The 64,173-nt window shown below is 44.0% G+C and overlaps 14 protein-coding genes and 1 long non-coding RNA gene across 21 annotated transcripts; 7 read left to right on the top strand and 8 right to left on the bottom strand.

The window, feature by feature from the left end:
• Positions 1-20,048: 20,048 nt before the first annotated feature.
• Positions 20,049-20,822, bottom strand: LOC9663523. Its single transcript, XM_024667299.1, has 3 exons — positions 20,799-20,822; positions 20,416-20,520; positions 20,049-20,300 (listed from the first exon to the last, which is right to left on the bottom strand). Exons 1-3 carry the CDS (start codon positions 20,820-20,822, stop codon positions 20,055-20,057), a joined length of 375 nt encoding a protein of 124 aa, XP_024523067.1. The 3' UTR covers positions 20,049-20,054.
• On the top strand, positions 20,760-23,576 carry LOC9663507 (phosphoglucomutase, cytoplasmic 2). 2 transcript variants are annotated; one of them, XM_024667294.1, is made up of 17 exons: positions 20,760-20,901; positions 20,987-21,068; positions 21,127-21,182; positions 21,242-21,355; positions 21,415-21,477; positions 21,525-21,644; positions 21,702-21,802; positions 21,856-22,015; positions 22,064-22,221; positions 22,288-22,383; positions 22,435-22,498; positions 22,556-22,637; positions 22,705-22,880; positions 22,945-23,021; positions 23,078-23,210; positions 23,271-23,387; positions 23,442-23,576. In XM_024667294.1, the coding sequence occupies exons 1-17, from the start codon at positions 20,821-20,823 to the stop codon at positions 23,511-23,513; spliced, it is 1,752 nt and encodes a 583-aa protein (XP_024523062.1). In that variant the 5' UTR covers positions 20,760-20,820; the 3' UTR covers positions 23,514-23,576. The 2 variants fall into 2 exon arrangements, with proteins under 2 accessions (XP_024523062.1, XP_024523061.1); XM_024667293.1 differs by having other exon boundaries at positions 22,435-22,637.
• A 142-nt stretch (positions 23,577-23,718) lies between these two features.
• On the bottom strand, positions 23,719-24,908 carry LOC9663506 (protein TIFY 4A). Its single transcript, XM_024667295.1, has 6 exons — positions 24,661-24,908; positions 24,446-24,599; positions 24,242-24,344; positions 24,097-24,190; positions 23,984-24,041; positions 23,719-23,933 (listed from the first exon to the last, which is right to left on the bottom strand). The coding sequence occupies exons 1-6, from the start codon at positions 24,806-24,808 to the stop codon at positions 23,804-23,806; spliced, it is 687 nt and encodes a 228-aa protein (XP_024523063.1). The 5' UTR covers positions 24,809-24,908; the 3' UTR covers positions 23,719-23,803.
• Positions 24,909-31,746: 6,838 nt separating this feature from the next.
• On the bottom strand, positions 31,747-33,072 carry LOC9663522 (tubulin polyglutamylase TTLL7). The gene is made up of 4 exons (XM_024667298.1): positions 32,659-33,072; positions 32,139-32,323; positions 31,839-32,076; positions 31,747-31,794 (listed from the first exon to the last, which is right to left on the bottom strand). Exons 1-4 carry the CDS (start codon positions 33,070-33,072, stop codon positions 31,747-31,749), a joined length of 885 nt encoding a protein of 294 aa, XP_024523066.1.
• A 343-nt stretch (positions 33,073-33,415) lies between these two features.
• On the top strand, positions 33,416-35,538 carry LOC9663521 (RNA polymerase II-associated protein 3). 2 transcript variants are annotated; one of them, XR_002991326.1, is made up of 9 exons: positions 33,416-33,539; positions 33,606-33,699; positions 34,012-34,062; positions 34,127-34,300; positions 34,353-34,526; positions 34,581-34,700; positions 34,760-34,893; positions 34,949-35,128; positions 35,181-35,538. XR_002991326.1 is itself a non-coding variant. In XM_002993634.2 (8 exons), exons 1-8 carry the CDS (start codon positions 33,418-33,420, stop codon positions 35,004-35,006), a joined length of 927 nt encoding a protein of 308 aa, XP_002993680.2. In that variant the 5' UTR covers positions 33,416-33,417; the 3' UTR covers positions 35,007-35,538. The 2 variants fall into 2 exon arrangements, 1 of the variants encoding a protein (XP_002993680.2); XM_002993634.2 differs by having other exon boundaries at positions 34,949-35,538.
• Positions 35,539-35,681: 143 nt separating this feature from the next.
• Positions 35,682-38,412, top strand: LOC9663520 (protein IQ-DOMAIN 1). Of its 3 annotated transcripts, XM_024667303.1 has the most exons (7): positions 35,682-35,796; positions 36,189-36,691; positions 36,771-36,867; positions 36,997-37,161; positions 37,211-37,417; positions 37,475-37,588; positions 37,635-38,412. In XM_024667303.1, the coding sequence occupies exons 3-7, from the start codon at positions 36,799-36,801 to the stop codon at positions 38,205-38,207; spliced, it is 1,128 nt and encodes a 375-aa protein (XP_024523071.1). In that variant the 5' UTR covers positions 35,682-35,796; positions 36,189-36,691; positions 36,771-36,798; the 3' UTR covers positions 38,208-38,412. The 3 variants fall into 3 exon arrangements, with proteins under 3 accessions (XP_024523071.1, XP_024523072.1, XP_002993679.1); XM_024667304.1 differs by having other exon boundaries at positions 35,685-36,691; positions 37,000-37,161; XM_002993633.2 differs by having other exon boundaries at positions 35,685-36,691.
• Positions 38,413-38,612: 200 nt separating this feature from the next.
• Positions 38,613-40,282, top strand: LOC9663519 (tubulin alpha chain). The gene is made up of 4 exons (XM_002993632.2): positions 38,613-38,789; positions 38,870-39,104; positions 39,159-39,529; positions 39,597-40,282. Exons 1-4 carry the CDS (start codon positions 38,697-38,699, stop codon positions 40,251-40,253), a joined length of 1,356 nt encoding a protein of 451 aa, XP_002993678.1. The 5' UTR covers positions 38,613-38,696; the 3' UTR covers positions 40,254-40,282.
• On the bottom strand, positions 40,263-41,477 carry LOC112343584. The gene is made up of 3 exons (XM_024667305.1): positions 41,405-41,477; positions 41,299-41,345; positions 40,263-41,243 (listed from the first exon to the last, which is right to left on the bottom strand). The coding sequence occupies exons 1-3, from the start codon at positions 41,461-41,463 to the stop codon at positions 40,282-40,284; spliced, it is 1,068 nt and encodes a 355-aa protein (XP_024523073.1). The 5' UTR covers positions 41,464-41,477; the 3' UTR covers positions 40,263-40,281.
• Positions 41,478-41,585: 108 nt separating this feature from the next.
• LOC9663504 (chlorophyll a-b binding protein 8, chloroplastic) lies at positions 41,586-42,838 on the top strand. The gene is made up of 3 exons (XM_002993631.2): positions 41,586-41,881; positions 41,974-42,032; positions 42,088-42,838. The coding sequence occupies exons 1-3, from the start codon at positions 41,717-41,719 to the stop codon at positions 42,707-42,709; spliced, it is 846 nt and encodes a 281-aa protein (XP_002993677.1). The 5' UTR covers positions 41,586-41,716; the 3' UTR covers positions 42,710-42,838.
• Positions 42,763-45,928, bottom strand: LOC9663518 (probable acyl-activating enzyme 18, peroxisomal). Of its 2 annotated transcripts, XM_002993616.2 has the most exons (14): positions 45,645-45,928; positions 45,450-45,582; positions 45,128-45,387; positions 44,843-45,047; positions 44,753-44,793; positions 44,570-44,698; positions 44,439-44,515; positions 44,143-44,363; positions 44,000-44,094; positions 43,725-43,941; positions 43,542-43,667; positions 43,384-43,482; positions 43,089-43,307; positions 42,763-43,003 (listed from the first exon to the last, which is right to left on the bottom strand). In XM_002993616.2, the coding sequence occupies exons 1-14, from the start codon at positions 45,920-45,922 to the stop codon at positions 42,905-42,907; spliced, it is 2,199 nt and encodes a 732-aa protein (XP_002993662.1). In that variant the 5' UTR covers positions 45,923-45,928; the 3' UTR covers positions 42,763-42,904. The 2 variants fall into 2 exon arrangements, with proteins under 2 accessions (XP_002993662.1, XP_024523070.1); XM_024667302.1 differs by having other exon boundaries at positions 44,439-44,698.
• Positions 45,929-46,061: 133 nt separating this feature from the next.
• Positions 46,062-48,026, top strand: LOC9663517 (protochlorophyllide-dependent translocon component 52, chloroplastic). Its single transcript, XM_024667301.1, has 7 exons — positions 46,062-46,576; positions 46,694-46,866; positions 46,918-46,984; positions 47,029-47,175; positions 47,235-47,420; positions 47,490-47,659; positions 47,710-48,026. Exons 1-7 carry the CDS (start codon positions 46,076-46,078, stop codon positions 47,939-47,941), a joined length of 1,476 nt encoding a protein of 491 aa, XP_024523069.1. The 5' UTR covers positions 46,062-46,075; the 3' UTR covers positions 47,942-48,026.
• Positions 48,026-49,702, top strand: LOC9663503 (pentatricopeptide repeat-containing protein At4g02750). The gene has a single exon (XM_024667297.1). It carries the CDS (start codon positions 48,026-48,028, stop codon positions 49,700-49,702), a length of 1,677 nt encoding a protein of 558 aa, XP_024523065.1.
• A 1,560-nt stretch (positions 49,703-51,262) lies between these two features.
• On the bottom strand, positions 51,263-52,879 carry LOC9663502 (hydroxycinnamoyltransferase 2). The gene is made up of 3 exons (XM_002993615.2): positions 52,784-52,879; positions 52,253-52,720; positions 51,263-52,194 (listed from the first exon to the last, which is right to left on the bottom strand). The coding sequence occupies exons 1-3, from the start codon at positions 52,877-52,879 to the stop codon at positions 51,334-51,336; spliced, it is 1,425 nt and encodes a 474-aa protein (XP_002993661.2). The 3' UTR covers positions 51,263-51,333.
• A 382-nt stretch (positions 52,880-53,261) lies between these two features.
• Positions 53,262-54,185, bottom strand: LOC9663501 (ribonuclease P protein subunit drpp30). The gene is made up of 3 exons (XM_024667296.1): positions 53,784-54,185; positions 53,623-53,673; positions 53,262-53,420 (listed from the first exon to the last, which is right to left on the bottom strand). Exons 1-3 carry the CDS (start codon positions 54,183-54,185, stop codon positions 53,262-53,264), a joined length of 612 nt encoding a protein of 203 aa, XP_024523064.1.
• An 8,969-nt stretch (positions 54,186-63,154) lies between these two features.
• On the bottom strand, positions 63,155-64,146 carry LOC9663529. 2 transcript variants are annotated; one of them, XR_002991324.1, is made up of 4 exons: positions 64,136-64,146; positions 63,864-64,049; positions 63,318-63,792; positions 63,155-63,257 (listed from the first exon to the last, which is right to left on the bottom strand). It is a non-coding gene; the product is annotated as an uncharacterized LOC9663529 (long non-coding RNA). The 2 variants fall into 2 exon arrangements; XR_002991323.1 differs by having other exon boundaries at positions 63,230-63,792.
• Between the last annotated feature and the right edge of the window lie 27 nt (positions 64,147-64,173).

Below are 64,173 nucleotides of genomic sequence, written 5' to 3'. Positions count from 1 at the left end.
TCTTGCCTATAAAATTGATCAACAAAAAAACTATATTTCATATTTTTTTGTGATCAACCACTTTAAAAAAATCAATTTAGCAGATGAGAATAATCTATATATTATTACAATTGCTTAAGGATTGCAAAATGAATATCACAATTAAAACATAAAGTTACTAAAAGATTACAAAGACATTTTTGCCTAGTTCTACATAGATTTAAAAGGTATCCCATAAGAACTCTGTATATATTGCATTAAGATACTCTTGGGAAATATGCCTAAAAGGCAAATGCCCTATAGGATGAATCCTAATTACTATAGTAAAGTTAAAGAGGAAATCGATAAACTCCTTCAGGCAAGATTCATCTATCCTATCTAAAATGCTCAATGGCTTTCACCATTTGTAATTGTATATAGGAAAATAGTAAATTACGATTTTGTGTGAATTACAAAAAGTTATATCATACAACAAAAAGGGATATGTTCCTTATTCCTTTCACAGATGAAATTCTAAATTCAGTAGCAAGCCATAAGATATATTTATTTTTAGATGGATTTTCTAGTTATAACTAAGTGGAAGTAATATCTAAAAATAAATACAAAATGGCTATATAAGTTTATAAAGACCTTACACATATTACAAAATGCTTTTTGACCTATGTAATGCTCTTTTTACATTTCAAAGAGTTGTTATAAACATTTTCAAAGAATATTTAACTACTTTTATAAGAATTTTTATGAATAATTTTAGTGTCTTCAACTCCAAAATAGAACATTTAGTTTTTTTACAAAAATATTTTCAAAAATGCAAAAACTATAGCATTTCTTTTAATCTAGAGAAGTATAATTTCTTTGTAAATTCTAGCATACTTCTAGGTTATATTATATGTAAGGAATGTATCCTTGTAAACAAAGATAAAACTCAAGTGATTTAAATAATATCTTCACCATATAACTTAAAAAGTCTTTATTACTTTTTAGGGAAAGTTAGTTATAATAAGTGATTTATAAAAACTCATGCTGTGAGTGCATGGAATATGGAAAGGGAATACAGAAATGTGCATATCAATTAACCCAAAAACCCTAGCTTATATACAGGAGCGAGTGGTCCGGATTGAAACCAATCCGACGGCTACCAAAATCCACTACGCTAATATTAGTATACGGCATCATAGCCGTACACTTGGCCCTCACATCATCCCCTCCTCTCGGAATAATGGAAGGCCGTCAGGGTTCTCTTGTAGATGGGCCGGGATCTGGAGGAACGTCAGGAGGAGGCATCGGTGGATCTGTAGACGGTATTAACTGCTCCTGATCCCTCTGTATGAAGCGTTTTAACCGCTGCACATGCACAATCTCCGGAGGATCAGCCTGCTGAACGTCATGCCGAACCTCATAAACTTGTGGTCCAACTTGCCGCATACCCGATACGGTCCTTTCCACTGCGCAAGGAGCCCCTTAGATAAACCACGCACCGTAAGATGGGGAAAACGGACTAACACCAAATCATCCACTTTGTACTCCGCTGGTGGACGATGATGGGAATTGTAGCGCCGTTGTTGTCCCACTTGTACGCGGCCTAAGTGTTCAGCAGACTCTGCTCGGACAAGTGGAAGAATGCTTGTCAAATATTGATCCCATGACCTAGCATCAGGAGCTCGTGGCAATCGCGAAGGTAAACCTAGCTCTGTTGGTAATATTGGATCATGACCATATAGAAGTTTATATGGTGAAGCACCAACAGAACTCTGCACCCCTGTGACATAAGCATACCGAAGAGACGGTAAATAACCATCCCAATCCGAATGTTGAAAGTTCACATACTTCGCAATCATCCCTTTGAATGTCCGAACGAGCCGTTCCACCAGACCGTCTGATTGTGGATGATAAGCACTCGTAAAAGTGTGGCGTATCCCCAACCGAGATGTCAAAACATGAAATACCTCAGCCATAAATGCAGGACCATTATCCGAAAGAATCCGTTCTGGACAAGAATGCTGGAACACCACTCGATTGAGGAGGAAGTATCCAACAGCAGTTGCAGAGGCACTAGCAAGAGCACCAACTTCCACCCAACGAGTCAAGTAGTCAGAAGCAATAATAACATACTCATTGCCAGCAGTCGATCGCGGAAAAGGTCCCATAAGATCAAACGCCACCAACTCAAACGGACGAGAAACTGCAATTGACTCCAATCGTCCTTCCGCAGCACAAGGGGGAGTATTACGAGCTTGGCACCAAACGCAGCTACGCACATACCGGATAATATCACGTCGCATCTCTGGCCAATAGAAAGATCTGCGCAACTTCTCGGTGACACGACGGTGTCCCATATGCCCACCTAGAATAGGAGAATCATGGTAGGCATGGAGAAACCGCGGAATAAACACCGAAGGCACCACCAGCCGTAAATGAGCATCAGGATCCGTCCCCACAAAATAAAGAAGGCCATCTTCAAGGCGATATTGAGAATGTAAATGCCGAAAAGGCAAGTCATCAGCAAGTGATGCAGGATTCTCAAACCCATCTCGAAGCCTTCGAATCCATGGCTCAATCTTTTGAGCCTCGCGAACCTCATTTAGAGAAGGTAGATCTTGCTCTACGCCCTGTGGACACTGAACGTCAAGGACAGCAACCGCCGACGGCACAGAATCCTCATCTAGAAAATCCACAGATGCTGGAACAACAGGTTCATCATAAACATGAGAAGTGAGTGGAGAAGGAAGAGGAGCTCGAGAAAGGGCATCAGCATCAGCCATAGAACTCCCTGGGCGATGAACAACATCGAAATCATATATCTGAAGCTTCAAAGCCCATCGAGCCGTACGACCAACCAGGTTCTTCCGCTTCAATAATGAAGTAACAGCAGCATGGTCACCTTCTTCAAGTAACGTCCGAGAACCATGTAGATAGGCATGAAGTTTCTCGAAACCCCAGACTGCTGCTAAACACTCCTTCTCCGTCGTGGAGTAGTTCATCTCCGCTGGTTGTAATGTACGGCTTATGTATGCAATGGGATGGCGCTGACCAGGCACACTCGAGCTCTCTTGCATCAACACACCTCCAAGACCAATATCAGAAGCATCCACGCGCAAAATAAAAGGTCGAGTGTAGTCAGGATATGCCAAAACCGGAGGAGTCGTCAATAGCTCTTTGAGATTCACGAACGCCCACTCACAATCGGGAGACCAGATGAAAGATGACGTTGATGACTTCAACAACGCTCGCAATGGTAAAGTGCGATCGGAAAGATGATCCACAAAACGACCGAGATACTGCACCTTACCCAAAAAGCGCTGCACATCATTCACACACTTCGGAGTAGGGAACTTTAGAACAGCCACAAGTTTGTCAGGATCAACTTGCAAACCCTCACGAGAAATACGGTACCCAAGATAAGTTGTGTCCTTGGACCCAAACACGCACTTCGACCGCTTCAGCTTTAAACCAACGTCCCGTAGCCGATCCAACACTTTACAAACATCACGAACATGCTCCTCCCACATCCCCTCCGAGTGGATCAAGACATCATCAATGAAGTCAGCTGTCACCTCTGGCATATCGCAAAGAACCTCGTCCATCATTCGCTGAAAAGTTGCTGGAGCATTGTTCAAACCAAACGGCATCACCAAAAACTCGTACAAACCAAATGGTGTACGAAAAGCAGTCTTAGGAATATCGTCTTCAGCCATCGGTACTTGCCAATACCCAGAAGCAAGATCTAGCTTGGTGAACCAACGACTTCGCCCCAGACGATCCAAGAGATCAGCAGTGTGAGGAAGAGGGTACACGTCCGGGATCGTCACTTCATTTAACGGACGATAGTCGATGCAGAAACGAATACTCCCATCAGGCTTCGTCACAAGATGAGGTTCACATGCCCAAGGACTCCGCGACTTCCGAATAACACCCTTCTCCAACATCTCCTTGACGTTTGCACGTAAAATCTTGATCTCCTTGGGTGACCGACGACGAACAGGAACCTTGATTGGACAAGCATCCCCGGTTGGAATGGGATGACGTGTGGCAATCTTGGCCCCAGACGATAGGTCAAATTCAAAGAGATCAGAATACTCCTTCATGAGCTGATCAACAGCTACAACACAAAGATCATCGGAGGGATCGGAAAAGGGAAGAGCAGAACAAGATGGAAACACAAGAGGAAATAATGGGGGAACAAAAGTAATGGAAGCAGAGGTAGAAGTAGAGGGACGAAGAGGTACAGAAGTGAGAGGAATGGATGAAACATAAGGAAGTATGAGACAAGGGGGAAAAGCCTCAAAGTCACACTTGGCATGATTGTGCTGCAACCAATCCATACCAAGAATGAGGTCAAAAGCTTAACTCGGCACCACCCGCAACGACTGCAACTCAAGCTCGAGATCGTCCACACGCACAACCAGGTCCGCCTCATCTCGTGCACATGCATGTGTACGGCCATTGCCATAAAGAATGAAAACTGGATCCGCCGCACGACGCAAGTGTAGACGACAACGTGTGGCAACAGGTCGAGCAATAGAAGATAAACTCGAACCTGTATCAACCAACACGGAGAGAAGAATAGGAGACCTCTTGTTATAAAAACGAGCTTGGAAAGTAAACACTGGATGAACCGGTGCCGAGTGAACCCCTTGATGATACTCCCGAAAGAAAGATGGAGGGGTCACTAACTTATTCGCGCAAGGTCCCTCCATTACTCGCGTGACTCCTCGTTTCCCGAATGCACCTCGGTATCCAAACCTTCCACCGCAGCAGCACCAACGGGACGTTGCTGACGCCAAGGTCTCCACCCAGGAAATGGAGGTCGCCAATCCAGAAAGCGCCGACAACGCCGATAAGTATGACCAACTTCATCACACGCCCAGCAACGAATGTCACGGCCACGACCACGTCCTCGCCCTTGTCCTTGGACTCGAGTAGCAGCAGCATCAACCTCCATGGGAACAGGACCATCACTCATAGGAAGTGGAGCTGAAGGACGTGTAGCAAGAAGTGGAAGAGGCGACGTCTCATAACGTTGTGCCAAGCGAAGAGCATCGTCAAGAGTGGCAGGAGCAAGTGCATGCACAAGTCCGACAAGATCTTGACGAAGTGCTGGCCACAGCATTCCTAGCTTGATCCGCTCCGACATATTTGGCTCCGCACGAAGCAAAAGACTTCGGAAACGAACGCCAAATTGCATCACCGACTCAGATGGCCCTTGGCGAAGACGATGCAATTGTTGGAAGGCATCATCACAATCGTCGGCGTGTCCGAAGGCGCGTTTGAAGACGTCCGGAAGAACACTCCAATCGCCACGAGTAGCTGCGCTCAATCCATTATACCACTGCAATGCCGTCCCTTGAAGACATGTGGGGAACTCACGCAAACGCCGAGCATCATCCCAAGAATGATATGTGGCAATCACCGTGAAGTGATCGAACCAATGGTACACATCATCCCCAGGATTCCCACGAAAGAACTCCGGCCGAACGCGAGGATTGGCACCAAAAGCAGGAGGAGTTGTACCATGTGCCGTGAACGCCGCCATCAACTGAGTTTGGTTGTTCAATTGCAGGCGCATAGCATCAAGCAATTGAACCAACTGCTGCTCTAGAGTCAAAGGAGGAGATTGCGGATCGGCCATGAAAATGAATGAGAAAGAAAGAGCAAAAGAAGAGAAATGACAAAAAGCTAGAAAGAAATGGTAGATCTAGACAATGCAAAAAGCTAGATCTAAACCAAAATCCTGAAAGGAAAGAACAAAAGAAAGGAAATGGAAAAAGCTAGATCTAGACAATGCAAAAGCTAGATCTAAACCGAAATCCCAAATCCAAGCACTCCCCAGGGACAATCAAAGGTGCCCCTCACCTCCACCAATGTGAGTGCATGGAATATGGAAAGGGAATACAGAAATGTGCATATCAATTAACCCAAAAACCCTAGCTTATATACAGGAGCGAGTGGTCCGGATTGAAACCAATCCGACGGCTACCAAAATCCACTACGCTAATATTAGTATACGGCATCGTAGCCGTACACTTGGCCCTCACAATGCAAAGATTGTTAAGCCATTTACTGATCTTTTAAAGAAAGATACTCCATTTATAAGGAATAAAAATTTTAAAGAAGCATGTTTAAAGTTTAAAAAATGCCTCAAAAAGACACTTATAAACATTAAGCTAGATTGGACAAAAGAGTTTCACCTAAAAATAGGTATTTTTTATATTGCCATAGGTCCAATATTGTCTAAGATATAAGATGATCAAAAAGATCATCTTATCTATTATGACAGTAAACACTTAAATCTTGCTGAGCATAACTACACAATGACTAAAAAAGAGGCTTTAGGCATAGTTTATGCTTTACAAAAATTTAGGCATTATCTTTTGGCAACAAAAGTAATTATCTTTCCTAACCATAAAGCTCTTTTATATGTTATTAATAAGCCATAGATATCTGCTTAACTAACTAGATGGTTTTTACTATTACAAAAATATAATCTTGAAATAGTACATAGATTTGGAAAATTCTAAGAATAGATTGATTGTCTGAGCCACATCATTACAAAAGAGCCACCTAATATTAAGGTAGACAAACTCTTAGATACTCACTTATATGCAATCTTTATGTCTACCACTTGGTTGGAAGATATATAAATTCTATATACACCATTCCACTTTACTATAATTTGTCAAAGAAAAACAAGTTGTGTGTTTGAGAACACAACCTTATTTTGTTGTGGGGGAGTACCTATATAAATTAGCCATTGATGGAATACTAAGAAGATGTATTAATAGGTAAGAAGAAAAAAATGAAATCCCAAGGGAAGCTCACTTAGACATATCAAGAGGCCATTTTACAAATAAAATAACTGCTAGAAAATTCTTATAAGTAGGGTTATTGTGGCTTATGCTTTGGATAAATACAACAATTTTCTACAAAAATTGTTATATTTGCGAAAGGTATAAACTACTGTCTAAAAAGCAAATCCATGAACTAAATCCTATCTATCCATATGAAGCATTTCATAAATGGGGATTGGATTTTGTGGGACCTATAGTAACAAGTAGTAAGAGGAACAAATATATTTTAATTGTCATTAATTATGTGACTAAATAAGTAAAAGCTATACCTATAAAGCAGGCCTCAACTATTAACACTGCCAAATTCCTTTATAAAAATATCATTGTAAAATTTAGTTTATGAAGAAGATCGTTATAGATAGAGGCACTCATTTAATCAATGAAACAATAAAAATTCTTATATAAGAATTTATCCTTAAGTATAAAAAATTCATGCCATATTATCCATAAGGGAATGGGTAAATTGAATCTACTAAGAAAATGCTTAAACATTTCTTGAAAAAAATTGTAATGGACAATTAAAAAGACTAGAATAAGAAAATTTTAAATGTTTTGTGAGCTTATAGAACTGTATATAAAATATTCACAAGCATAACACCATTTAATCTTACTTATGGCCATGAAGTTATAATGCCTATGGAATTTATAATTCCCTTTTTATGTATTACAATTAAAAATAGCTTAGACAAAAAAGAAGCTCTTCAACAAAGACTTGCCAAAATAGAAAACTTAAACGAGCTTAAGCTTGGAGCAATCTAGACCCTGCATACAATTCAAAAAGCTAAATAAGTTAAGCATGACAGACAATTGAAAATCTCTTGCGAGCTTAAACCAAAAGATAAGGTTCTTTGGTTAGGGCAAACTAGATGCTCTTAGAAATAAATTCAAGAGAAAATAGAATAATCTATTCTTTTTGTCTAAAATATCAACCTCAGGAACGACTAAAGTGCACATTTAAACAGGGACAATAGTACAATAGTAAATTTAAATTGTTTAAAAAAGTACCATGAAGATATAAGCATAAATATTATCTATATCTTAAGGTACAAAACTATGGATAAGCTCGTGGATGAAGCCCTTGCAAGGATTTATTGTAATAAGCTACCTAAGTGCACAAATGCCAATTGAATGAAGGATAAAGATCTAGAAAAATTTTACAAAGCTACATCAAACTTTATAGGACCACAGGAAGCTAGACTAGTTCTTAAATTATAAGATCCTATAAAATTGACTTTCAAAATAGATGAATGGGATATTAAAATCACTTAGAATCTTATTTCCAAGCTTTTTTATCTCCCTATAGAGATATATCAATGGAATTAGATAGCAAGAGTAGTCTTTTTTGATAAGATCAGACAAGAATTTATTCACCTAGAACAAAGGGAAAATACATGTTCATTGGGAAAATTCATTTTTATACTAGACAGACACTCATATATTTGAGTGTTTTTTTTTATGGGGAAGTTCCAAGAAAAGAAATCAAGGGATACATTAGACAAATATTTCTTTTTCTGGAGTAGGCCTTCCCTCAAAATCTTGATGGTATGGCCTCTCTAATCAATGCAAGACTTAGAGGTAAAAAAAGAAGGGGTGGATACTCTAAGAGCAATATTTACATTTTTCTTTCCCCATTCAATAATCTTTGCTAGCAAACCACAAAGATTAATGAGCAAAGATTACTAGGCCAATAAAGGAAAAAAAAATTCCACAATATATTTGCCTACAAAAGCAAACAAAGGCAAAAAGATTTGAAGCTTAGAGCTAACATATTAAAGCAAGACGACCTAAGTAAATTAAAGGTAACTAAGGAGCTCCTTTTTCTCTCTCGCTCTTTCCCTCTCACTCACTCTATACTTACGCCTACACCTCCATCAAGATGTGCCAACACTCCAAGCATAGCTCTAAAGCTTTGTATGGCAGCTCAAATGCCACCTAGAGCTGTGCAAGAGCAAACACCATCACTGTAGCTTACTAAATCAAACACACCCTCAATTGGGTAAAGTGATTTTGTCCCCATGCCATTGCCACAAACTGTCAACTCCACTCTTGAAGTGCCATTAACACAAGATCTCACTTAGGCACCTCTATCGACACCGCACTATATCTCCCAGTCACCTAACAGTAAGTGTTTTGCCTATAAATCTTCATAGATAGCATAAATGCCTAAGAAAAATGAGCATGTGGAGGAAATCTAGTCCAGCGACAAAGAGCTTGACTATAGCCAAGTGAAGCTGTCTAAGGAGCTTGTGCTTTCTCTCTGTGACAAATCTTGGCTTAATACTTTTGGGTTACTCACTTATGCAAAGTTGCTTAAAGGAGAAATATCAATCAAGCAAAGGATTAAGCTCATATAAAAGTGTACCCAATGGAGTATACATTTATCTTTTGCAAGCAAGTCCATCCCTTTAGACTCACCTAGTTTGCTCAGATTTTTCACTTAGACAACAAGGGTGAAATAATCATGATGAGCAAGAAGGATCATATGCTCGATCAATATGTCCTTTCTAACTACACATCTGAATATGCAATTGGAGTAATAAGCAATCGAGGCAGCCCTTTCGTCAAGCAAAGGCAAAGCATCAACCTCATTGATCAACACGATTTTGGTAGCTAAGGAACTTTACAAATAGTAACAGCAAACCACAACCACTCGAGCCCAAGAGAAAAAGAAGGTGGCTGCTCAGCCTGTTTGTGGATCCCTTGGCATTGGTTGAGAGTGAATCTTTATCCAGTGACACAAAAGTTGGTTTGAAAGCTCCCCTTCAAGTTGCTACTCTCCTCTCCTCCTAGGATCTCACCAACAATTATTCATGTTTTGGAACTAGTTCTTCAACAACTAGTTGACACTACTATCACCTTTTCACTCCAAGAAATGTTGTGTCTTGTCCCTAGATTCGGCTAGCATTTGGAGGAGTTTTCATGATTAGGAACACCACAGAGCACCCTCATTAGGACTCCTCAAGAGGTGCACATTGTCGACATGACAAGATATAGTGGAGATCTTGGTCCATTCTTTGTCTCGGTGCAGATTTGTACTTCCTCTTGTAAGATGGATGCTTTGGTTGACTTTGGTTCTAGGAGCAACATTATCTTGCTTGAAACTGCCCTTTTAGCACAATTGTAGATCACTAAAAGCTCTTCCATCGTGCTCAAGACCTTTACCAATCACATTGTTCCTCTAGCGGGCATTTGCTATGGTGTCAAGGTCTCGATGTAGGGTGTTATTTCTGTAATAGATTTCCTCGTGGTTGACTACTAGCATCTTGGAAAGTCCTCTTTAAAGGACTCTATCATCCTCGGCCACTCATGGCAAGTCTATTGCACTATCGACAGTGCAAAAGGCAAGATGGAAATTAATGATGGAATTCATAGTACCAACTTTCTCAACACCTATGGTAGAGCTATTTTTCAGCTCGCCTAGAAGGCTCAAGTTAAGACGGTCTCCACAGCATACTTTCCTCCTTAGCTTACAGAGATTTTCCCTTAGTTGGTAGTGGGGTCGACCATTTATGCGATGGACGCTTTCTCATGCAATGTGATCAACATTGTTGGAGGTGAGTCAGACAGCTCTAGACATCTCTCAACCTTACTCTCTTTATTTGAGAGTAAGGCCAAGCCTCTAGCCACACCCTCTTTATTTGATGGCAAGGCTTACATTGTGTCGATTTCCACATCTAGCTTTTTGGAGTGTTTCCTGATTGAGGATGGACTTCTATGCAGCCGAATTTAGTTTTCTTCAACAACTATCTAAAGTGTCACACAGCTAGCATCTTCCCACAAAAATTGCTTTACCTAACGACTCTGGGCATATTTTGCCATGCCGTTTTTTGGAGACAAAAGGTAACATTCAGGCAAACAGCTGGCAGCAAAAATCAAGCCAATCAGACGTGTTGCATGTGAGTTATAGTTCTTTAAATTCAGAGTTTTCTACTGTGGAGCCCCCAATATAGACCCAAATGTATTACATTGAAGATTTAGCCCCAAACTTAGACTTGACTTCAGTGGAGGATCTTCCTTCATTAGCAGAATACTTGGCTTCAGTCCTTACATTGGAAATCACACACTCAGAGCATCAGAAGTAGAGAGAGCAAGGGATGAAGGCCCCAAGTTTGATAACAACATTCTCTCCTTTGCCAGCTTTGAAGTTATCTCCTTGTTGGACTGGCTTTACTATGTTTAATGACACATTAGAGGTGGAGCATATGTGCTAGTAGATGCTAATGGACATAAGCTCCCACATGCTCACAACCACTCTTATTTCAAATGTTTCATTTGGTGAGGCATTCCTTTTCTCTTCTTTTTCATGTACTTATTTTCTTTCACTTTACTTTCATAGTTTCTTTTCTTATTTTCAGAAGGTGTTTCTTCATTGGACCATGGCTCTTGCCTTGGATTTCATGCTCAGGCTGCATTGCCATTGTTATGGAGGTTCCTCACTTGGCTTAGGCTATATTCTAGGTTCTTTGGCCCTTCCCTTACCATTACTCTATTCCATACATTTTATATCATCTACACTCACAGATCCATCACTAATCACTCACAGTAGCATTGCGCATATTTATTTTTAGATGCCTATCTTGCATCTTTCATTCTTTCACCATCATCCACATCTCTGTTTGAAGTCATATTTACACCATACTATGGACATACATACACACACCAATAGCAAAAGACATCACCTCATTTGGACATGTTGTTTTTGAGATATGATTACAACCATTTGCCAACGACATACTAACTTTCTTAGAGCGACTTTCTTCCAACCAGGTGAACCTATTCACTCAAGGCACTTAGGTGGGTCCTTAGGGGAGGCTATAGAAGCCAAAGGCATCTTCTCTTGCTCCAACACTTAATGGACACATGCAACTTTCTTTACCAATGAGCTAGTGACTATGCCATCCATTTTAGCTATGGTTTTCCTCAATCTGACATATCAGACTATAGGCCTGACATTTTTAAAAATGGCCACCTTCTTAGAGTGCCACCACCATCTCGGCATTCCACCATATCACTCCATCTTTCATCATTTCTACACTTACCTCCCTTAGGCAATGCATGCCCTTTTCTACCTCTCTTTCTTTCTTGATTTTGGCCAATCCTTAAAGCATACTTAAAGTTATTATGAGGTTACATTTGCATATTACACTTTAAATCCAAGTATGAATTAAATTTTTTGGGTACTCACTTTTTTTCCTTCTATTTTTCTTTTCTTTTCACACTTTTCTTCATTTTTTCTTTTACATCAAGGTCTAGTTTGACTACAAGGTTTCCCATTAGGTTTTATCTTTGTCTTCAAACTTCACACCTACCCTTTTTCTTTTTTTTTCCAATTTATTTTCTAGAGTTTTACTATTTCACTTAGTTACTAGCACTTAGCACTAGCAATAGAGGTACACTCTACACTCTTTGAAGGGTTTTCATGTGTTTGGAGTCAATATGATCTACCATAGTTGCATGTTAGAATATAGCTATAGAGTTATATCTAAGCTTAGGCATCTAAAGAAGAAAGATCAAATCTAGGCAATGTTCATCATAAATAAGCGAGAATCAATTAAGAATGGTTATAAAATCATATAGTATATAAATAGCATTTAAATATACTAGAAAAAACCCCCACTCATTGTTATATGCATTTGTATTGAATTCCTACTTATGATTATTTGTGCAAAGTAAAGTTAAGAGAGTCACATATATTTATCCTTACTCACGCCTTTAGGGTTTAAGGTTAAGTTTTCTTCTATTCTCTTTTCATTCTTTTTATCTTCTTCTCTTCTCTATGTTTTGGTCTTTATTTGTTTATCATTATTTTGAAGGTAGGGGCAAAAATGTGAGTATAGGCAAAAAAAACCTTACTTAAATTAAAGTTACCAACACTAAAATCCATAGATATTTATATACATTTCTCTATTTTCAAATGAGAGTGCAAGTGAAGATTTATAAATTCTAGACACCATGCTATAACAAACTCCTTAAGAATGTATTCTGGAGGATGACCAAGTCCTTATTTTATATGTAACAAGCTTACATCAATAATTGTTTTTTTTTTCCTTTCAAATGGTTACATAGCCTTATATAGAATCTTATTTTAAATTTTAATTTTTTTTTTATTCTAAAAAACCTCATTGGCTATGTTGAAAGTAAGACAAAAAACAAGTTTGTATGGTTTTCTTATATTGGCATATCAATTCTACTTTATTGATATTATTTTATTGCATTTAATTTGTGGTGTTAGATTGCATTGAGTCTTGGATATGGTGATTCACTTTTTTATATAATTTATTATGATATTAATATGTTTTGAATTGTAGTTTGGGATTGAAATGAAATAAGATGTTTCTTCATAGGTATGGGTATATTAAAAAAAGTTAAATTTTCCATATATAATGATTCAAATGGTTGGTGATTAGTTATATCTTATTAGATATTGATAAAGATGGTGTTAATAATTAAATTATGTGTTTTGTGTTACATTCAAAGATTTGCTAGTTAACAATTATATTAACATTCAAACTAGCTAAAGTTGGGTGGACAAGCATGAAACACACAAAGTCACCACAAATGTTTAGTCTTGGGACTTATAAAAAGAGCCAAATAAACTGCCAAATCTTGTATGTTGTGCTTGCCAGGTACTAAAGAGCACTGCTCCCACATGCTCTATTCTGCTCTTCACTCACTATGTGTCAAAATTAGCTCTCGGCTCAACAAAAGTCACTTAACACAAGGAGATGACCAAGATGAGAGACAATCAAACACATTTAACAAGCTTTAAGACAAACCATAAATAATGGCAATGTGAAGCTCAAAAGAGCTCAAACTTGTGGAATATTGGACGAAAATACATCTACTTCATTGAAAAGAAAAATGCAAAATCTTTGCAAAAACTCTCAAAAAAATACCACTGAACTGACAAGCACGTATCCGGATATAAGAATGTGGATATCTTGCAGCTCTCAGCGCCTAAAATCATGAATCTTGGCTCGAATCCAAGCTCTCCACCTCCTACACAACTCCATATTGCCCAGATTCCGGAGGATAGTACTGATAGTGTAGTTCACTGACATCGTCACTGTCACTGGAGATTTTGGGGACAAATGTGATAAACTGGAAGCAAACAAGCTCAGATCATAAAAAACAAAAGAAACAAGCTTGCCGCTCGCAACTCCTCCGCTGACTCCACGCGTGGTAGATCGCTCGTACGTGCCATAAGCGTTAAGTAGACCTAGAGCCAACGAGAGTTCCTTTCGTTCTTCCACCTTCGCTATCAACGGAAAAGAGCGACGGGCCCTGGATCAAATGACAAGATGTGAGAAGAAAACTCAGAAGATAACGAAAAGAAAACAGCACATACCCAGCAATCATGGTTCCCATTGACAGACCCGCATGGAAGCACTGGCAAACGAAATGCCCCTCTTGTTCGCAAGCACGTGAAGTCGGCACTGTGATTCAAACCAACAAATTGTCAGGATCGTGGAGGAAGAAAGGGAAGTACAGACTTACCCGATTTTTCTTCACCAGCTGGGATGCTGCGCGAAACCATTCGAACACTTACAGATACACCGCCACATGCTATCTCGAGTGTCGGCAGCTTTCTGGAATCCATCCAGCTGCGCATGCAAAAATCCCCAGACCATCACAAGAAATACTCGAGGAGCGAGCGACCTTCGGTAGAGGAAAGCAAGCACGCGTAGTCACGAGAAAAATGACAATTCATTCATTATCATGAACATGAATAAGATCACAAAGCAGCTGGTGGATTTTCGACCCGAGATTGTCTTGCTCGCGAGATCCCAGTTTGGAACACCTTTGCCTCTACTGGGCGATGGTTTTTTCGCAAGAGATAGACGACCGAGGTGTAGTGGAGGCGGATGCCATGATCCAGGATCATCCACGAGAAGAGAAGATGGCCATTGGGAAAGTTCGATCCTACCATGAGCGTCACGAACGTGGCAAAGCACATTCCTCCACTTGTCCTTCCGGAAGAGAATCGCGAAGATCACGAGAACGCAGTGAGCTTTCTCTTCTAGCCGTGATCCACAGCATCTACGGCGACCACGCATGGCATCGGAAATCCCAGCGCGCTGCTTGGAACTTCTTCACGTGGCGGTAGCATCGATCAGAGCATTCCATTCCTCCATAGACAGGCATTTTGTTAGGGTTCTTGAATGGCGATCTCAGCGGCTTCGCTGCGCCAGCACTCATGCGTGTGTGTTGCTTTGGTCCCTGGTGATGGAAGGGATTTTTGCTTAGGTTCACCTTCACAAGATGAGCGAGTACGCGTTGACGGTACTTCACCAGCACATGTGGCACATTTTTATTGGTTAATAAAATTATGAAAATATATTTGTTGAAATGACATTTTTGCTAATGAATTAGCACAAGATTTTGTGCACCCCCACGATTTGAGTTGGAAATCAGGTCGTCTCTATTTACAATTGATCTTCTTCACCTCATCCTTCCACACCAACATCATTTACTCCCTCACTACTGCAGTTTCTTGCTCTATTTCCTCCTTCAATTCCAAAGCAAAGTCACATTCTTCTTCATCCACTAGTTCAATTTGCTCCTCCAACTCCATGGCAAAACTGTCCAGGTCAGGTACAAGATCCTGGGCTTGTTGTGGATCGCTACTTTCTTTCACTCCATGGAGACCCAACAAGAGATCACTATCATCCCCCTCATCAACCTTGAAATCTTTGACAAATTCCTTGAGACCCTCATCCTCCTCACTGGAATTTATGTGGACTTTCTCCCCACTTGTGCCACATGTGTGTTGGGACATGTGCCTATCTTCCCTATCTTTTATGAGAGACTCAATCAAACTCTAGAGCTCACTGCTGACTGGAAATGACTGATCGCTACTAGAGCTTTGACTCACCAACACTATGTCTTTCTTGCCACTATCAGGCCTGCTTGGCTTGTGCTGCTGCTGCTGCTGCTTCTTGGTCCGCTTTTTGGGGTGTTTCATGTCGACATTGCAATCCTTCTTGGGCCTCATGGTGCCACTGTATATGAACTTGTGATGTGTGTTGCTACAACACCTATAATAGCATTGGACAGCACAATGATTGTTGAAGTAATCAAAGTTTTCTTGTTCACTACAGCGTGGGCAAAGGGGATGCAATTGCTTCAAGTAAGCCTTGAGCTTCTTAACATTCTCAAATGAAACACTAGCTAGCTGTGATAAATTTCAAACTTGGTAGGTATTGGTCCTTAATGATCACCTTCATAGCTACTTTTGACAATCAAATATCTCAAAAGAAATGGAAACAAGGGTTTTAAATTGCATAACATTGCTCATACCATGGTTGATTCCCACAAACACGACCTTTGATCACAATTCCAAACACCATCCAGCTGTAGAGCTAATCTCCTTTTCGTGTTTGGGAAGTCTATTAGTTAAAGGAAGAAAACTAAATAAACGTAATTACATATACCATACTATGGAAATTTCACTGGACCAATGCATCCTTTGGAACTTTCCACTTGTTTGCCAAGTGTATCTTCTACACGAACTGGACACTCCTGAGAGTTCGTTATTCAACTCATATAAGTCCTGGAAAGAAGTTTGTGTTACATTAAATATTGTTAAAGAACCTAAAAGTTTAGACCATTACTTCTTTGCTCAGACTGATGTCATGTTCCCAAGTGTCCCAAAGTTGATAGTATCCTGCGAAAGAGGTTTGTGAGAAATTATAAAACGGACACTCCTTTGCTTACATCTCGTGAAAGCTTTTAGTTGATCTCTTTTGTGAGTTTTTGTATGGTTTTTGTTACTTGCTTCGATTTTTCTACTTGTTGTGTTTCATCATGAAGCTTTTGCAATCTTTAAGAAAATTTGCATTTATGCTATGGGAGTGAGCTATGGCTATTGTCCTGAGAAGAGTTAGCACCTCAAGAAGCTCAAGGTGGCCATGAATCCATCTCCAAGTGACCAGAGATCCAAAGCACAGCAATGAAGAGAATCAATATGTGGAGGATGACAATTATTTCTCCAATGAGGGGATGAGGATTTCATGAGGATGAGGTAAGATGGAAGATATGCTTCTTATTGGAGCAGCATAAAAATGAAGAGGTTTTTCCATATTTAATGCTTTTACCTCCTTTACTATTTTTTTTTCTTCTAGATTACTCATAATTTTGCTGCAATTATACACTTCGAAGGTTAATACTTTATGCTTGCAGCTTTGGAACACTCTAGATCTTGCCACCTTGCCAGCATTGAAAAAGTTCTAGAAATCTCCTCTCTGCCACCTTTGCATGGATCTTCTTGTGGGTCAATCACTCATCCTTGACGATCTCATCGTTCCCAGCCAGCATCTGGTACTTGTCCCTCCTCGTGCAATTCGTGCACTTGTATGGTCTCATCCGGCAAGAGGACGAGCATAGAGGTGGCCAACTTTGTCCAGGAGAAGCTGGCGAGGGCTTCAAATCAAAGGTAAGCAATGCTATTACTAATGCCACTCAACATACATAAGGATTAACTTCACATTTAATCTCCTACAGGAACAAACTCTCACTTTGAAGAGATTCAATGTAAGCTCAATGACTTTGCCCATGTTGTTCTGAGTGATGAAGACTTACAGCACAACACACTGACTATGCTGGATGAGATTGATAGAAACACATGAACTAATTGAGCGAAATGTAATCTAGCTTGCAGCATCTCATGGAGTTTAGCATGTTCAGAGCTAGCCTTGATATCCAAGGAAGATGGCAATTTTCTTTTATAATTTCATAATGCACTTTGAAAAAATTATCTCTCTTCATTCCCAATTTTTTTGAATTTACAAAATAAAGTGGAGATGAAAAACATAACCACTATAGATCTTTCTTTACTTAAAATATACCCTGCGGCTCGATCTGAGCAGCCTCGTCTCCAAAGAACTGAAGGCTGAAACGAGAAGTCTTTCCCTTTGTCAACCTCCAGCCGCTGGATAAGTCGCGAGCTGGAAGTTATTCCCGTCTCGGACTGCTAGTCCCAGATCCACGGTTTTCATATGTTCCAAACTGTCGTCTAGCCTATGCACTTCAGCCGAAAGTGCCACCCCATCTTCTGAAGGACTTCCGCACACTGCAAGCAGGCAGAGCCCGTCCGACGTCAAACAAGGCCCCAAAAAGGACGGCGGAAGTTGGATGACTCGAGCCTTCATCATGGCAGGCTGCACCACTTCAAAAACCCGAACACAGCGTGTTACGTCGGTGACGAGAAGTTCCTCTTTGCCCGGTACAAACTCCATCCAGGTGATGTCTCTGCTGCCCCTATAGCCCCCAAGCTGAATGGTGACTCCGTTCGAAGTTAACTCCCGGAACGACTCGCCAAATCTGAAAACTTTGATCGATAAAGAAGGAAGTTCCAGAGAGCTAGAAGCCTCAAAGACTCGTCAAACGCGAGAAGATCCGCTCCTCTGTTGAATGTCTTCGGCGGTCCAGTCGAACGTGCTCCAAAGTAGCCGATAAGGTGTATGTCCAGACGGGAAGTTAGGACATCTCTGATGAAAACAAGCACCTGGCCTGACTTGAGGAGCATGAACTGAGACGAATCCATGTCGAAAAATTCCCGCTGCTCAGCGAACCTCGGAAAAATCAGATGTTCGAACTTCTGGGCCTGCGCTTCCAAGTCCTCTTTGCGGGTACGAGCTCGACTGCTTTCCACGACACGCGCTCGTTCTGAGGTACGTTTCACCTGAACATAACTCTGACTTGGCCGTTGTATCTTTTCTCGCAGTGAGTAATCGTGATTGTCGGGCATGAGGCCCCGGGTTTAGAGAGCTCCGACCTGTATTCTGCCACCAATTCGGACTTTTCTCAAGAACACTTCGTCCACGTCTTCGAAAACGTCTCTCAGAAACTTAAGTCGCCTGTGCTCATAGATTACACCCGCCCAGGAAGTTACTGCATTCCCCGCCACGAACTCTGTGTTTTCTTCCCCCGTCAATATCTCGTGCCACATTTTCTCGCATAGAGTGGCATTCCTCGTCACAAACGGGAACAGGAGATCGTTGCCTGCGAGCGCAACTGTGAAGAGTACCTAATCTTCTGCTTCGAGAATCCCGAGCTCTGCTTTGTGGCTGATTACGAATTCAGCAAACGAGCCTCTCCCTCAAGGCCTACACTGCCATGGAAGCCAAGCCAAGTCAAGAATCCAGACACCACAGTGTCGAACTTGATGTGGCTTTTGCTGCTTCTCCAGAAGATCCAGAAGTGCTTGTCCACGGTGCACGTAAAAGTGCCTTTGCTGAACACTGGACTCTTGTCGCAACCACTGCTAGTGAGCTTGAAGATGCATTGTGAACCATTGTCATTGGTTCCGGAAAGCCATTCTCCATACAGCACGAGCCCGGACTCTCGGGTGCCAGACTTCCGTCTGGTGTAAGTGTTTTCGCCATCAAATACCACTCTCGAGCCAACGAACAGCATGAAGCCCCGGCTGCTATCACCTGTCAAGACGCTGTTCAGCCTCGACTCCAGAGTCTTCAGAATTCGTTTGTCCTGATCCGTGGTAGACGTGCCAGAATTTTTCGTGTAGTCGAGAAACACTGGGACCGCTTAGTTGAAAAGCTGCACCTTGACCATGCTCCTTCGAATATATCCCTTCTTCCCAAGGACAGTGTCGCCTCAGGTAAGCCATAAGCCGGTCTGCAAAGACCTTCAACACTGCCATCTTCATCACCATCAGGTGCTGTTCGTTGTTGAAGAGTTCTCTTAGGACCTCCGTTGTTCAACCGCATTGAGCTTCGTGCTCAGATCTTTGAAGCCTTCAAGCTCAACACAGCTTGCGTATCTTCACTGAGCTGGCTAAAGGCGAGGCCGACATTCCCCCACTCCTTCATTTTCCCTGGAACGTCACTTGTGGTCCACTCGTCACCCTGGTATTTGGTCGCAGGAGTGTACTTCTCAGGAACAAGCAGAGCACACCGATGGAAACCTCCACTCGAGAGAGGAGAAGAAACACCGGAAGTCATCCGCAGCTCGAAGCCTCGAACCACCGCGAGATCTTTCTCCGACAAGCTGACAATGGATATCTGCAGCTTCTGTGTCCGGTTCTTCTTCGGTCCCAACTTCCCATTGCCATCCTTAACGTCAATGCAGCAGTAGACCGTGTGGCAGAGATCCAGGAGGTAACGTATGAAGTTGCAAGATAAGTCACCCCGTCGTGCAGCCGAGAACTTCTTGTCCGGGTGCCAGTAGAAGAGCACAAGCTTTTCCACGGAGAGTGCTCCATAGAGTCTAAGCAATAGCAAATCCTCTCGAAGGGCTTTTACTTCTTCGTCTGGAAGTTGACAGTGGTGGAGAAGAGCTTCGGCCACTATACGCTTGCTCCCGTAAAAGACCCACAGTGGCTAGAAAGGAGCTGTCCAAAAGAGAGAGCTCCAGGATCCAGCGGCCGCTAGAAGATGACTTGATCGATCCAGGAGCCAGCGTGTTGAAGAGATCGGCTCGAGTGAGCAACACCTTCTCCACGAAGCTCAGCTGCTGCGTGTCGGACGTAATCCCAATGAGATTGAAAAGAGCGCTGGATTGGAAAGACTTCCATTGGATCGCAGACACCCGCGCAGGAAAATAAAAATTTCTTGAACCTAGCTCTTACCTCGCGAAAGGCTCCAACACTTGCGCGATCGAGCCCTGTCCGCGGAGAAGCAGCCGCCAGAGGAGCCTCGAAACCCCAGCCGCCGCGCCAAATGGATATGGATCGCTGGCGCGGCGAGTATCGAGGCGATGGAAGTGACCGATCGTGCCATCACGCCCGCCATTCTATTCTATATCTCTAGGGCTTTACTAGGGCTTGTCACGAAAATTTGGAGGGAAAACTTGTCCACATCCAACGGTTCAAGATTGATCTACACGTTTATTACCAATTGCAGGACAAACCTTTAAATTCTTTTTTTGCTGTGCATTTCTATGGCTGGACGCGTGGAATCTCCTATTATCTTGACAACCCTAAAAAAATATTTGGGATCATTTAGCTAGGGCTGGTGTTGGAGATCTTGGATCCATGGCGAGCTTCACGGTCGCCAAGCGCACTACTTCTCCACACGAGGGCCAAAAGCCCGGGACTTCTGGATTGCGCAAGAAGGTATACATTCGATCCAATGCTCTCTTTTTTTCTTGGGAGAACTGAGCTGGAAAAAAGAAGAGATCGACCTCCATTTTCTGCGCAGGTGACTGAGTTCCAGAAGGAAAATTACTTGCACAACTTCGTCCAGGCCACATTCTTCGCATTGGGGGAAGACAAGGTGAAAGGCAAGTGATTGGATCTGCGAAGAGCGCGACTTTGATTCCATTTCGTGATTTCCTTCAGGGAAAACCATTGTTGTCTCTGGCGATGGTCGATACTTCTCCAGGGAAGCAATCCAAGTGAGTGGTGTTTTTGTTTCGCTTTTATCTCGCTATGGCTTAGAGGAGAACTTGCACAGATTATCATCAAAATCGCTGCGGCGAATGGAGTGCGGAGGATTTGGATCGGGCAGAATGGATTGCTTTCCACTCCTGCGGTGTCAGCTATCATTCGGAATTGCGTTGGACAAGAGGTGAGTATTTCTCGCAAGCACTTGGCGATTGATATATGCTTGTGCTTTGTTTCTTTCAGGGGGAAAAAGCATCTGGTGCGTTTATATTGACCGCGAGCCACAATCCTGGAGGACCTCACGAGGTTTTTCTTATAAGTTTTTGGAGCCTGACTGTTCGTCCTTGCGTCAGGATTTCGGGATAAAATACAACACAGAGAATGGTGGCCCTGCTCTGGAAGGCTTGACTAATAAGATCTACGAGACTACAACAACTATCAATGAGTTTTATACGGCCGATGGCCTTCCAGATGTAAGAACTTGGTGCTTTCTTCTGTTTTTATTTCAAGAGCGTGTATTGAAACGTCAGGTTGACATTGCTCAAATTGGAACTTCAAGCTTTACTGGTCCCGATGGTCCCTTCAACGTTGAAGTGTTTGACTCGGCTGACGATTACGTGAAGCTGATGAAGTAAGCTTTCTCCTGTAGCTTTTGTATCTGTGACGTAACGATCGTGTGATCAGGAGTATTTTCGATTTCTCGGCAATCAAGGAGCTCTTGGCGCGACCGGATTTCTCTTTCTGTTTCGATGGCTTACATGGTGTGGCTGGTGCATACGCTACAAAACTCTTCGTCCAGGAGCTGTCAGCAAAAGAGAGCTCCTTGTGTAACTGCATCCCCAAGGTTTGTGTTTTTCTTTCTTCCTGTTCTATACTTCAACGTTTTCTACAGGAGGACTTTGGTGGAGGCCATCCGGATCCCAATCTCACGTACGCAAAAGAGCTTGTTTTGCGCATGGGACTGGGGAAGACCGGCCCTCCTGCCGATCCACCTGAATTTGGAGCTGCAGCCGATGGTGACGCCGATCGTAACATGATCCTAGGAAAGAGGTAGTATTTATCTTTCTTGCGCTTCCAGTCCGCTTTAGCTTTTCTAAGCTAACGGAATCAATGCAGGTTTTTCGTAACTCCATCAGATTCAGTGGCTATTATCGCTGCAAATGCCGTGGATTCGATACCGTATTTTCGTTCCGGTCTGAAAGGTGTTGCGAGGTATGTGTAGACGCTGCAGCTGAATCCTTGAGTCATGTACACGATTCTCAGGAGCATGCCTACGTCTGCAGCTTTGGACGTCGTGGCGAACAACTTAAAGCTCAGATTCTTTGAGGTGATAGGATTTCTCTTGTTCTTGCTTTCCTACACACGCGTACATGTTGCGTTGCAGGTCCCTACTGGATGGAAGTTTTTTGGAAACTTGATGGATGCTGGCATGTGTTCCATCTGTGGTGAAGAAAGTTTCGGAACCGGTAACTCTTTACATTCGAAATTAGTGTTCCTGTGTGTATATTGTGTTGCTTTTGTATTTGTTTGCAGGCTCGGATCACATAAGAGAGAAAGACGGGCTCTGGGCAGTGTTGGCATGGCTTTCCATTCTTGCTTACAAGAACAAGGATGTTCCGGCTGGCGGCAAGCTTGTAACTGTGGAGGATATCGTCCGCCAACACTGGGCCACTTACGGTCGTCATTTCTACACCCGATATGACTACGAGGTAAGATGTAAGACGTTTGGCATGACTTAATGCTTTCTCTCTTCCTTTTTGTTCTGCCTGCCAGAATGTGGATGCTAATGCTGCGAAGAAAGTGATGGACCATTTGGTGGAACTCCAGTCCTCCATACCAGATTTGAACAAGTAAGCCTCAGTTTTTTCCCCAGGGGTGGGTCTTCCCTGACAGTGTGAGCATGCAGAATAGTGTCAGGGATTCGATCTGATGTCGCTGGTATCAAAGAAGCAGACGAGTTTGAGTACAAAGATCCAGTTGATGGTTCCGTCGCAAGCCACCAAGGAATCCGCTTTCTTTTCCAGGATGGCTCTCGACTTGTGAGTAAAGGAAACTCTCTTTCGCAGAGATTGTTTAAAACGTCGTCCGCTTCGTTTCAGGTGTTTCGTTTATCTGGCACTGGCTCTGTGGGGGCGACTATTCGAGTTTACATTGAACAGTACATTCAAGACAAAGCCAAGACTGGCGGAGACGCACAGGAAACACTCGCACCGCTGGTAAGTATATTTGTTTTTTGCCCAAGAAATCACGAGTGATGAGTTGGTGCTCAGGTGGACGTGGCTCTTAAGCTGTGTAAAATGGAGGAGTTTACTAAGCGTTCTTCTCCCACGGTCATCACTTGAAAGGATTTGATGTGGCACAGCACTAGTTCTTCTTTTGTGAATAAAACTACTTTTCAGGATGCTCCATAACTTCTCCACGAGAGATCGAAACCAAATATTTAATGTCATGGAATACACATGAAATTCCATGTTGAATTGTCAGAGCTTATCGTGTACTTCTTCACAAAGTAAAGGTGAGTCTACAGGAACTTTTGGAAAGAAAGAATTCGATGACAATCGCAAAGGTCAGCTTAGAATAGAATCAAAGACAGGAAGTTCATCCAAGGCATAGACGTATCGTGGAGGTGTAGCTAGGAAGAGACCTCCGTGAGCAAGGGAGAAGTGGCTGGATCAGTAGCATCCGATGCGTGCTTCCCCGAGCTCTCGCCATGACAAGGCGACTTATTAGAGTTCCCTTTGGATGCTGCCTCTTTCGCAGTTCTGTGAAACATCGTCACGGTTCCAAGAAAAGAGCGAGAGAGTCTACTCACTTCTCACGGCGTCTCTGAAGAAAACGCTGGAGTGATGCCTTTCGCGCCTGTGGCAACTCTGGGAGAACAAACAAAACGAACGTGTTAAGATCGCCCAAGCAGTGAATTCGTACCATAAGAAGAGATCACAACTTTGTTGGTGTTAGCAGCAACGTTGATCGAAGGCCACGACTTCACATTCCCGGCCAGGAGCATGATCGCATAAGCCTATGACAAGAACTTCTCTAGAAGTTGCAAAACCAAAGGGAAAAGAGATGCCTTGTCTGGCGAAACGTCGTCAAACACGGACACTGCTCCATCATAAAACATCGTAAGATTGGCGGCGTCCACAGCAGCGGCAGCCTTGAGATCGATGCTTGTCCTGCCACCCAAAGAGAGACAGACAAAGAGGAGAAAACCAAAACCAAAAGGGAAGAAGAAGGCTCAAGTAGTTCTCTAGAGAGAAAGTAAAACTCCACGTACATTGCCATGGGTTTCTTCGCTGGAGCCTCGTCGAGCGGCGGAGATGGGCTCCTCTTGGCGGCTCCACTGGAAGCCGGGGAAGGATCGCACAGGCTCTTGAGCGAGAGAAGTTGCTGCACGGCCTGGGCCTTGTTCCAAGACGGACGACGCATTCCTGGAACGAAACTCTTGAAAAAGTTCGTCGAGAGCGTTGCAGGCACAAGAATCTCACATACCCTTCTCCTTGAGGTAGCGCCGGCAATCCTCCCGAGTGAGCTGCATCACGTCCTCGTCCGTGAGCTCCTCCAGCTTCTTCAACCTCTCGGCGCTGACGCTGGTGGACACCTTCTCCTCGATCCCCAGGAAATCGACCATGCTAGACATTTCATGCTAGGATCCTCCACCGAGGGGCTCCTCCTAAAACTCGCTCGCCTCAGTAGCTAGAGCTGGCTATGGCGGACAAACTAAAGCGCACGTGTTAATCGATTTCCGCACGTGGAAATTCGAGAGAATATACTCGGGTAAGTTGGGCCAGTAAAATATTTGTTTTTCGGAGAGCTCCACCGCACCAAACAGTGCCCACACGCACATAAATCATGGCACCTGCTAGAAAAGGATTAACCAATGTGTTTTTTGTAATTCAAAAGCAAATAAAATGAAGTTGAATGAAAACTCAAATCTGTTTTCATAATGAAGTTGAATGAAAACTCAAATCTGTTTTCATAATTCAGTTCCTATAAAAACAAATGCAGCTCATGAAGCTCTCAAAGGAACCATGAACTTGTTTTGCGAGAGAGCAGCACTGCAACAAGACTAGTACGCACAAGAACCGCTTGCTTGTGAGCTGTTCCACCATTTTGTCTATAAAGAAAACATCATGCTCTTGCTTGATCGGCATGCCGAAGTCGGCCACTCCACATCAGGATTCATCAGTTGAGGATGCACAGCTGCTCCTTCCTTTCCTGCCAGTCGAAGTCGAAAATATGCACCTCATACTCTGGCGCGTCCTCGTCTTTGATCGCGGAAGCTCCCAGCATAACGTTGCACAGGCGCAGGTCCCCATGCACAAAGCTTTTCGAGTAGCCCGTGGCAGCAATGCAGGGCTTGAGCTTGGCAAGATGATTTGCGTCTTCGCGAGCACCCTCTACCACGTCCACTGCTGACACCCACCCAGCGTCACCTATGCTTACCATCCACCAGTTCATGTTGGTTTGCTTCACAGCCTTGAGCGAAGAGCCTTCGGTCATCCGGCTGCACAACGTTGTCAAGATTCCTCAGCGGCCAAGGGATGGTCGCGCCTTGCCGCCTCACAATGAGTTCTTCTCTCTCCGCTTCCTCCAGGAAGATGCGAATGGCCCCAGTCGTCATGCAAAGTCTCCATAGCACGTCGTCACTGCGACGGGCTCGGTCCAAAGTCTGTGGTCGCTCTCCATCGATGCGGCGAGGACATGCAGGACTTCCACGTTGATCGCGAGCGCATTGGGGCTTTCCAGTCCAGGAAGAGACGTCCCACTCTCTTCGTGGCCCATATCGGCTTTCACTCCTCCAGAAAGCGCCGCGTATGGTCTAAAAGCCTCCCCGAGGCATTTGGCCAAGAGCTTGATTGTGATCTCGTATACCGCTCCGTCACGTACTCGGGATCATCTCCCAAAAGCTCTTGGCAAACTTGAGATCCGTAGCTTCGATCTGGCCATGCTTGAGGTTGTTGGCGAGGTTGGAGAAAGGCTCGTAGAGCAGTGGTGGAACAGCAGCTTGCGGGACGTAGCACGGAACTCTGCTGGATTCTGGGCCTGGTATTCCCTCCACACGCACAGCTCGGACGGTCGATGATCTCTTGCTTTGGAATGAAATTCAATCGCATTTTTGGTGTCTATGACCTCAAAAATACTGATTTGAGCTTGCACGAAGCTCTCGAGCATCCGAGGTTCCTCCTCCGTCGATATGAGTCTAGATGCGAATCAGGATCTGGCGGCTAATGTAAAACCAATTTCTGTACAGTGTAAATTTAGGCTGAAATTTTTAATTTAAGAAAAAACAGAATTAGAAAAGAGCTTCTTGGTTAGAAAAACAATTTTATATTAACAATTCGATAAAAGTGGTAATGACCAAGAGCAACTGTCAAATTACCCTTGACTTCCATCTGCACAACCATGAGATAAGGTTGGAACGCAGAGCAATAGGGTAGCATTTCGTTTTCAGAGAAATACTTTATTCTTGCATGATTGTCTTTGCATGTGTCCTGGGAAATCTCTTCTGAGAGCGTCATTGTCATCCTTGTCATTGAGCTGTCTAAAGAGCAAGGCTAAAAGATCTCAGAGCTTGAGCGATAGTAATTCTGTAGATGTTTGTGAGTGAAAAATGGCCTCAGATTTGAGACAGTTTAACTCACTCATAATCATCTGGAGATCAATATCAGGAAAGGTTCCTGAGCTAGGTTTGTCATCATCTCTAATTCTATGGATTTGGTATTCATTGATACTTGTATAATGCCTTGTTCAGTTGAATGTTTTATGTGTTTATGCTGGCTAATCCCATAGAACACGGCATTATGCTTTGGTCATTTAATGAAGAAGTTTGTAGATGGCGGATGCTAGCTTACTGTTGCGGGGGTGCATTAATAATCAAGAGCATCCATTAATAAATTAAATTAAAAACATATGAGGATTCTGAAATATTTTAGAATTTACAAACATAATAAAAGCTTTTTTTTGTTTGTGGTCCTGAACTTTGCAGCTTAAACTCCAGCAAAATAGCTTGACATGGATTATGGAATACTTGACTGATAGTTGTTTTATCAAGATTTATGAAGTGGCACTAATTATGCCAATATATACATGCCTTAAAAAAACGTTGTCTCCAAATCTTATTTGTAAGTCAAACTAAATTAAATAATTGAATGATATATGTGTTTTAAATTTATATATCTTATAGTAAATTATTTTTGCATACAAATTTTGGTATTTTTTGTTTATTTTAAGTTGTATGCAAAAATGTATAGTACAGCAAGATATATGAATTTAAAACATATATATGCTTCAATTATTTAAACACACAATAATGTGTGACTTACAAAATAATGCTACTGCATTACTACCCATTGCATGCTCAAAATCCACACTCAATGAGACAAATAAAAAATAATCAGTTAGAAAATCTCCATCAATCTTCTCCTAGTGGGCAATGGTGTTGTACCAGAAGGAGCTCAAGTGATGGTGACCTAGGTTGATCAAGAGACACTCTCTCTCCAATTGAAGCTAAAATCTGTGAGAGTATCTTTCATAGATCACATGATTCTGCTGTGGAGGGATTCTTCATCAGCCATGTTGTCATGGATGGCATCGGAGGCCATGGAGCTCACACCACATGACCCAGACCGATCTTTGATACAATCAACAAATACATTTTTACCACTAGACAAATATGCATTGTTTTACGCATGAATAGTTTTATGTAGTTAGACCAAATGGTTGGACATCTTGTTCTTTCATAGATTTGCAAATAAAATGTTGAGTGAGAAAAACAAAAAGGCTTGCCATCTACTTTATTCTAGATGTTGCATACAGTCTCCCATTAGATGCATGGATCTCCACAAACATGCAATGGAAGCTTTATGTCTTGGTTTTCCATTTATAACTTACAATAAATGATCTTTGTTCCACACTTTTTGCATCTTAACAAACCTTGACAAGACCATTCAGTGTGTTTTTAAAAGAAAAGAAAATGAAACACTATAATTAACTTGGCCATATGATCAATCTTCCCTCATGGGACAATTGCCTTCTTGCTAGCAATGCCAAAAGATCCATTTCAAAAGCAAGGAGAATGGCTCTTTATGTCACTTGTATGATGTATTGCAGACACAAATAGTAACGAGGGTGGTAAAACCTACTTAAGAATTAAAAAATAGACTCATAGAAAGCAAGGTTCAGGCTCTTTTAAATTCTATTATCGGACACTCTTTCAATAAATGTGTCATAGAGTAAAATTGATAGAGTCTTCACCATTTATCTTATGTTTCTTCATGGATAAATGCCTAAACTTTGGCATTCCCGAGTTTTAGAAGAGCTAGCCAGCCACATAGTTTGATCGATTGTTGCCTCCAGACAAAGGTCTCTCTTTTATTGCTACATGTTTGCAACAACTGAGTTAAAACAGAAACCCACAATATTACCTACATGACACTGACAGTCTTGGTTGAGCAATCATCCTCAGAGCAGCTGGAAGTTTGGATGCTCTCAAATGAAATAGATTATGCAATCTAACAACCCCTAGTTTAAGAGGTTTGAGATTGATCCCAAAGTTCTCAATAGCTTCCTCAACTTTCTGACCTCCAATATGCTCCCCAACTTTGCCATTGGCACATTTTCTTGAGCTATAGTCCAAGCTCTCTTCATGCATATGGTAAATTCTTTTGGAATTTTGGCAACTTGGAGCTGTAGTCCAAGCTCTCCTCCTAGTAGTGATGATGGTGGTGGTGGCAATCATGCTGGTAACTATCATGCTCTCAATAGTGTCTTAGTCACCATCTAAGGAAAGATCTTCTAATGGTTCCTGCTGCAGAATTGGAGCCTTTGGTGCCCCTTGAGCTGTGCTAAGATCTCCCTAGGATACAAGTACTCATTCAAGTGGCTTGCAATTAACCACCTAAAGCTTGCCATACTCCTGGCCACTTGTGAAGCTCCTCTTCAATTGGTATAATGCCATTGTGCCAATGGCCATTAAAGTCTGCACATTAGGAATATTCTTGGTGACATCACTTTGTCTGGAAAGTCTCAGTGCTATGCCCTGCATGTCTCATGCAAAAAATATTATGCACACAATCAAGTTTAGATTGTTATTATAGCAATCCAAATGTAATTGTGTGCATAATATTTTTGTATGCAATTGAAAATAAAAACATATATCTTCATATGCGCATATTCAAAATATTGTAAATTAAAAAATAACTGAAATAATAAGAACATAAATATAGAATATTAAAAAAATTAAAAAGTATTTAGTATTCATTTCTAGTTAAAATAACTCTCTGATTCTTTACTAGCATCAATTGATAAAAATGCTATCAAACTGTGATTTTATCTAATCAAGCTATGAGAAGCAAAGATCTCCTCATCTGCTTCACAATAGGAATCCCCATAAGCCTCTCCTCTTGAGGACCTGATCTATCATATTCTGCAAATAATATTCTCATAGTATGGATTTTTTTCAACTCATGAAAAACATTTTTGCAGATCCCTTTCTCAAAGTTGCTACCATTATATATTTTAGAGGACTATTAATCCATAAGAAGATTGCTACAAAAGTCATTTAATGTAAATCCAGTTTAAAATGCTCTTACTAGAAGAATATTCAGCATGCATCTAAATAATATTGTAAAATCCATCAAACAAAGTAGTAATAAGACAGTCAATGTAGAGATTTGTCAAATCTACAGCTAAAAATGTACTGTTTCAATCTCCAAAAACTGAATTTTTTTGTCTTCTCATTGCCTCTCCCTGGGACCCCGTCCCTCCTTTTTCATCCTAAAGCTATTGCTCCAAAATATCCTCCTGGTTGATCCATGGATCATCATCAAGATGGTGCCAGTTGCGTTGTCTCGAGCATGATGTTGAGCTTTTGCCTGTGACGGTTGGAGTTCGTGGAAGCGTCCCATGGCATCCGCTGCAGTGGCTTGAGCAAGCTTGGATTGGCGAGAAATCCCCCGGTGCGCTGGAAGTTGAGAAGCTTGGACCGGAACTGTGCCTTCATGCTCTCGGACACTCCCATGGTTTTCTTGAGCGGCATGGACTTGGCCGACGACCTGTCGTGCTCCCATCTGTGCGTGAGGAAGCTCGACGCCAGCGTTGTCATCTCGTGGAGCGTCATGGGGAGCGCGTTGGCGTTCTTGAGCGCCAGAGCTCGTCCCTGGTGTCTCTGGCAGTGAGCACACTTGGTCTCGGCTGGAAGTCCGCTCACGCTCTTGACGTAGCCCCGGGTGGTGAAGCAGTGATCCTGGTGGTCGTGTTGGTGGCGATGGTGGTGGTGGTGGTGGTGGTGGTGGTGGTTCTGCTGCTGCTGCCCGATGGTGCTACCTTTAAGCTTCTTGGTGGTGAAGAAGTCCGAGATGGTCTTGCTGCCGAAACCAAGTATATGATCATGCTGCTGCTGCTGGGGAGAGTTTGACGACGTCGTTTCCAGCTCCGACGAGTGCTCCCTGCGATGGTGGATCGGGATCTTCGGGCATGGCTGTGCTTCCACCCGGGGAAAGAGAATGTCGTTGAGTGTCGTAGTGGCCTCGTCCACTGCCGAGCTTCGAGCTGAGGCTGAGTCGGGCCTTCTCCCGCCAACTCGCTCCGGTATCTCGTCGAAGAGCTCCACCAGCCTTTGCACGCTTTCTTCCCGATCGCCTGGAGCTTCCTCGACTTCCACTTGGACAATCTCTTCCTCCACCTCCATCGCTCTCGACTTTGGCGTCGACGTCGCGGGAGAGGTGATGGGAGATCCAACCAGTGACATTGCCATGGACACGAGGGAGACTGTCGGCGATGGCGATTTCTTTCCGAGCCTGCTCGACGAGCGCTTGACAGTGGTCGTCCTGGTTGTGGTTGTGGTGGTGGCGGTCATCGTCGTGGTCGTGGTTGTCGCGGTTTGTCCATCGTTTCTCACTCGGCAAGCAGTGGCGGCGGCGGCAGCGGCAGCAGCAGCAGCAGCACGTTGGCTCAGTGCCTCTTTCCTCAGGATCGCTACGTTCTTGGCCGCTTCACGAGCTCTCTTTCGCAGCTCCAGCTCTGCCCGCCGCTTCTCGGCCTCCTGCCTCACCACCTCTTCCTGCCTCTTCTCCTCCTGGACTTTGGCGATCTCTTTCTTCACTTTCATGTCGAAAGAGTGCGTGAAGAGCTCGGAAGCTCCGGCTAGGCACCGGTCGTAGAACTTTTGCAAGTTGGCTTCCTCGGTCGGGTAGATCATGTCGAAGCTGCCCCTGGTTTCGCCCTCGACGTGGTTCTCGCGAGTTTCCTTTGTACTGACTTCCTCGGCTACGTCAGAATCTTCGCATTCCTCGACCAGCTTCCCATAGAGCCTGAGCTGCGAGTCCCGTCTCTCTTCCATCCTAACTTTGCTCATTCCTGTGGGATCGATGTTGACGAGCTTCAAAGTGTCGAGGATAAGTGCCTCCTTCACCATGTAGTCCAGCGGAGTGTCTATAGAAAACGAAGGAGAATGGTTCACCTAGAGAAATCTCCCAGTCAAAAACTCATGCTCGGCAAAAGTAAAACCTTGGTTACACTACCTCTAGCAGCCACGGCTTGCACTTCTCGTCGACAAGAACATCCAAGCCAAGCAGCTCAAAACACGAGCGTCCATTGTCGTCCTCGTTGAGGCACGTCTTGTAGCTGTGAGCGAGAACTGGGACGATGGCGATGATAGTCAAGACCACCATCCTTTTGATCTGTGCGTAGAGCTGATTGGTGTCAAAGCCCTCCGCTGCCAAAGCCTTGAACAACGCAGTGAGTGTCCACTTGCTACCTTTGTTCACTTCGGTGGTACTGCTGTTAAACTCAAACTTGGAGCTGTACTTGTTGAGCGAGTAGTTCGTGAGGTGCATCCGGCTCACTTTGATGTTCTTGTGGTCGGGCTTCATGTACTTCTCCGTGCAAAATCGAGCCAAGCCTTCTCTGCAAATGCAAACGATGGATTCAGCCATGGAACAACGTATAGAAAACACAGGACGACTTACCTGTACAAGTAAAGTCGCAGTGGATTGCACGACAGTATCAACACGTAAATCCGCAAATCAAACTTGTAGCCATTGAGCAGCATCGGCTTGGTGAGGTACTTCTGTGCCACGAAGTTTGCTCCATGCAGACCTTTCATGGCGTTCTTCACCTCCTCGGAAGTTTGGACGAGAACAACGCCTCGGCCCTGTGGAGAGGACGAGATCAAATGGCAGATCTTCACGCTATAGAATCCAAAGAAAGAGAGAGTGAAGTTACCATGGAGCCAGTGTCGGGCTTGAGAATGTAAGTTCGCGGCTTGGGAGTGTTAAATCTTGCCATGAACTGTGTGAGCTGGTTGGGGAGGATGAAAGCGCGCGGGAAGAACTTATATGCTGCAGGAAAGATCCTGTAGACATAGAATATCAAAGTGCCTGAGCAAAGCAACAGTTACCGATGATCACGGAAGAAACGAGAAATAGTTCTCTAACTCTTAAAGAGATTGTCAAAGCGAAAGCTTGCGAAACATGGACGAGAACTTACTTGCGCATCATGGAGAGGTTGCGAGCCAGCGCCTTCTTGCGGCAAATCTCCAGCATTCCCACGAAATGGTTGATCTTCTGGCCGCGCTTGAGCATCATGAGCTTGTCGGGACCGATCGAACAATCTGTTCTTCCAAGAAAGAAGAAAACGAGCGTGAGATGAGTTTCGCAAAGAAAAAGATGGAGCTAGCTCTAGATCACCTGTCCAGATGAGATGCCATGGCTTGCTATCATCGGTGGTCACCTCCCAGCCCAGCTTTCGCAGCACGATGCGAAGGATTTGATAGCGGCAGCACGAGAGATCCACGCGAATGTAGCCACACACGGCCTTCTTCTTCTTCCTCCTCTTCTTCTTCCTCTTGGAGTTGAGACCCGGGGCGACGATGGCCAGCGGCATCTCACTCCTGGCTCTCATCGCGGGCGCCCAATTGGATCAGCATGCCCGGCAAGGGCATGAGCTCGATCGATCCATGATCAGCAGCAGTAGCCACTGGGTGAAACCGCCGATCCTGTGGGAAAACGCTTGGGGTTCTTCACGCACCCCATCGCCCTCCAAGCATTCACTGTGCTGTGGACTTGGATCGCGCAGCCAATCACCGCCGCCACGCTTGGCATCTCTCCCTCCCATCGCTCGCCGCCCCTCGAAGGGCTGCTATGCCGGCCGAATCCGACGTGGCGCTTCCGGCTCCCACGGCGGACGCCACCTGGCTCCGCCACGTCCGCCCTAATGTTTTAAAACCCTAGCTTAGCGCTGCGAGCTATGGAGGCGGGGAAGCTCCGCGAGGAAGGGAATGCGCTCTTCAAGTCGGGGAACTATCTCAAGGCGGCGGCGGTCTACACGCAGGCGATCAAGGCCGATCCCGGCAATGCCACGCTCTACAGGTAAGAAACGGGCTGGATTCTTCTTCGATCGCGTCATTCCTTTTCGTTCTTGGTGCGCAACTGCAGCAATCGCTCGGCGGCGTTTCTAAATCTTCTCAAAGTTACCAAAGCTCTCGCGGACGCTGAGACGACCGTCAAGCTCAATCCGACATGGGAAAAGGTTCTTGCATTCTTTCTTCTCTCCCAGGTTGGAGTGGATCATCTTGCAACGGTCTCATTCATTCGTTCTAGTAGCGCTTCAAGGATTTTTGCTTGAGTGGATCATCTTGTAACGATCAGTTACTCGTTCTAGTAGCACTTCAAGGATTTTTGCTTGATTGGATCATCTTGCATCCTTTCCATCATTCTAAAGGCTTTTTGTTCATCTTCCAACTATCGCTCTTGTCTCATTCATTCATTCTAGTAGGATTTTTGCTTGAGTGGATCATCTTGCAACGATCACTCATAAACAATGCCTCGGGTGTTTCTACAGGGATATTTCAGGAAAGGGTCTGCACTAGAAGCTATGGATCGCTACGATGATGTAAGCTTTACGTCCCTAGTGCCTCGATATACTCTGTCACTTATTGATGCCTTGGCTTGCGCAGGCGCTTGCGGCGTACCGAGAAGCCTTGGAACAAAATCCCCAGAGCGCAGAAGTTACCAGTAAAATCAAAAGGCTCTCGCAGTTGATCAGAGACAGAAAACGTGCCAAAGAGAAACTGGCAAAATCAAACGGGACTACGACAAGCTCGGCACTGGAGAAGATCAAGACCGAGTTTGTGAGTATAGAATTCTCCGCTACACTACAGTCTTTCATTTTCGATTTGGCAGGGCGACACAGATATCGAGAAGAAGTCTTACAACTTTGTCAAGGAAGTTATTGAATCGGCCATGAGGGAATGGAGCGAAAACCATGGAAAACTAGATCCAGCTGTTCGTTTCTCCGTCGGGAATCCCCCAAAGCCACCAGCCGAGGAGGTTGCAACGCTCGTCTCGATTTCCAAGGTATACACGAAGCTCTTCTTCCTCGTTCTCAAACTGACTTTCGTTTGTTTTAAGGCCTTCGAGTCTCCGGACACATTGTCCAGTTGTGTGTCTTTTCTACGACAGTATGCTGTAGATACAGCTTCAGAGTGCGCTTGCGTGGTGGTGTCAAAAGCAAGCATCGCCTATCCACAGGTAAGAAGAAGTTCTGAGTTTTACTTCAGCTTGTAAAAAAAACGATCTTTTACTCACAGGTGTGGAAGGGCCAAGGCAGTCGGAAGTGGAAACACACACAGTCAGACGGATTCTTCGTACAATTGGAGGCACCGTCGCTGAGAAGAGCGTGGTTTATTTCTAGTTTTGTTGACAAGGGGCAGACAATTTGCAGGTAGAAGCATAGCGATTTCCTTATCTGTGCTGATAAAACTTGTATTCTCTTGCAGGGACATCGAATCTCTTGATATCGATTTGCATGCAGTCATGGCTCCGCTTTTTAGATAGTGTATTCAACTTGCTACGGACGAGTTTTAACCACGCGTGTACAATCACTCAAAAACTGGTGCTGCGTCTCGGCAAAGAGATGGAATGATCAACGAGATAGCGGGAGGCAAAGAAAAAAACCTGTGAGTAGTTTCAAAGTTTTCTCTCGGATCGGATATGGCTTAGAATTAAGAGTGAAAAGGAGGGGATGGACCCGAGATGGAGATGGTGTGCCCGACACCATCGTCACGCAGTGACATGGACGAGCTGCTGTTGAGCTTGGTTAAGTGGTCAATTTGCCAACAAGCTCTCTTTGTTTGCGTAGCTCGAGTGCCACAATCAGCTGGAAGGAGTGGGATAAGCAAGCAAAGAAACAAGCAAGCAAGACGAACAAGACGATGAGCTCTCAAGCGAGAAGAGAAAGAAGAAAAAACTATGGCCAGAGCTTTGATCCGTGAGCCATGTTGGTTGGCTTGTCTCCATCGCTAGTGCTATTCGAAGATTAAGATTTGGACATCCATGCCATGTCTCTATAAAAAATCGATTTTTTCTCTGAGGTACTCTAAAGGAGGTCCTCTAAAGTATAGAGGAACGTACGTGAGTCCTCATTTATTGGCTGGGCGCCGTCAGATCTTAAGAGAGGAGAGAGATCCTGGGCCGTTAAATAAGATGAGACAGCAAAGCGCCGCGTGGCACCATCTGGGGGTTTTAGGGTCGTCGTCGTCGTCGCGGGGCATCTTCTTGGCGGGCGCGCATCATCCTCGACGCGATCGATCGCATTTCACTCGCCAGCGATCGATCCATCGCATTGGTGAGTTGATGATCCCCCTCCCGGAGTGAGTAACGCGGGATCGCGATTCCTTTCTTTGCGATCATGGATTTCGCGTGTGTGCTTGCTTGCTTGTGCTTGTTTGAGAGCTAGCTAGGTCGCGCTAGGGGTAGTGCTTGTGCCGTGATGCGATCATACATCCAACGCATTGCACAGTGTGTGTGTGTGTGTGTGTGTGCGCGCTTTCAAGCTTTGCTAGTATTGAGCCAACTTAGTCTAAAGTTTGTCGCTGGGAGGTGGGGTCTCTAGCGCACAGAGTGTACACAGTGTGTGAGCGTGTGCGCAGTTTTCTCTCCTTTTGTGTGCGCGTTTTCTCGTTGAATCTTCTCTGGCTGCTGGCTAAAAATTTTTTCTCCTTCTTTCTTCTATCGCAGTGACAAAAAAGTTTGTAGCTGGCTTGCTCGCTCGCTCGCTCGCTCCTTCCTTTTGATTTGAGTGATTGTTTGTGTCAGTCGTGGCTACTTCTTCCCGATTTCGCATTGGGTGTCAGGTCAACGTGCTACAGGGCGCTCGCATACCAAATTCCTTTTTTTTCTCGAGTCTCTTCTTCTTCCTTGCTTTGCCTTGCTTTGCCTTGCTTGTATGTAGAAATGGTATGTATATAGGCTTTCTTTGTTTCTATGTGTCCTGAGCTAGGAACACTAGGCGTGGTGGTGATAAAGAGTTTTTTGTTAGCGGTTTGTCGCGTCAAGGGAGATGCTCTCTACAGTAGCCTGATTCGTGCAAGCTCTGTAGACTATTTCTCCTCTCCTTTCTCGGTCTGTCTTTCCCAATTCTTGTGGTGTGGAGGTGAAGGGGTCTAGATCTGGTTTGTCTCCCTCATTCTGTTTCGTCGCGCTTGAGCTTGGTGCAAGTTCTCTCCACTGTCTTCTTCATGGTACGTTTTCCTCTTCTTGTACTGGCTCGGCCGAGATCTTGTGGACGAATTTGACGCTTGCTTTGCTCCGCGGTTGCAGTGACCACTGCTGAAGTCGCGGCGCTGCTATGGGTGGATCACAGAAGTTGTTCCAATCGCTTGGAATCATCAAAGTCAAAAGCTCATCTGAGGAAAATGTAAGACCTCTTCTTCCTTCTTGCAATCTTGTCTTTGGCACTGTCTCTGAGCACCAAATTGCTGGCTAGAGATGGCTGGCATCTTGCAACACTCATTAATGCTCTCCCTGACTTAAATTTTCTTTGCAGCAGAAGAAGCCGAAGAAGGCCAAGGGAAGAAAATGGAAGTTCTGGAAATCGTCTATCCATGCCACAGATGACAAGCGGCAGGTGGTGGTGAGGAAACCCGATTTTCCCCATGGTTCTCAGGACTGGGCTGCCGTTGTTATCCAGACGGCCTTTCGCGGATATATGGTAAGCACAGTAGCTGCTTGAGTTTCCTGCTCATCTCTTGGATTTCCAGGCTCGGAGAACGCTCCGTGCCATTAAAGGTGTCATTCGGTTGCAAGCGCTCGTCCGTGGTCGCACCGTCAGAAAGCAAGCATCCATCACGCTTCGGTGCATGCAGACTCTGGTCAAGGTCCAACGCGCTCGCCAGACGCGACTTCACGAGGCGTCCACAATGCGTAACATAACTCATCGTCCGATTCCAACCGACAAGACTCCAGAGGTCTGCTTTCGCTTCCTGTTGTTGCAACTTTGAGATGAGCGTGTCCCGTTCTCGCAGAAAGGATGGACTGATGGAGTTCGCACGAAGGAAGAAATGAAGACAAGGATCCAGCAGAAGCACGAAGCGGCTGTGAAGCGCGAGCGCGCCTTGGCGTATGCTTTCTCACATCAAGTAAGTCACAAGCTAAAGATGTTGTTTTGATTGACTCCTTTCGCAGTGGAGGGCTCATCCTCGACCACCAACGAAAGGCGCGGAGAATCCTGAATGGGAGTGGGGGTGGCTGGAGCGTTGGATGGCCTCACGCCCCTGGGAGAATCACACCGTGGAGGAAGTTCTAAAGAATGGAGTCCACAGCAAGAGCTCCGTGCAACCGCCGAGCAAGAGTCCCAAGGAGAGCGAATGCGTTGACTCGCCAAAGAGCGTCCAATCTAACAGTAAGTTCCAGCCGACACCGGCCTCCGAGATAAGCTCGCCAGCGTCCGTCAAGGTCAATTCCACTCCAGGCAGGACGACGAGCAATGGCTACACCAATTACGTGGTGGTGAACGGGGTCGAGAAACCGGTGGTCAAGTCGAGGTACATGAATCCCAGGAAAACTCCAGGCACTCCCGACCAGAGCAAAGATCGACCATCCAGCCTTCCAAAGCAGAGACCATCAAGCGAGGATCTTGAGTTCCAGAAGAAGCGGCTCTCACTCCCAACTCCCAAGATCAAGGCTCTCAACAAAGAAGTGACTACTCCCACAAAGTCTCCGGTGGTGACGCCCAAGAAGGCTACCATGGTGCTGTAAGCTAGCTCCGCGTCCTCCTCAGGTGCGAAGCTCCAGAGATTTGCTTCCTCTTCTCTACTCGCTGGTCGTCACAGTAGCTATCAATCATGTTTTCACTAACAGGAGCTCGAGAGATTCGTGTCCTTTGGAGCTGTGCCAAGCACTCACGATCAAGGATAAAAAGAAAGGCACACAAGATAGAGTTTTGCGTGGGATTTGATTGATCGATAGCTCTTTCTCTCTTTGTCTCCTTTGTGTAATTTGCTCTTTTTTTTTAATGGCTTTTGTAAATACAAGAAGAATGTTCCTTTTAAAGAAGAATTCTGGTAACTAACTGCTATCGTTCAGCCGGCATGGCGGTTGCCACCACTGGAACGCTTCACATGAATTACCGTTACTCACCGACGAGTATAAAAACTGGTCAGGCGAAGAGGAGAAGAGCTCCTGTTAGTTCCAAGTGACTGCTGAGAGTCCTCGCCACTTCCAGCATTCCAGCAGCACTTCCGCAAGATGAGAGAGTGCATCTCGATCCACATCGGCCAGGCCGGGATCCAAGTCGGCAATGCCTGCTGGGAGCTCTACTGCCTGGAGCACGGCATCCAAGTGAGAAACAAACCAAAAACTTGGATGCCACTCACCTCTCAAAGCTTGTAACTCTTTTCGTTTCGCGTGTGCTCGAGCAGCCTGACGGACAGATGCCCAGCGATAAGACTGTAGGAGGCGGCGACGATGCCTTCAACACCTTTTTCAGCGAGACTGGAGCCGGCAAGCACGTCCCGAGATCCGTGTTCCTGGACCTGGAGCCGACGGTCATCGATGAAGTCAGGACTGGAACTTACCGCCAGCTCTTCCACCCGGAGCAGCTCATCAGCGGCAAGGAAGACGCGGCAAACAACTTCGCCCGCGGTCATTACACCAGTGAGTCTGGACGAGCAGGCTGCGAGAGCTTCTGACTCGTTGCCTTTCTTGCAGTTGGAAAGGAGATTGTGGACCTGTGCCTGGACCGCGTCCGCAAGCTCGCTGACAACTGCACTGGCCTCCAGGGATTCCTCGTCTTCAACGCTGTTGGAGGTGGCACTGGCTCCGGCCTCGGCTCTCTTCTGCTGGAGCGCCTGTCCGTCGACTACGGCAAGAAGTCCAAGCTCGCCTTCACTGTCTACCCGTCCCCGCAAGTCTCCACTGCCGTTGTAGAGCCATACAACAGCGTCCTCTCCACGCATTCCCTGCTGGAGCACACCGACGTGGCCGTCATTCTCGACAACGAGGCCATCTACGACATCTGCAGGCGCTCGCTCGATATCGAAAGGCCCACCTACACCAACCTCAACCGGCTTGTGTCTCAGGTATCCATCTTTGCTCGCACCCCGTCTTCCTTCCAAGCACCTATCTCACGTCCTCCGTGTGTCACAGATCATCTCGTCTCTCACGGCTTCGCTGCGCTTCGACGGTGCTCTCAACGTCGATCTCACGGAGTTCCAGACCAACTTGGTGCCGTACCCGCGTATCCACTTCATGCTCTCCTCGTATGCCCCGGTCATCTCGGCCGAGAAGGCATACCACGAGCAGCTGTCCGTCTCGGAGCTCACGTCCACCGCTTTCGAGCCTGCGTCGATGATGGCCAAGTGCGATCCCCGCCACGGCAAGTACATGGCGTGCTGCCTCATGTACAGAGGAGACGTCGTGCCCAAGGACGTCAACTCGGCCGTGGGAACCATCAAGACCAAGAGGACCATCCAGTTTGTCGACTGGTGCCCCACCGGATTCAAGTGCGGGATCAACTATCAGCCCCCGACTGTAGTTCCTGGAGGTGATCTTGCCAAGGTCCAGCGGGCTGTCTGTATGATCTCCAACTCCACCAGCATTGCAGAGGTCTTCTCCAGGATCGACCATAAGTTCGACCTCATGTATGCCAAGCGTGCCTTCGTCCACTGGTACGTCGGCGAGGGGATGGAGGAAGGAGAGTTCTCGGAAGCCCGAGAAGACTTGGCAGCTCTGGAGAAGGACTACGAGGAAGTTGGCGCCGACTCCACCGAAGGCGAAGGCGAGGACGAAGGTGAAGAGTATTAACTAGACCAGCTTTCGTTGTAGAGAACCGCTATTTCTTGAAGCTCTTCTTCTTCACGTAAACCGTAAAGCTACCTGGAAACTCGTAAGTTCCATCTCTCAGCTCCTTCTGCGTCTTGTAGAACCAGTCCATCTTGATGTTATCGATGGGTATCGTCGTGCAATCTGTACCCGGTCCCATCTTTCTGGCCTTCACCACCCTGTAAGCGTAGAGCAGCACGTCGATGTCCGAGATATACTCGATCGTGTTCCTGTAAATCCCATCCGCATCTGGCTTCATGGTCGACAGCTTCGCTTTCACTCGCTCGATGTGAGGATCCGAGGAGAAGAAGCGAGGCGTGTAGTCGTACTTGTTTGCTATCCTCAAGTACTTGTCTAGCTCCCCGCGGAAGTATCTCATCCTCTCCTCGCTGGTGGCGTTCTTGGGCATCGTCTTGTAGTGCAAGCTCTCGTTGGGATTGGGATCCAGTCCACTTCGTTGGCCCTTGGGACGATCCCTCACAAAGTCGAGATCTTCGTCCTTGACATCCGTGGTCATGCTAAACTGGCGCTTGAGCTCCGTCCACTTGTCGAAAGGTATGTCCCCTCGCAGCTTCTCAACGTCGAAGTCATCAACGTCCAAGTCGTCGTCCTTCTTCCTCTTTTTCGGCATGGAATCGTGTTGGTTCTTCATCTCGATCCAGTCCTCGTACGAAACTCCAGCTCTCGCGAATGGCGAGAACTTGTAGTCCGTCGAGAAGGAGTAATCCACGTCCTCGTCGTCCTCCGTGTCCACCTCCGACTCCGAGCTGGGTTTGTAGTTCTTGTCGAAAAAGCCGTAGAACTTTGTCTCGGTGGTAGGCTTCGGGAACTCGTAAGTTGGATCCAGATTCTTGGCGCCGTCCGGATCCTCGTCCCATACCTCGGGATCGATATCCAAGTCCTCATCGTCGTCCACTTCCTCTTCTTCATCGAAATCCTCGCTATCGCTACGCGAGTAGCTGCGAGAAAAGCCTGGAATAAAGAAAATCCATATCTAAGGCTGGATCAAAAATTTCTTCACGCATACCGAGTGATAGAGGCGATGGAATCGTGGCGACCGCGCCGCGCATGGACCTGTGCGGCCAATCCATTCAGACCTAGGCGCTAGAAACTCCGAAAAGCTGCTCGCTTACCTTGCGATCGACAATGTAGGGCGATAGCGCCATGGAAATTGCCATAGCCGCGCTAGCATTGCGCTTGGCGAAATAAAACCCTAGACCCTCTCTTCCCTGCCACGTCGGAGGCTATCCAAATTGCCAATAGGCAATCCTCAAGTCCACGTGGCAGTTTGCGAGTGGCCGAGAGCATTGAAAGAAATCTTCATACTATGCCACAGAAGTGAATTTGTGGCTGGGCAGCGCGCAAAGACGAGCTCGTTGCTCGCGCTACCTAGGGTTCTTAGCGCCGGCATTCTCGATTCCCACCGTTCGATCGCTCGATCGAGCATGGCAGCCGCCGTGGTGGCCACAGGGATCGACGCCGCCACCAGCTGGAAGCAGCAGCTGGTGTTTGGGAATGGCATCAGGGTTTCCAGCTCCTCCGCCGCTCTGCCATCGCCGCGCAAGCTCTCCAGATTCGTGGTGAGGGCCACATCGGACAAGCCAGCCACGGTAATGTGATCCTTCCCCTGTTTCATCGATGCTATGCTACATTGTGGAAATTTCGAGAGATTGATGGAGATTTGCTCGTTCTTGTGTGCCAGAAAGCAAATAGGCAGCTGTGGTTCGCGTCGTCGCAAAGCTTGTCCTACCTAGATGGAACGTAAGCTCTCTAGAATCCATTCTTTTCATGAAGAGTTTGATCGATTCCTGGACAGGCTTCCCGGAGACTATGGCTTCGATCCCTTGGGCCTCTCCGACCCGGCGGGAGCTGGAAACTTCATGACTCCCAACTGGTTGTCCTACGCGGAGATCATCAATGGCCGCTACGCGATGCTGGGAGCGGCGGGAGCCATCGCTCCGGAGATCTTTGGCAAGATTGGGATCATCCCACAGGAGACTGCAGTGGTGTGGTTCAAGACCGGCGTCTTCCCTCCCGCTGGAACTTACAACTACTGGGCCGACCCCTACACCTTGTTCTTCCTGGAGATGGCGCTCATGGGCTTCGCCGAGCACCGGCGAGCGCAGGACTTCTACAAGCCCGGCTCCATGGGGAAGCAGTACTTCCTGGGATTCGAGAAGTACCTGGGAGGCTCGGGGGATCCAGCGTACCCGGGAGGGATCTTCAATCCTTTTGGATTCGGCAAGGACGAGAAGTCGATGCGGACGCTCAAGATCAAGGAGGTGAAGAATGGGAGGCTGGCGATGCTGGCGATTCTGGGCTACTTCATCCAGGCACCCTTCACAGGCGTCGGTCCGTTCCAAAACTTGCTCGATCATCTCGCGGATCCATTCGCGAACAACATCCTCACGAACTTGAAAGTTTACAGCACTTTCTAAGCGCTCATAACGCTTGTTCTTCTTCTCTGTCATCGTTCTTTAGAAACCGGATATCATGCCAAGAACATTTACATGTTCCTCAATGTAACTATATCTTTGTGAATGATAAAAAATTGGTTTTGATGGTAATGCCATATCTTTGTGAATGGTAAAAGTTTGGTTTTGATGGTGAACAAATCTACCAGCAGGAAAATCTCAGAGCTTGCTGCGCGGCATTTGTGCTCGAAGGACTCTTCGCATGATTTTGTTTGACGCTGTGCGAGGAAATTCCGGAAGAAGAACCACCGCATGGACCTTTCAAGCAAAACAAAACAAAAAAAAAAAAACAAAAATCAAATTTTGCGCAAGGAACTTTTTTTTTTTTCTCGTGCTCACTCACCTTGAACAAAGGATTTAAGTTGTCATGGAGAGCCTTCGAGAAGATCCTCTTGAGCATTTCTGGGTGATTTTCACCTGGTGGAAGAGCACCTTTGAGAACCGCAGCGACGATCAAGTTGTCGGGGCCGCCGCCTTTTCCTTGAGGCATGGCTATGGCTGCGGTCTCAAGAACGCTGTTGTGCGCGGTATTGCAAACTCGCTCGATCTCCACAGAACTCACCTGCGTCATAAGAACAGTCGATCATCAACCAGAGAACCTGGAGAAAAACGAAACAAAACAGACTCTTTTTTCTTACTTTGATGCCTCCAAGGTTCATAGTATCGTCTGCTCGACCTTTAGCTCTATAGAAGCCTCCGGCCGTTCGCTCAAACACGTCGCCATGTCTCCGAAGTTGCTAGACACGCGAAGAACTTCAGGAACTTCACGATGATAAATCTTCTGAAAAGTACTTACAATCCCATTGATCACAGGCATGCCTTCGAAGTAGACTTTGTGATGATCAGCGTTTAACAGCGTGTATGAAGCTCCAAGAAGCTTGGGGAAGAGAGCAATCTCTCCAGAGCAAGGCTGGTCATCTGGCTGGAAAGCTTTCCAAACGTTTATGCTGATCGATTTACAAACGGAATGAAAGCTTACGTATGGTCTTCCGGAATCATCAAGAAGAACAAAGGCCGTTGTCAAGCTCGGAGTGCTGAAAGCTGCGAAGGCCTGCGGTTGGAGCAGTGATCCGTGAAGGAAAGCCGAGCCAAGCTCGGTTCCACCACAACTCTCTAGAATTGGTTTATACCAAGCTCTTGCGCTGAGCCACAGATCGTCATCGATACTAGAAGCCTCACCAGTTGTTCCAAACGATCTGCCGCAAAAATATATTAAAGAGTTGCACAAACTCTCTCCGTCATCCTATAGATTACCTGATACTCGACCAGTCGAGTGAATCCATGCAGTTGACCTTCTTCCAAGTTTTTACCATGCTCGGCACGGTTCCTAGAATCGTAACTCTCGCATCCTGCGCAGAAACATCTCAAGAAAAGAAGATAAAAATCGATTTTTTCACCTGGACAAACCTTCCGAAAGATCGTCCGAGAGGAGACCCGTTGTAGAGTGCCATTGTTGCTCCAGAGAGTAGACAAGCAGAGATAAGATAAGGTCCCATCATCCATCCCAGATTCGTTGGCCAGCAGTAAATATCACCAGCTTGGAGATCGGAGTGTGCCCATGAATCGGCAGCACATCTCATGGGAGTTGTCTGGTTCCACGGGATTGCTTTTGGCTCGGCTGAATGGAAGCACGAATCTCAGAAAAGAAAACAACACCGACTTTGTAGAGTTTGGAGAGTTTTTTCATTCAGACCGGTAGTGCCTGAAGAGAAGAGTATGTTTGTCCATGCCTCGACGGGTAATTGCACAGCCGGGAACTCGTCTCCAGATCTGCAGATGAATCTGAGTGACAATGCTCCAAAGTTTTCGATCATTTCTGTGTACCTGTTTCTGCCGTTTCCATTTGCAAGGAACTCCTCCCAAGAAACGTCTTGGTTTCTGATTGGAACACGCACTGATTTTCCATCCGATGGAAGGACGACTGCCTTTGGTGGTTTAGCTCCCAAAACTCGACTTTATGCAAAACCGGATCACGCAAAACACGAAAAATATGACTTTACTCTTTACCTGTACAGCGGGATTGTTTTACCACTTCTCACTATCACATCCTGTAGAAGCTCTTGTAACAGCTGAAAACGTGAAAGTTTTGGAAATCACCTGAGTGAAGATCCCCTTTGCTTTGGAGATCGCTAGGCGAGCAGCGATCTCCGAGGAAACAAAGCTGTCAGCTATTGACACTACCACGCAGCCCGCGAGAATTATGGCCAAGTAGATGATAACAGCGTGGATATGCATTGGCATGTCGATGGCGATTCGATCTCCTCTTTGGAAACCGGCAGCTTGAAGCGAGAATGCCACCCGGCTGCAAGAGAAAAAAGAAAACGAAAGAAAGGAAGAACGTAAGTTCCTAGTAAACTATGGATGAATGGAACTTAAATTCACCTGACATGGTGCCGAAGCTCCGAGAGTTTCATTGTGCTGGGAGGCAAATCATCTCCACCTTCGTCTCTCCATATAATGGCGATGCTATCGTCCGTCTTTCCGATGTTCGGCTTTGGTAGCAAGCAACAGTGAGCAACGTTCAAGACAGCACCGGGTAGCCATTTTCCTGCTGGACGTGACGAATCACTCGAGTCCACCATTTGTTTGGGTTCCACAGAAAAATGCAAGCTCAGGTTCTCAAACGCAATGGACCAGAAAATCTGAGAAGTTGGAATGAAAAGTTTAGAGCTATGGAGGAACGAGAAAGAAATGGTTTTTTCACCTCCGGATGCTGAACCGAGAACTTGTAGAAGTTTGTAAAGCTCGCGATTGGATCAACGTATACCTTATTGCCGAGAAGTTCGTTTCCACGAGCCTTGAGGAGCTGTCCAATGCTCGTACTCCTTGCGAACTCCCTGTAAGTTTGAGCGATCAAAGAAGAAAAAAAAGAAGAAAAAAAATGCAAGAAAACTTATACAGCGATGGAAACCAATACGGTGGTGGACCGCATTGCAACTCGTCCCAATTCTTGTAGATCGAGTAGTACATGAGCTGATGGAGTGTGTGAGGATGTCGAGGCGTGAGCAAACTTTGAGATACAAGCCTCCATATCGACTCGAGTTTTCCAAATCCTGCCCTTTGCAACGCTACCTGGAGCTCCTGGTAGAAGTGTAGAGCCTCGGATGGTTCTAGCCCCGCGCTCTCGAGATCGCCCACATCCAGTTCTTCGACACTGTTGGCACCAAAGCCTTCCATCTCCAACCAAAGAAAACCCTTTGGAGCTCATCATCTTTGGCGTGAGAGCTTATTAATTTTTTTTCTATGCCTAAGCTTACCCGCCAGTTCAACGATAAAATCACCCAAGATCATACTTTGGTGTTCCTGGTCTATACTATAGATAACGTTTCAATGGCGATTCTCGAGGTTCTAGCTCCAGATATTACATGGCAGAGGCCATGGAAATCCTTGTGGGCGACCAGCAACCATAGCGTCCCACTCGCATTCTTGAGAAGAACCACGAGAAAAGGTAGAGTAGCGAATCCAAGGCACATAGCTATAGTCACGAGAGCCACGTCGTCTAGGGAGAAAGAAGAAGCTCTAGAGCAAACCAAGCGCTCGACATGGTTCGATTGGAACAGCGAGTGGTACCCGGTAGCGATCGAGCAAGAACTAGACAAGGGAGTTCCTCACGCTGTCACGATTCTTGGAAATGAATTGGTTGTGTGGTGGGATAGCAATGGGAAGAACTGGCAAGTTTTCAGTGACAAGTGCCCGCACAGGCTAGCTCCATTGTCCGAGGGCAGAATCGGGGAGAATGGTCACATCCAATGCAGTTACCACGGATGGATATTTGCTCCAGGAACTGGATCGTGCTCTCGGATCCCTCAAGCCCAGCCTGGAGACTTGAGTGTAAGATTGTTTCTTTCCAAAGTTCTTGGACGTTTCTTTGTCTCCAAAGTTTAGTTCTTGGACGTGTTTCTCTCCAAAGTTCTTGGATGATCAAAAACTTCTTTTTTATCTTTCCAGGCTGCTAGATCGCCTCGCGCTTGTGCGACGGTCTATCCTAGCATGGAGCAGCAGGGGATTTTGTGGATGAACTTCAGCGCTAGCGCGTCTTCGCAGATCAAGCCACCTTTCTTTCCAGTTCTCGAGGACGCTGATTTTGTTCACTACTGGGCTACGAGTGATGTTCCTTACGGGTAAAAGCAAAGGTCTCGAGATTCTCACCAAAGTTCTTATGCTCTTCCAAGGTACGAGGCATTGATAGAGAACCTCATGGATCCTACACACGTTCCATTCGCGCACCACAAGCTCCAAGTATGTTTCATCTTGTTCTTTTCACTGATGTTTTCTTCGATCAGGGGAATAGAAACAAAGCTGGGCCAGTGAGCTACACCGTGAACAAATTCGATCGGCATGGTTTCAAAGGTAGCACAGGACGAGGGGACGTAGTTTTCATGCCGCCTCTCTCGTTTGTGATGGAGATAAGAATACCACCCAAGCAAAAGGTTCTTAGCAAGCTTTGGAGCAAGCTGGTTTCTAAGAATCTCTGGATTGCTCAATGCAGGAAGAGTCGGACAAGATCACATACACCGTGTTCATGTGTGTGCCCGTTCTTCCGGGCAGAAGCAAAGCCTTCTGGTCCTTCCCCAGGAACTTCGCAAAATCCATCCACTTTTACACCCCGAGATGGCTCGCTCACCTTCGACACATGCTGGTGCTCGACTCGGATCTCTATCTTCTCCATATCATGGTAAGTCTTCGCTGCTTCGTTCATGCAATCGATCGATGATCCAACTCTTGGAATCCTTTCATCCTCCAGGAGCAAAAGCAAGAGCGAAACGAAAGAGAGTACATACCAACATCGGCCGATGCATTCGTTCTGGGATTTCGAAGGTGGCTCAGCGTTTACGCGGGTGGAGCTCCAGGCTATGCTCCACACATTGATCGAAAGCTTCCATCATCTCCTCCAAAGCAGCAGCTCATGGACAGGTACTCCTCGTTCTTTCCTGGATTTTCTGAAAGCTTGCGATCACCACCAGGTATGAAAACCACGTCAAGAGATGCCCGACTTGCATGGCGGCCTTGAGATCCTTCAAGCTGGCCGAGCTGGGCTTGCAAATCGCGGCGATAGCCACAGTTGCAGTAGCGTCGATTCGCCGTTCTTGGTGGGGGATCTTGGGAGTGTTCTTGTGGATAGCTTCGAGATACACAGCCCGCTTTATCCGCAAGAACTATCACTTCCACGACTACAACCATGCGCTGGTTAAATGAAGAGGAAGATCGATTTGTTCTCTTGCCAAAGCTTGGAAGTTTCTATCCTCGATAAATCTAAGATCTGCCCACGATTCAGAAGCAATGGAAAATCGCGACCACTGCTTGCATTTGATCCAGTCCTGCGGCAATCTCTCCGCGGCGCTAGATCTCCACCAGCGATTGATCCAATCCAGCTTGTATCGCGACGACGATGTCTACCTCCTCAACAAGCTCATCGAGATGTACGCTGCCTGTGGCAGCGTGGAGCACGCCCGGAGAGTCTTCGATGAGATTCCCACGAAGAATGCCTTCTCCTGGGATCTCCTCCTCCTCGCCTATGCCCGGAATGGGCATATCAAGCAAGCGCAGCGCATTTTCGACACAATGCCACACAGGAATCGAATCTCTTGCACTGTTCTTCTCGACGCCTATGCCCGGGAGGGCAATCTTTCCAAAGCTAGGAAGATTTTTGATTCGATTCCAGAGAAGGATTTGGTTTCCTGCAATGCCATGATCTCGGGATATGCCCAGAATGGGTATCTAGAGGAATCTAGGCTGTTGTTTGGTTCCATGCCGCAAAGAGACATTGTTTCATGGACTTGCATGATTTACGCTTATTCCCAGTGCGGAAATTTTCATGAAGCTAAGAACTCGTTTAACTATATGCCAGAATACAACTTGGTATCCTTGAATGCAATGTTTTCTGCATATGCCAATGGCGGGCATCTTGGTGATGTGAAGCGATTCTTTGCACGTATGCCGGCGACGAATCTATTGTCTTGGAACTCGCTGCTGCATGCATACGTGAATAGTGGCAGCGAAGTTCAAGCTTGCAAAGTCTTTGAATCGATGCCGGAACAGGACATTGTTTCATGGACTACCTTGTTGAGCGTATACTCCCGCACCGGGAATAAGCTGGAGGCTGAAACTCTCTACAACAAAATGCCTCATTGGGATCTAGCTTCGTCCACAGCAATGCTGAATCTGTTCTCATCCAAAGCTGATTTTGAAGGCTTGCAAAGACTTCTATCCCAGATGCCCGTGCTTGATCTTGCGACGTGGAGTTCCATGCTTGTGGCTTATGCCCGAAAGGGTCATCTCGAGGAAGCTAAGTTCGTGTTTGATTCTATGCCTTTCAAGGATCTAGTTTGCTGGAATGCCTTACTCAGTGCATATGCACAGCAAGGAGATTTAACCCAGTGCAAGGATTTGTTCGATCAAATGGAGCGCAAAGATGAATTCTCATGGACTACCCTGCTTGCTGCGTATGCCCAGAATGGAAACTTGCAACTATCAAAGAGATTGTTTGATGAAATGCCTGTGAGTGACACAGTGTCATGGACATCTATGGTGGCTGCCTTTACGCAAAACGCAACACCTCGAGATGCATTGAGTACATATTACAATGCAAACATGGTTGATAGATGTAGCTCTTCTGTGTTTGCATCGGTACTAATCGCTTATAGCGCTTTAGGAAAGCTGGAGAGTGTATATAGTTGCTTTAGATCTTTAACTCTAGACTATGGTGTGACACCCAGTTTTGAGCATTTTAGTTGCATGATCGATGTGCTAGCTCGTTCATCCGAGCTTGAGCAAGCCAAAGACCTCATACACAACATGCCTTACACTCCACATATTCTAGATTGGAGGTGTTTTCTTGCTGCTTGTAGATACCAAAGTGATATTAGATCTGCTGAAACAGCTGTTCATCATCTCATCAAATCTAAAATGAATGATGGGTCAAGCTACATCATGTTTGCAAACATGCTTGCAAATTAAGATAGGACTTGGTTAATATAAGCCAAAATAATAATTTGCTGCGTGTTGCATGCAACAACGTTTTATTTATTTAAAAGTAGTGCTATTTCTATTTATTAATCCAATTAATCAAGTGGAAGTTTATAATTATAAATATGTTTATAATTTATAAACACAAGATTGTCAACCAGAATAAACTAAAATATATTAAAAAGTGTGTAGGAAAGTTTAAAAATTATAAACATCTTTTTAAATTATAAATAAAAATTAATCTAAATAAATAGCAACCTTTAGATGTTAGAATATCCTAGAATATCCAAGTATATTTTAAATATATTCATTACTGCCCAGGTTTGCTCAAAAAAACCAAAAATTGACTTCAAATTTTTGCTGTAAGGGATTACTTTTTAGAGGTACTTAAAATAATTTGAATTTTATTTATTAATACAATTGAAGTTTATAATAATAAAAATGCTTAAAATTTATTAAAATATTAAATAAAATAAACTTAAATATACTAGGAAGTGTTTTGGAAAGTTTATAAATTATAAACATTTGCATAAATTATGAATACAAGATTTAAATGAATAACAACCAATAGATGGTAGAATATCCTAGAATATCCAAGAATATTTTAAGTATATCCACTATCATCCTAGTCTTAAAAAAAATCAACTTTTTATACCTATAAGAAGTGTTGTTGATAATTTTGAGTTATTAGAATTTGTTATGAAATTAATAAAGCTACCATGGAAGAGAAAAAATATAGAAACTGATTTTATAAAAGTAATTGTCAAATTATAATTAGATTTATACAACTTTCTAGTATAACAACTATGAATGACAAAAGTTAAAACAATCAAATTTATTGTGTATTCAGTCTTCTTAACATTACATTCTTTGATGTAGTATTTCTAAAGACACAAAATTTCTAGTGGCACAGTAATATTAGTGGCTTACAAATACTATTTTTTATTATCACTAATATTAATTATAAAGTTATGCTCAATACACTGCTATTAGTAACTAACCACTCTATAGCAAAATGATGAACTTATATCGTAAGTTTGAAGGACAAATGTACATCAAACTGTAGAATGCTAGCTTCCTCACTATATTTTTAAATAGTTTATATAATTAGTTAAAATTTTTGACTTGAAGAAAATGTCTTTCTGTTTAAATAAGGATTCCAGTATTGAACTCCATTTGAAATAGATAAAGTGAATTTATATGTTATTGTTCCTAAGACTTATTCTCATGTTAATTAGTGTTATTCTTACTTATTAATCCAATTGATCAAATAAATTTTATAATTATAAGCATGTTTGTAATTTATAAACACAAGATTAATCTTATAACATATCAACTATTAGATGATAGAACTAAAAAGAATATACTAGAAAGGGTTTAAGAAAGTTTATAAATTATAAACATGTTTATAAATTATAAATACAACATTAATCTAAATAAATAACCGTTATATAATAAACTATCCTATAATATTCAAATATATTTTAGGTATATTCACTACCCAAAAAAAAAAAACAATATCTTGAAAGTTTCCAAATGCCAACTCATGTATTTAGCATGGTTTAGGATGACCCTAAAGAATAATCTGTTTCATCCAGAATGCTAACTTGTCTATAACTTTGTCAACGATTCATGAGCGTGGAATCGCCCAAGAGTCTGTCCATAGCATCGTCTCTCAAAGACACATACGCGGCAACGCTGCCCTCGTCTCTACCTGGGAAGTAGTAAATCCTCCCATCGTTTGGGACCGCCACAGCTGCCATCCCCACCGGCTTGCCGAATCCAAAGTCCTCGTACACCGGGAAGTAGAACGAGCTCCCCACAATCACGTCATTCTTGGTTAAAGTCAAGCCAATTCGGTGCTGCTCGTCCGACGCAAGCATCTCCACGAGCTCGCAGAAACGCGTAGCCTGCTCTTCAGTGAATTCCTGGATCGTTTTTCTAACCAGTGCCAGTCCATCACGGCCTACTTGAGACGCTGGCAGTGGAGTAGTGCCGATAATGAGAGCGCCCTGGCCTCCGTAACCCGGATCCAGCCACCGGAACCTCTTGCGGCAATTCACCGCAAAGAACATGGCTGTGGAGCCATGAAGCTGGCGAGCGACAGTGATCTTCTCCCACAAGTGAGCCGTCAGGAGCTGGAAGGTTGTAAATCCGGGATCTTTTTCCTTGAGCCTTGCGAGAACTTCCGCCTTGAACACGAAGCACCTGGTGCTATACTTTGTTGGATCTTCTAGTGTTGCAGACAGCACTGCTTGCTTTGGAGCCCGCCTCAAGTAGTGTGGAATCTCGAGCTTGTCAAGTGTCGGACGAGGAAGAAGAACTTTGATCGGCTGGTCGCTCCAGACTGGTAACACTGAGATCTCTTGTCCACGGCAAACTTCCGCCCAGGATTTCCAGAAGTGCCATGCACTCGTCCCATCCATCACCTGGTGATTAAACTTGATCGAGATGCACAGACCACCGCAGGAGAATCGAGTAGCCTGCAAAGGAAAAGGAAAAGTGTTTTTCCGTAGTGATGGAAAAATGGAAATTTGGTACCTGGATGAAGAGGAGAGGGGCGTCTGAAGGCCAGGGCCAGTTGAGAACATGCCCGGCAGTCTGTGCCAAGCTCGATAGATCCTCGTCAGGAAGCTGGAAATCACCATCGCTGTAGCTCAGATCCCCGAGCGCAACGTCGGAGCTGGCTCTGATAAACATGATGCCGTCGCCGTTACAGTCCACCTCCATGAGATCATCTTCTCGGACAACAAGACGTCCTCCGAGAAGATAGAAGGACCCCAGTGCTTTGCGAAGGCCGGCCTTGAGCCTCACTACTAGCGCATCAAAACAAGCACCTTCCTTGACTGAAGGACGCTCGAAAAAGAGAAACCGAGTGCGATAGTGTACCTCCCAGGCGAAGTGAGCTAACGGCGAGAGAAGAGCCTTGCCGGGCTTGTTGATCTCCGGAGGAACCAAGCAGATCTCTTCCACCTCCACCTTCATTCCCAAAAGCGTCGAGAACGAAAACTTCTAGTCAAAACCCTGGAGTGAGAAAGAGATGGAAAAAAAAGTAGCTCGTCAACAACAAACCTTCTTAGTACTCTTCTGCCGGCAGAAGGGCACAAGGATCAAATGTTTCATTAAATGGAAAAAACTATTACCCGTTCTGGTGAGTCTTAGAGCCATCCCCATTCATTGCCGCAATGATCGAGAGAGAAATGCTTTTGAGGCTCTGGCGAGTGTTGTACCTCTTTCGCTTCTTGGACGGTTGTTTTTCGGCAGAGGATTGATCCACCACAACCTCCTCCAACTTGGATAGCTCGGCCTCCGGTAGAACACAGTCCTCCTCCACCTTGGATACCTCGGCCTCCGGAAGAACACAGTCCTCCTCGGTTACCAGAGGATCCCAGACGTTTGGTACGTCAAACAGTGGCTTTTCCACCGTCTCAATAGTGATGGCTGCCTTGTACGTGTTTTTCCTTGTGTATCCGTGCAAAAGTACCGAGCTGTGTTGTTGAAATGAAGTTTGTGAAGCAAAGAAAAGTTGAAAACAAGAGGGAGACACTCCTTACTTGCAGTTTTTGGAGATGGCAGCTCTTGCCTGCTCCATCGTAAGCCCGAACAGCGTTGCCAGGTTTGCCGCGTCGTTGGGTCCCCGGATCTCGCAAGCGTTTCGGGCACCACTGCTTAAGATGATGTTACGACCGCGTGTCATAGTCACGAGCGTCTGGATATCGAGATGGTGCCAGAATGAGAAGAAAAAAAAACACACACACTCCTTACTTGAGTGTTTATGAACAGCTCTTTTCTTGCGTTTGGATCATCCAGAGCTGGGGCATACACGATCTCAAAGAAAACTCCTCGCTGTTAGAAAAGGCAAGGTGAGTTCTTCAAAGGACTAAAGCTAGGAAATGGAAAAACTATCTCACCTCTATAGCCGCATCTGTCAAGGCAGAAGATTTGATCCTGAAAGACAACTTCTGGGACAAATTCAAGCTTATCACATCAACCTGGAAAAAAAAAAATCAGGATCCAACGATCTATCAGATAAAAAAAAAATAGAAGAAAGGTCGAAAGTTCTCATTCTTACCTCCATGGTCGTGCAAGCTTGAGCAAACGATTGCTGGCTCATCGGCTGGACAGCAACCACATCATACGACTGAAGCACGGGATTGGAAGGATTGAGAGCCGCCGCTTGCACTTGATCCACCACCACGACGCTGATTCTCGAGTACTGCCGGAATGGGATCTTGTTGGAGACTCCCAGGAGGCGGCGATGGAACTTCGTAGACTCACAAACCCCAGGCAATGCGGCGAGGAGCACATCGGGCTTGATTGGCCGCAGCTTGCAGCGATCCGACTCGTGCATCACGGCCTTGACAATGTGAGGAATGGCGACGCCGGTGTATCCCAGCTGCAATGCCATGGCCAGCGCCTCCCGCCTCGGCTGCTCATTGCCGCCATCGCCACAAACGTTAAGATCGAAGAACATAGAAACCCTGAAATAAATAGGTCTTTTTTGAGAGAACAAAAAAAGTTTTGTCACTTTTGGAAAGACATGGATCGTTGTGAAGCTTGTAATGCAATGCCTGAGTTCTGGTCAGTTGTTCGGTTGGTAATCATCTCTCCATCTTCATCAAATCATCGCCGTTTGCTAAAAAGAAAGAACTTTAGCTGAAAGTTTGTGTTTTATAATTACTTGTATCACTGTTGCAAAGACATCATCTTCTAGCAACTGCTGAGCCCAATCCTGGTAGTGATTCCAATCCTTCTTTGCCTCTAGCAGGTACACAAACTGCTGCCACAGTCCTCTCACGGCTTCCAGTTTTGATTCAACCTCAGTATCGCTCATGTTCCACGCAAAAACGATTCCATACTCTTGGGATCTTGTTCCTTTACATGAACCATGGAACACTGCGTCTTCCATGCGACTGCTCCATCCATCGCCAAGAGAAACTCCACAAAACCAAGAACTTGGCAGCTCTTTGGCATAAGTGTCACTGTGGTGTCACCACCATGTCTAGAGCTGCTTGTCTTCCCAGTCTTCCATGATTGTTTGGAGTTGATCCAAACTCCTCAGCCACTCTCCGGTGAATTCCCATGCTATATCTGCATTCATCAATAAGAGTGTTGGGCAGACCCCCTTTCCAAGGTTTCAATTAAAGTGTTTTGTGCTCTTCTTGAGGCCTGTCAGTGTTAAGAAAACAAACTTTGCAGCTATCAAGCTTCTTGTTACTTGGACCAGAATCTCTTTGAGATAAAGTTATTATAAATTATTATTATATTACCATGGGTAAAAATAAAACTCTCTTGAGTGCTATAAGTGGCAAACAAGCTAGTCTGTAGTTATTTAGCAGCACTAGTGGATCCTTCTTATGATTGGTTCAAGTAGTCAAATTTCTTATAAAGTTTTCTCATATTGGAATGCAAATGCAAGCTCAAGGTTTAATCAGAGTTATACCCAAAAAGGGAGTCATTAGGGACAAAGGATCAAACATGTAAATTATTTTCTCGTTCAAAAGGATTATGACTTTAGTTGGGCAAGAAGTCTTCATGTCTTTCAAAGAACTCTAACTATATTATATATAAATATTTTGGAAGGTATGGTTTAGTTGGCAATATAGTATATTTAGTATTAATATAGTTCATGATGTATTTATATGTTAAAATTATCATATTTAATCTTTAAATTTATATATTCTAAAGTCATTGTTGGGGCATCTCTTAACCCCAACCACAGCTCTACTCCCTTATATATATACCCATATGCTCACGACTCCAAGCTTAATTACAAAAGAAAAAATAGAGATGAACTCTAGATCTATACCTCTTGTAACAAGGATGAAGGGAGCTCAGAATATTTTCTATGCTCTCTAAAGCTGGAATGCGAGAACAAAGTAGCAATAATATAGCAGCATAATAAGCAACCCCTAATGGGATGCACAAGACTCTAGCACGCAAGAAGCTATGGCCTAAAAACTTCTATGTGTTGGAATATAGTAAATAATTGCTAAAACAAAAAAAAGATGGCAAAGAGAACAAGAGAATTGAAAGCTAAAAATAGTCAAAGTGACTAGGGATGAAATTAAAAGATGGGATAAGAGTTTATCGTTTAAAGACACAAGAAAAACCAGTGGAAAATTGTGTAGATAACTAGAGACTCAAAATGTGGGAAAAGAGAGAATGAGGAGAAAATGGCAAGAATACAAAATGGAAATAAGTTTGAACTAGCTCCCATACTCTAGAAAGTGAATAGTGAATATATATAAATTCAACCATATTAAACTTTGGTTGAGAATGGAAAAAAAAAGCATAGTTTCTTTCTCCAGATTTTAGGAATAGTGCTTGTTGTCTCCATATGAAACTCAAGTAGCTTTCATTGATATTATATACAAAATTTAACAAATAAGTGAACTTGTGTAGCACATCCTATTTCTCTCCTCTTAAGCCAATTAGAAAAGGGGCAATTGCTTGACCAACTATTCCATATGAGGCAATTAGTCATCCACCTATACCGCAGTCCCATGATAGATACCTTTGTCCATGGATGCTCCACCAAAAGGAAGGACGTATGCATGAATGCTCAATATATAATTTCAAATTTAGGGGTAGGAATATACCTTGTTCAAGGGTATATTATATTTTTAAGTAGCCACTAATTAATGGGAATCAAACCCATGCCATTTGCTCTGATACCATATGTAATACACCCTATCTCTCTTCCACTAAACCAACTAAAAAAGAGGCAATTGCTTGATTATAGAGCCCTTAGTGGCTATTTTATCCCCATTTATCTCCCAAAATTATAAGGATCCGTGGTGATAGTATATTTAAAATTTATCCTTACGAGTTTATCTTTCAGAGTTTATTCCCAGATCAAGTCGTTAGTGAGTAGGAGCGCCCCTTTATCTTCAAAATCTTTATTATAGGCCCTACCTCTAGTATAGATCTTATCTCTCAAATGGATATGTCTAGGTTGAATGACTTTACTAATGTATGGATACATTTTAACCATATGGAGAGGGTATCAAGTTGGACAACCATGGGAACTCATGTGTATAATCTAAAGCAATTATGTTTTCTTATTGTCTTAAAATGCTTTTAAGTATTGCCCTTTTCATAAGTTACGTTCCAACTTGACAATTGCAATAACAAAGTTTAAAGTAAAAAACTAGATAGCCTAGGAAATATTTTGGAAGTCAACATTGTATTGAAATGGATTAGTAAGTCTACCAACTTTTACAGTTTCATGGAAAATGGGGCTAAGGCTAATTGGAATGGCATCCAGCCAATTTTTGGGAATAGTCAACCTGGAATGTTGTGAGAGAACTTATGAGTTCCATTAGGTTTAGAGCCTAAACCAACACAACCACCTTATCAAGCTAGTTTTCCAATTAGCATTTAAAGAATTGTGCAAACATTGCTAAATTGCACATTCTGAAAAAGTGCATGAGGCAAAATCAAATAAGATCCAAATGTGGTGGTGTGAAGATGGCCATATAAACATAAATTATCTACCAAAACTTGAATCATGGTTGGGGTGGTGGAAAGTTAAAATGTTCTAATGGGGGCATCACTCTTTTTAGGTTGGTTTTTTGTTTTTCTTCTCTTTTTATTATTTTTTAATATCATCTTTTTCAAGGACCAACCACTTAAGGATCTTGCATACACCCCAATTGTGAATCTCTCAAAAAATAAGTATTGGAGCTAGTGTTCTTTTGAGGCATGGAAAGGGAAGAAAAGTCTATACGAAGCACATCTATTGGATTTGATACATGTTATAAAGTAGTATTCAAAAGCCTTAGCATTTAATAAACGAAGATATATAGGAACAAAATCTTCAGTTAAAATGTTACACGATCAAATGAAGAAGAAAGTGACTCTACCAGCATGAACAGTGGTAACTACAATGGAGGAAGTGATTTACAACACATCTATAGAGTACACTCCTTAGGCTTCTATTGGTGATATGAAGGCTGTCCGTTCAAAATATTGCTTTTCTTTTGTTGATGAAAAAATTGGTACAAACATTGGAGCAAAAAAATCTTACATACCTAATATTCTACTCGAAAACACCACTTCCAGACCAAGCCACCTCAAATAGTTAATGAAGAGAGCATATCACAATAAGTTGAAATTGCTTACTATAGTGTGGAATTGAAGCAATGGGCAATCTATCAAATGCTAACAAAATCCAATATAAAGTGTGTGAGAGTACTTCTGAGAGGTAAGTGTTAGGTTTGGATCCATGATGACAAGTTTACTTCCGTTCCAGCCCTATGTTTCTATGAGGAATAAAAGCAAGCAAGATTTTCGAGATGGTGTTGGTTATATTGTTGCAACACCAATGCCAACTATACAAAGCAGTTTGAAGACACTATAGTGACTAAACCTAATGTAGTACCTAAAGAATGGTTGTTAATGGGGTGGCATTCATCTCAGATGAGATTGAAAACCGTGAGAAATCTTGTTTCAATCTTGAGAGGAGAATTGAAGACATAAGCAACAAAACCAAGACTGTTCTCATAGAGATGTATAGGAGGCCAACAAGAAAAGGTAAGGCAATTAAATTTATTAATACCATCTCTAAGCAAAAGTAGGGTAAAATAAGCTTAGCTCAAATGCTTGAGTGTGAGATTCTCTACACAAAGTATATCACTATACTTGCAAAGGAATACATAATCAAAATAGAAGGTGGAGAATACACAATTGCTATTCAAGACTTTCTTTCTTGCAAATGTCCAAACTTTATAAAACGTGAGGAACATGGGAAAGTATATACTCCTTACAAGCATATATACTATATTTTTATCAACATCTTACACCAGGATCCTAAAGTGGATATTTATATACACCAAGTAAGCTTTACCATTGTTGAGTTGCAAAAGACTTTCGGAGTTAACTAGATTTCCCAAGACTATTGATGTTTATTCTCTATCAATAATATAAACTTCTTATACTTTATATAATTAATAAAAATACATTTTTTCATTTCATATACTTGCAAATGTTCTTTTTGCAATATTGCCCATAGTACTCATGTGTCTCCATTTTTGTCTTTACCATCTCAAAAAATATTTCATGGTAGTCTTTTAAGTGTGTGATATTGTAGTGTATCGCACGAGTATATATATCATAATACTGACCATTCCCATTGTTTCCACCAGAAGCCAGAAAACATATAAAACATTTCTTGAAAGTCATGGAATTGCAATTTTCTAAAACAAATAGGACAGAATTCTTTTTCACCCAATTTGTTGCACTCTTTGTCATTGCATTTATCTCCAACTTGTAATCATTATCTTCATTATCCTTTCTTTCTTTCTCTTGTATTGAAATAAAACAAGAGTTCAAATTACCAACATTAGAATTCATATATGTTTGTGTATATTTCCCTCTTTTCGAATAAAAGTGCGATGTAAGCTCTTGAATTTGGACTTCCTAAAAAGTTACCCAACCCAGTATTATTTAAACTCAAGAACACTTAATCCCATATATCTTAAGACCATTAACCAATTGGAAAAAGGGATGTACTTTTATTTATAAGTTCTTTCCCCCTATATTTGAACCTTATGAATCATCTCTCAAGTTGTTCTCTTTGATTACTTATAATCTACCATATTTTCCTACAAGTTCACGCTCTTGTGAATAGAAGTTGAGAGCCATAGCTCTCCTGAGAGCCTCACTCTCTTGATACCCTACTGTAAGCCACAAATTTTTCCTTTCCAATTTGCCAGCTTACCTCGTCTATTCGACCAACTCTGCCTTAGCTTGTGCTAAGTTCCCTCGCCAAGGTTCCCGCCTATGGTACCAGCTCCTACTTGGTCCTACTTGGTTTCAGCTACTCACTGCACAAGCAACGGAGTGTTAGCCATCCATCTACGGATATCCCAAATCTCTCCCAATCCCCCTCCCCTGGTTAGACTGGACTTAAGGTTCGGCTACACTCCCCGCAGGCACAAGCAGCCAAGCACACCAAGCCTCCAGATTCCTAACACCCCTTGGTACCCCAAGACTTGATCATGGGACCCTCTAAATCCCAAGTCTTGGGTGCAGCACTTGCTTCGGGACGTCGGGGCAAAACACCGTGGCCTAACGGCCCGGTATGGGTACCTCTACCCCCCCACTTCCATCCCGAAGGGAAGGCCCAAGCCCCTAGGAAGGGCGAGGACCAATGAGCCCCAAGGTACTCAAGTGGGGCACCACTCCACATGAGTCGGGAGCACCGTAGTCAGTTTCCCTTTCGGGAGTGGGAGCTGCTCTTGAGCACTTCCCTGGGTGGCCCCTCCGGCACCACTCAAGCCCATGCTCACTCCCACCCAAGGCCTTTGGGCCCCAGTTTCAACCTCAAGTCAGTTTGGAAGCACCACTGGAGAGTTCCTTCAAGACTGGTTCCTGGACCTCACTATCCCTACTATACTTTTGGAACCCCCTGCAGCCCCCCCCCCCCCCTGGGAGACGCACGCTTTGGGCTTTCACCCCTTGACCTGTATTAGTATTTAGACTTAGTCTTTGGCTCGATCTCGGACCCGATTTTGGATCCGACTTCGGATTCGGTCTCGGACTCGATTTCGAACTCGATCTCGGACCCGATCTCGGACCCGACCTTGGACTCGACCTCGGACTCTGTCTCAGACCCGATTTCAGATCTCGGACTCCGTCTCGAACTCGGTCTCGAACTCGAACTCGAACTCGGTCCCCGAGTCGGTCTCGGACTCAATTCCGGACTCTATCTCGAACTCGGTCCTAGAGTCGGCCTTGGACTCGATCTTCGACTTGGTCCCATCCAATGAACTCTTTGTCATTTTGGTCATGCTTTTGGGGTTCATTTAGCCTACGACACCACGGCGAGTTGGTTCTTTACATCTACCCTCTGGTTTGAGCTCAGCCGGAGCAAATTGAACTTATCATATGTCAATTAACATATGGTGTGATTTCCTTAGCTAATTAATAGAGTCGAACCTGAGACTACTTTAATACCAAATGTAAGTTTTTAAGTTTGAACTTCCCAGGAGGTCACCAAACCCAATATTATTCAAACTCAAAAACACTTAACCCCCCAAGACCCTTAATTAATTGAAAAAGGGGGTGCATTATTATTCATGGATCATCTTTCAAGTCGTTCTCTTTGGTTGTTTACATACAAATGAAAATTCATAAATTCTAAACACTATACTATGATAAACCTCTCAACAATGTATTTTAGAGAAGAACTAAGTCTCTCTTTTATTTGTAATAAGCTTATATCAATGGTTGTTCTTTTACCTTTCAAACGGTTATATGGTTTTATATAGAATTTTATTCAAATTTAATAATTTTTTAAGTCTAACAAACCTAATATTTACTAGCTAGAAAATATAAAATACAGATTTAAAGAAGTAATAAGAATACTTTTTTTTTGCAAAAATCTTATTTTATGTTCTAACATCTCTATTATAACATTTAATTAATATTTAAATTGTTAGACCAAGAATTGTCCTTTAGAATATTTTTATCTATATACTATATAGAGAGTTGTAAAATTATTAGGCTTGCCATAACCTTAATATTTTAAGTTTTATAATGTTGTATTAAATTACAATTGAAAATTGAACTCAACTCGTGGACTCAACTCTTCAACTCGTAAGCTCTAGAATGGTCCACACTCCTCTTAAGCCAATTAAAAAAAGGGCAATTGCTTGATGAGAGAGCCCTTAATCACTATTTTATCTCAATTTATTTTTCAAGTCCAAAAATCCATAGTGATAATATATTCAAATCTCATCACATGATCACATGTACTATACTAACTATCCTTTTCTCTTTGATGTCTTATAAAACTTGTGACTACTATGAAAACAATGCACCACCACCTATGAATCAACCAAATAAACATTGTCTAGCAATGACCTTTGTTTAAAAACCTGCTATTATACAATTAGAGCCAACCTCTATAAGGAAATTATGCTTAATACATTCTTTCTAAGTGTTCTCCAACTATCACAAACCCTAGGAATATATTCCTAAATATTTTAGTGTGCATATTTAGTTTCATGTGTTTAAGTGAATCTAGCTAGACTTAGAGAATACTAAATTGGTGATAACAGGTCCTAAAGTCCATGGATTTGGAAGGGATAACTCCATATATTCTTGATTGTCATCCATATAAACATAGATCCATTAGTTTGAGCTTGGTGATATACTTTCTGCTGAAGTGAGCTTCTATAGAAGAGCCGAATCTGGCCAAAGTATTTCTCTATTTACATTACTAGCAAAAGGTTTGTATTAGTGATAAGGTGCATTGATTATAAACAAATTAAAGAAAAATTTAACAGTGGAAATATCAGTTTAAAATATGCTTAGAAATTTTATAACAGGAAACAAAAAAGGATTAGCCTGCCATACATGTATGGGTTGAGAGAAAGTTCAAAGACCCTTTTCTAATCAATTAAAGATTTTATGGCATTAAACTTTTTTGGGTTTGAGTAGTATTAGGATAAATGTATTTTAAAATCAAAAGCAAGATACACCTCAACTCTTTGCCAGCTCTTTTCAGATCAAAACTTGCTAGAGTGCTCCTCACCAACTAGATTTTATAGTGTAATTAGTAGCTTTGTGTGGACAAGAGGATAGTGATATGTGTGAGTTGGCACCCAGGCCTCCAAACCATGAATGGGTTGCTCTAGGGGTTATGAGGAGGAGCTACATTTTTTGCAAGAGCACCACCTCATGATCTTGTCAAGCTAGCGATCAGTTGTTTAGGGGCTAGAGAATGCCATGCAATGTGGAGTTTAGAGATTTTGTGATACTGTTCTAGAGGTTTAGGTATCAGATGACTGATTCTCCAAAGCATTTTGGTGCCTCAACCAGAATCCAATAAAATCAAAAAGTACTTCACTGATAGTTCTCTTTGGTGGCAGTTCCCGAGCTCCTCCTCATCAAAAACCATAACTTTGAAACATATTGGCCTTTGTGGCGATGGCCTGGGTACAATATGCAACTCTCAGCCCTCTTGTTCACGAGCATGCCAATAAAGAATATCGTCCCCTAATACCTAGCCTGGAGTGGGGCGAATTTGAGAAAGCATTGCACAGAGTTGATGTTGATGCTGGTGAGGAGGCAATGGTGCTGTTGGTGGTGGTGGTGGCGGTAATGCTAGGGATAGTGGTGGTGGCAATAGTGTTTGCTTTGGATGGCTTTTGCCATTCATTGCTAGCAATATATTCTCGCCACAGATGGGGATGCGTGTATCACCAGCACCGATGCAGTGAAATTCTTGGTGTCCCCAGACAGATCTCAAGCAGGTATGGAATGATTTTGGTCATAATTCCTATCTGTTCTTCTTCTCAAGAGGTCATAATTCCTCTTCTCAAGACTGGGTTGATTCTAAGTGGCAAAATTTTCTTGGATTCAAGGAATTTGTTACTGCAATTGAGTGGATCTTAAGTCATTGTAGATAGTTTTTATCTGTGATACATAGCATTAAACCTTGATTGAGTATAATTGAATATTCCAGGTATAGATTGACTAAGAAAGGCTATATGTCAAGGGAGAAGATTTGATCCTCAAAGACAACTTCTTCAAGCTTATCACATCAACCAAGAGACAAAGCCATAAAAGAGAGATCGAAAATTCTCGTTCTTACCTCCATGGTCGTGCAAGCTTGAGCAAACGCTTGCTGGTTCATCGGCTGGACAGCAACCATATCATAAAATTGAATCACGGGATTGGAAGGATTGAGAGCCGCCAGCTCGCACTTGATCCACGACCACGACTCTGATTCTCGAGTACTGCCGGAATGGGATCTTGTTGGAGACTCAGGCAATGCCGCGAGTCGGCACTCCTCGCGCATCACGGCCTTGACAATGTGAGGAATTTCGACGCCGGTGTATCCCAGCTGCCAGCGCTCCCCGCCTCGGCTGCCATCACCGTAAACATTAAGATCGAAGAACATAGAAGCCCTAAAAACGTGTCATGTAAAAATTCCTTCTTTGGGTCTTCTCTGAGAGAACAAAAAAAGTTTGTCACGCGCGATTGATACCGCAACTTGGTGGGATTCCCCACTCTCTTTTCGGGAGCTTTGCTCGCCATGGATCGTTGTGAAGCTTGTAATGCAATGCCTGGGGAGAGGAAACCAAAAAAGACAAAACTTTAGCTGAGAGTTTGTGTCACTGTTGTTTGTGATACTTACTTGTATCACTGTTGCAAAGACATCGTCTTCGAGCAACGTCTCGTATTGCTGAGCCCAATCCTGGTAGTGATTCCAATCCTTCGTTTGCCTCCTTGCCTCTAGCAAGATCGCATCACGGTACACAAACCGCTGCCACAGTCCTCTCACGGCTTCCAGCTTCGATTCTACCTCGGCATTGCTGATGTTCTATGCAAAAAAAAAAAGAAAAAACAAAAAAAAACCAAAAAAAAAAACGAAAGAAAGAATTAGAACAAAGATGAAAGCTTTCATACTCTCAAGATCGGATAAGTTCCGGGATCTTGTCTTCCGC

The sequence above is a fragment of the Selaginella moellendorffii genome, unplaced genomic scaffold (genome assembly GCF_000143415.4).
Source record: "Selaginella moellendorffii unplaced genomic scaffold, v1.0 SELMOscaffold_167, whole genome shotgun sequence".
In the NCBI taxonomy this organism is placed as follows: Eukaryota; Viridiplantae; Streptophyta; class Lycopodiopsida; order Selaginellales; family Selaginellaceae; genus Selaginella; species Selaginella moellendorffii.
The sequence above is the reverse complement of the archived record's forward strand: the minus strand, read 5'-3'. Positions and strand labels throughout refer to the sequence as shown.

Excerpts from the sequence above, each read along its gene's own strand:
- LOC9663507 (XM_024667293.1), top strand. The coding sequence starts at position 20,821 with ATGGCGAGCTTCACGGTCGCCAAGCGCACTACTTCTCCACACGAGGGC. Across the intron at positions 21,069-21,126 it reads GGGGGAAGACAAGGTGAAAG|GGAAAACCATTGTTGTCTCT; the intron begins GCAAGTGATTGG and ends GATTTCCTTCAG. Across the intron at positions 21,803-21,855 it reads GATTACGTGAAGCTGATGAA|GAGTATTTTCGATTTCTCGG; the intron begins GTAAGCTTTCTC and ends TCGTGTGATCAG.
- LOC9663523 (XM_024667299.1), bottom strand. The coding sequence starts at position 20,822 with ATGGATCCAAGATCTCCAACACCA. Across the intron at positions 20,521-20,798 it reads ATCCAAGATCTCCAACACCA|CGATCCATATCCATTTGGCG; the intron begins GCCCTAGCTAAA and ends TCGCCGCGCCAG. Across the intron at positions 20,301-20,415 it reads GTGTTGGAGCCTTTCGCGAG|CAGCTGAGCTTCGTGGAGAA; the intron begins GTAAGAGCTAGG and ends TCCGACACGCAG.
- LOC9663506 (XM_024667295.1), bottom strand. The coding sequence starts at position 24,808 with ATGTCTAGCATGGTCGATTTCCTGGGGATCGAGGAGAAGGTGTCCACC. Across the intron at positions 24,600-24,660 it reads GCGCTACCTCAAGGAGAAGG|GAATGCGTCGTCCGTCTTGG; the intron begins GTATGTGAGATT and ends GTTTCGTTCCAG. Across the intron at positions 24,345-24,445 it reads GCGAAGAAACCCATGGCAAT|GACAAGCATCGATCTCAAGG; the intron begins GTACGTGGAGTT and ends TTTGGGTGGCAG.
- LOC9663522 (XM_024667298.1), bottom strand. The coding sequence starts at position 33,072 with ATGAGAGCCAGGAGTGAGATGCCGCTGGCCATCGTCGCCCCGGGTCTC. Across the intron at positions 32,324-32,658 it reads AACCTCTCCATGATGCGCAA|GGCCGAGGCGTTGTTCTCGT; the intron begins GTAAGTTCTCGT and ends TCCTCTCCACAG. Across the intron at positions 32,077-32,138 it reads CTGCGACTTTACTTGTACAG|AGAAGGCTTGGCTCGATTTT; the intron begins GTAAGTCGTCCT and ends TTGCATTTGCAG.
- LOC9663521 (XM_002993634.2), top strand. The coding sequence starts at position 33,418 with ATGGAGGCGGGGAAGCTCCGCGAGGAAGGGAATGCGCTCTTCAAGTCG. Across the intron at positions 33,700-34,011 it reads TCAATCCGACATGGGAAAAG|GGATATTTCAGGAAAGGGTC; the intron begins GTTCTTGCATTC and ends GTGTTTCTACAG. Across the intron at positions 34,527-34,580 it reads CGCTCGTCTCGATTTCCAAG|GCCTTCGAGTCTCCGGACAC; the intron begins GTATACACGAAG and ends GTTTGTTTTAAG.
- LOC9663520 (XM_024667303.1), top strand. The coding sequence starts at position 36,799 with ATGGGTGGATCACAGAAGTTGTTCCAATCGCTTGGAATCATCAAAGTC. Across the intron at positions 36,868-36,996 it reads AAAGCTCATCTGAGGAAAAT|CAGAAGAAGCCGAAGAAGGC; the intron begins GTAAGACCTCTT and ends TTTTCTTTGCAG. Across the intron at positions 37,418-37,474 it reads CAACCGACAAGACTCCAGAG|AAAGGATGGACTGATGGAGT; the intron begins GTCTGCTTTCGC and ends CCGTTCTCGCAG.
- LOC9663519 (XM_002993632.2), top strand. The coding sequence starts at position 38,697 with ATGAGAGAGTGCATCTCGATCCACATCGGCCAGGCCGGGATCCAAGTC. Across the intron at positions 39,105-39,158 it reads CGCCCGCGGTCATTACACCA|TTGGAAAGGAGATTGTGGAC; the intron begins GTGAGTCTGGAC and ends CCTTTCTTGCAG. Across the intron at positions 39,530-39,596 it reads TCAACCGGCTTGTGTCTCAG|ATCATCTCGTCTCTCACGGC; the intron begins GTATCCATCTTT and ends CGTGTGTCACAG.
- LOC112343584 (XM_024667305.1), bottom strand. The coding sequence starts at position 41,463 with ATGCTAGCGCGGCTATGGCAATTTCCATGGCGCTATCGCCCTACATTG. Across the intron at positions 41,346-41,404 it reads CCTACATTGTCGATCGCAAG|GTCCATGCGCGGCGCGGTCG; the intron begins GTAAGCGAGCAG and ends TTGGCCGCACAG. Across the intron at positions 41,244-41,298 it reads TCCATCGCCTCTATCACTCG|GCTTTTCTCGCAGCTACTCG; the intron begins GTATGCGTGAAG and ends TCTTTATTCCAG.
- LOC9663504 (XM_002993631.2), top strand. The coding sequence starts at position 41,717 with ATGGCAGCCGCCGTGGTGGCCACAGGGATCGACGCCGCCACCAGCTGG. Across the intron at positions 41,882-41,973 it reads CATCGGACAAGCCAGCCACG|AAAGCAAATAGGCAGCTGTG; the intron begins GTAATGTGATCC and ends CTTGTGTGCCAG. Across the intron at positions 42,033-42,087 it reads TTGTCCTACCTAGATGGAAC|GCTTCCCGGAGACTATGGCT; the intron begins GTAAGCTCTCTA and ends ATTCCTGGACAG.
- LOC9663518 (XM_024667302.1), bottom strand. The coding sequence starts at position 45,922 with ATGGAAGGCTTTGGTGCCAACAGTGTCGAAGAACTGGATGTGGGCGAT. Across the intron at positions 44,699-44,752 it reads AAAACAATCCCGCTGTACAG|TCGAGTTTTGGGAGCTAAAC; the intron begins GTAAAGAGTAAA and ends TTTTGCATAAAG. Across the intron at positions 43,004-43,088 it reads ACTTAAATCCTTTGTTCAAG|GTCCATGCGGTGGTTCTTCT; the intron begins GTGAGTGAGCAC and ends TTTGCTTGAAAG.
- LOC9663517 (XM_024667301.1), top strand. The coding sequence starts at position 46,076 with ATGGCGATTCTCGAGGTTCTAGCTCCAGATATTACATGGCAGAGGCCA. Across the intron at positions 47,176-47,234 it reads GAATACCACCCAAGCAAAAG|GAAGAGTCGGACAAGATCAC; the intron begins GTTCTTAGCAAG and ends TGCTCAATGCAG. Across the intron at positions 47,421-47,489 it reads TCTATCTTCTCCATATCATG|GAGCAAAAGCAAGAGCGAAA; the intron begins GTAAGTCTTCGC and ends TTCATCCTCCAG.
- LOC9663503 (XM_024667297.1), top strand. The coding sequence starts at position 48,026 with ATGGAAAATCGCGACCACTGCTTGCATTTGATCCAGTCCTGCGGCAAT.
- LOC9663502 (XM_002993615.2), bottom strand. The coding sequence starts at position 52,879 with ATGGCTCTAAGACTCACCAGAACGGGTAATAGTTTTTTCCATTTAATG. Across the intron at positions 52,721-52,783 it reads GGCAGAAGAGTACTAAGAAG|TTTTCGTTCTCGACGCTTTT; the intron begins GTTTGTTGTTGA and ends TTTGACTAGAAG. Across the intron at positions 52,195-52,252 it reads CCCCTCTCCTCTTCATCCAG|GCTACTCGATTCTCCTGCGG; the intron begins GTACCAAATTTC and ends TTTCCTTTGCAG.
- LOC9663501 (XM_024667296.1), bottom strand. The coding sequence starts at position 54,185 with ATGTTCTTCGATCTTAACGTTTGTGGCGATGGCGGCAATGAGCAGCCG. Across the intron at positions 53,674-53,783 it reads AAGCTTGCACGACCATGGAG|AAGTTGTCTTTCAGGATCAA; the intron begins GTAAGAATGAGA and ends AATTTGTCCCAG. Across the intron at positions 53,421-53,622 it reads TGACAGATGCGGCTATAGAG|ACGCTCGTGACTATGACACG; the intron begins GTGAGATAGTTT and ends CTCGATATCCAG.